Raw genomic sequence first — 70,735 nt, 5'->3', positions numbered from 1 at the left:
ATCTACATCATATATGTAGTACATGTATTATATTTTTTTCAGTGTCTATTTAAAAAAAGAACGAATGAAATTAAATTGAAATGGCCAAAATTCAGAAATATTGCAATTTCTCACATTTCAACCAAGCCCGGTCCTAATTATATAAAAGTAGTCATAGAGGACATTGTAATCAGAAAACTACATTCTCTTGATGTAGAATGGTTTACAATATAAAGTAATTTAGAAAGGAAAATAATTTCGTGATGAAAAGTGCATAAAATTAGCAACAATATCATTATTTTGGTAATTTCTATCATTTATGATTGGGATCGGTACTTTTTTCTCTAGTTTGATTCAAATTTTAAAAATAGCGATATTTCTGAAATTTGGTCATTGCTTTTCAATTTCTTTTTAAAATATATTATTTCTTTTTAAAATATATTTGTCCAATATATCGTTTTTTCCAAATGATATGTTTCTTGAAGATTTTAGTCGTAGATTTTTATAAATATTACCAAAAAACTTATAATTTTCATAAATATTTTTTTTTTAGTTTCAAAATTATAACATTTACATGGGTCTGCTTCCAAGGTTTTATCAGATATTTATATCATGCGTCAATTCGAAGCGAATTTTAGCAACTGTTTGTATACACTAATTATTTTTTGTTTTTTAACCTGCTTCTATACATGTATTTTTAACTTTTATGTCCGTCGGATGGGACGTTAAAGGGTGTCCCGTGTCAAGGATCACAACCCCCTTGGCACGCAAAAGATCGTTTCCCTGATGTTCGAAAAAGAGTAGGCTCACTGGGGGCCGTCAGGGAAACTCAAACACTCACAACCAAACATAATTGAATTAGTTAACCGCTGTAAAATGGCTGAAATATTGCCAAAACGGCGTTAAACCCCAATCAATCAATCAATCAATCGAAGCTAACTTTGGATTTTAAAATATCTTCTTTACAAACAAAACACCTAATCTATCATTCTAGATAAAATCACCAAAAAATCATATAAAATAATTGAGAGCTTGTATCACTTTTTCGATGGTGAAATCATGCTACATACAGGGTGCCTAAACGAGCCATTAAATAAAATTATATTGTAATGAGCCATTTTAAAAGGGAGCCAGATCTATAAAAATAAAAATAACACCAAAGTATTTAAATTCTTTAACATTTTCTAAACCCATATTGCCGTTGTAATAAAAAAAAATCGATCTTTTATACATACCACCATTTGAAAAAAATCAATATGTTAGTCTAAGCTATATTAACTTTTCTTTAAATAACAAAAATAGAAATTGAAAGGAACCTGCTTCACGAAGTGCTTGACTGCATGTTAATGTGCCATAACGACTAGTGAATTGAGATATATCCGGTAATTAAAATGAAAGACACAAATTTCGTTCACATCTATAGGTGAAAATCCACAATGAATGAATATCACTTCACGATATTCTTTAGTATCTAGGATAGTTCTATTAGTTAAAATCATATAGTTGGTATCTCCTACTCAGGCCGCAAATTCCAGTCAACTCGCGTAATAGACAAACTTCTCCTCACCACCACACGTAATAGACAAACTTCTCCTCACCACTACGATCAACCTTTTCCATTTCTATCAACTCGATATAAATATGAAGAAAAATGCAAACAGTTGAATTAGCTCACTTCAATTAAGTTTCCGTTTTATATGAAATCCAGATCCACATGTATGATACACACAGTAAAGAAGTGACAGTGGAGAGGATCATACAATTTCGGTGGCGGAGACGGCGATCTTGTTGATTTGTCTTCCACGGCTTCAACAAAAAGTCGTTATCTGGACGGAAGAAAACGCCTCCAACGAATGCCAAGACAGCATTGGCAAAGATAAGGGCACCTAGCGAAGGATAGGTGGATCCAAAATTGCGATGAACCAAGCAGAATGACCGCACACTATACAAAACATACACGGGACCCATAAAGATCCTGGTCTTTCGAACATAGCTATTGTTATTAATAAACAATGGTCTCCGATTTAATTGTGTCAGGGACACCACGAGTTGAGCCATGATTGCCAGCAATGGAGAGTTGATGAGCGGATGATAATCATATTCCAAGAGGATGATAAGGAGCAGAAACAAATTCAGTAATTTGAAATTGTCTCTCCATCTACAAGCTGCAAACCACGCCAATGGGATTAGGACAGTGGAGAAAAAATTGAACACAACCTCTCCCCAAAAGGATACTAATGGCGGCAAAATTCCTAGTGCAAAGAAACAGAGAAACTGAGGGACGTTTGTCATGTTAAAAGACTTACGATAGAAAGTCTGCAGTGCCACCGACAAACAAAAATACTGTACAACAGTACTAGTGTTTAATATAATTCCAATCATCTTGTATCACAGTGAAGTCGTATAGTAAAATTAAGTTGAAACAGTACTAGTTGTACTAAATACGGTTGGTATTTATTTAAAGGGGGAAAATCACATAAAACCACGTACGTCATCTGTTTACGTGAAGTACACATGCTATGCTAAACATATCTAGACCTTGATATCCATGTCATTTAAATTGCAGTTTTAAAATACTGAGAATTCAAAACGAAACTTATCGCTAGTAAGTACTCATACATCGAAACTTGCTTTTATAAAAGTTTCTAATTCGATAGACCAATCAATTGATTGTAAACTTCCCAAGACATTATCTATTATAGGCCTCTGCTGGTGGACTGTTAGTCCCCGAGGGTCTCTACAGCCCAGTAGCTAAGTACTTCGTTACTAGCTTGAAAATACGGATGTATATTTAATTGCTGTTATAAAATTTAGAAATTCATTTCAAAATTAATGATTATCTCCCTCATGCATAGCTCTTATCCTTGGACGAATTTGGCACCACTTGTTTGGCACGCTGTTTTTGGCTATATTTCAGAGTTATTTAGGATTTCAAACATTTCGGTTGAGCATCACTGAAGAGACATTATTTGTCGAAATGCGCATCTGGTGCATCAAAATTGGTACCGTATAAGTTTTACATACTATACATCATCGCTCCATATTAAGAACAAGTTTTCATATCTCTATTTATATATCCTATTTTGTTACATATTTAGATACAGGTTTGCGTTTCAGTATTTCAATCACAATGACTAAACGTCTAGGCTGTTTGTATTATATAGAGAAATAAACTTCTAAGCTGTTTCTATCAAATAGAGGAATAAATGTCTACGCTGTTTGTATTATATAGAGAAATAAATATCTAGGCTAATTGTATTATATAGAGAAATCAACGTCTAGGCGGTGTGTCCAGGGGTCCGTGTTTGCCCAACTATCTATTTGGTATTGCTTGTAGGAGTTATGAGATTTATCACTGTTCGTTATCTTCACCTTGCATATAGAGAAATAAACGTCTAGGCTGTTTGTATTATATAAGGGTAAATAAACATTTAGCTGTTTGTTTTATATAGAGAAATAAACATCTAGCCTGTTTGTGTTATATAGAGAAATAAATATCTAGGCTGTTTGTATTATGAAAGGTGAAGATAACGAACAGTGATCAATCTCATAACTCCTACAAGCAATACAAAATGGATAGTTGGGCCTACACGGACCCCTGGACACACCAGAGGTGGGATCAGGTGCCTAGGAGGAGTAAGCATCCCCTGTCGACCGGTCACACTCGCCGTGAGCCCTTTATCCTAATCAGGTAAACGGAGTTATCCGCAGTCAAAATCAGCGTGCCAAGAACGGCTTAACAATCGGTATGAAACACGTCAGACAGCATCTGACCCAATAGGTTGTATTGACGAACTAGATCGTTATAACGATCATAGAATTTGCGAAATGTTGACTTTAATTAATCGAGACTGTTGAAACCCCTCTACCATCAACTTGTTTGTCAGTAGCTTACCTCGATTTAAAAACTGATCATACGCAGAACAAGCTCTTGCATATCGAATCAGTTGAGATATATAAACACCATATTCAGGTGCTAATGGAATATTGCTACATATATATGGGAAGTTGACGGGGAGAAGCTGAAATCATCCCGTTTGTCATACAGTTGAGTTGTCAGTTTGCCGTTAATGTATACTTTCAATAAAATATCTAAATATGAAGCAGAAGTGGACGACTCTGTGGTGTCTTTTATTTCGAGCTCACAGGGATATATCAAATCGACATATGAATAAAGTTATTATTGTTAATAGACAAAACGTCATTGGTATATCTAAATGTCGAATTGAAGGCCACAGCGAGAGATTTTTTCTTCTCACGTAGAAGTTTTTTAATAAATTCTGCTTCATATGAATATAGAAACAGGTCAGCTAACAAAGGAGCACAATTTGTGCCCATGGGAATTCCAATAGACTGTTGGAAGACCTGATCACCAAAGACCACGAAGATATTGTCAATGAGGAACTCTAGCATGTTTTTTTATTTCAACTTCAGAGTACTTGTGCTTGGAATCAGAGTGGTGTTTAACAAAATAAGTTTTTGAATGACTGATCACTAGATATGAATATTTCCGTTTTCCATTTTTGTTGAAGAAGGAAGCAACTGTCTATGATGTCAAAAAGTCTAGTCCTTAATTTATCGTGAGGAATGGTCGTGTATAGTGTTGAAAAGTCATAGGTTTTAATGTTATTGATAATGGAAAAATTCTGCGATTTCAAGTTTACAAAATGTTCTTTAGAATTTTTTAGAATCCACATTTGATTAACACCACTTCTGGCATATGTAGTCGCACAGTAAGTTTGAAGTTTCTCCTTCACAGCTGTTAATATTTTGGTGAGGAGCAAATATAGGGGCTTGGTAGAGCACTTACTGGATCCAGCAATGTATCTTTGTTTGTAAGGGTTTTTATGTAGTTTAGGAATCCAATATAGGTACGATAAATCATATTCATTCGACCCATTGACTGGGATATTAAATGTATCTAAAACTGAAGCATGGTTTTGAAGAATTTCATCTTTTGAAAGGGCAGTTGAAGTATATGTACGATTACCAAAAGTGGAATTAATGCTAAGTTCGTTTAAAATACAGTTGTAATAATGGGCCTTACAAACAAAGACAATGTTGTTACTAGCTTTGTCAGCTGTCAGCTGGAACCAAAACATATTCATCATGTAACCTATCTAATTCTTTTATCACTTCTGGTTTACTAAACACAGAAGGATATATGGTACGTACTTTTGTTTTCATGTGTCTAATGCGGGATTTTTATATCCCTCTTAAGCTTTTAACCCATTCTGACAATGTATCAAGTTCTTTTTCATATTTAGCCCATTGTCTGGCATAATCTTCGATAGAACTCATAATAGAGATTAAGTTCTGTCGCCAATTAGAAGACCGAGGTTCTCTGTATTTAGTACCTTTTAGAATAAGTGAGTTGAGGTCCTCATTTTCAACTATATCAACATCACCAGTAATGACATGTCCAGCTGGACTATAGTTGAAAGAAGATGAAGAACAAGAACACGTTGGTGGATTACGTATAAGATGGTCTATATCTAGTCACTGCAAAGTTTGTGTATAATTAAAAAGTTTGGATGCAATAGTAGAAGTATAGCTATAGGAAATACAGGGTGTAGACTTGAACTTGAAATAAGTTGGAATACACGACTGGACCCTTTTATGACGAAGAATGTTGCTTATGTTGACGGCATCTATTCCTTTGTTTGTAAATTTGAGCTTAAGGAACTGGCGGCATGATTTGGAAGGAATATCATCCATGACCTGTGCTGGTTTAAAGAGCCTGTGATAGGCAACATCCATAATCATAGAGTTCAGTCTATATTCAGGTGTTGAAAAATCCAAGTATAGACTAGCTGTGGTTTCTTGAAATAACGTATGTAAACCTCTCAATGGAACAGAGTAAAGTTTTGTACAAATATGATGTGGACCTAATTGTCTGTTGACGTAAGGCAAAAGAGAATCAAACGTGACGTCATTTATACTTGGTCTTTTATATGAACGATGACCATGACTGCGTTTCCGTCTTTGGGTATTGGGAAAGAGTTCCATCACATTCACGTTATTTCCTTGTGGACTAGTCAAATTCCCCACATCATATACATTATCATTGCATCCATATGGAAATGCAGTGCCTAGGGTCCTGATCCAGTGATCTTCTTATATAGAGAAATAAACGTCTAGGCTGTTTGTGTTATATAGGGGTAAATAAACATTTAGCTGTTTCTATTATATAGAGAAATAAACATTTAGGCTGTTTGTGTTATACAGAAGTAAATAAGCATTAAGCTGTTTGTGTTATATAGAGAAATAAACATTTAGGCTGTTTGTGTTATATAGAGAAATAAACATTTAGCTGTTTGTGTTATGTAAAACTTATACAGTACCAATTTTGATGCACCAGATGCGCATTTAGACAAATAATGTCTCTTCAGTGATGCTCAACCGAAATGTTTGAAATCGAAATAACTATGAAGCTTTAGAGCTAAATATAGCCAAAAACAGCGTGCCAAAAAAGTGGAGCCAAATTCGTCCAAGGATAAGAGCTATTCATGAGGGAGATAATCCTTAATTTTGAAATATAAAGAAATAAACGTCTAGTCTGTTTGTGTTATATAGAGAAATAAACGTCTAGACTGTTTGTGTTATATAGAGTTTATATTGTGTCTATAGGCTGTTTCTTTTATATAGAGGAAACCACGATTATTGTAAAGGTCAAAAGAGTCATCATTCAGCGATATACTTTCATACGTAATAACTGATAATGAGAAAATTGATACTCATTTCGCTTGTACTTTATAATTTGCTAATGCAACAATAAAGTTGATGACTGATAATTCAATTTTATAATCATAAAAATCAATCAATATATGTTGTAAACCAAATTCATAAATGACTGAAGAACATTTGTCATTCAGTGTATATCAATCGTCTGCATTCCGAGTACGATACACATGTAAGCATGGCGATGCAAAGACAAGTTTTTCTAGAACTGTATTCAAAGCAATTGATATAATCCGTTAACATCAAACTAAAAACTTGAAATTATTTTCAAAATAGATTTAGAATACCCCAACCATCTCACCTTTTTCGTCAGCAAAAAAACCTTGTAGTTCGTTTCGGAAACTGCCATGACGTCTTGTGCAATGACCTATTATGTGGCTACATACGAAAACGATCAGCTGTATATTTCTGAGCCGTAGTAGAATAGAAATAAAGTGTTTGTTTTTGTGTATGTTGCAGGATAACCCTCGAGGTCGAGAAATGGTGTTTTAAATATAAAAGCCTCTGCTATAGGAAATATAAGATTGTTAAGCCGTTCTTGGCACACTGATTTTGACTACGGATAACTCCGTTTACCTGGTCAAGATATAGAGTTCACGGCGGGTAGGACCGATCAACAGGTGATGCTTAATCCTTCTAGGCACCTAATCCCACCTCTGGTGTTTGCCCAACTCTCTATTTTGTATTGCTTATAGGATTTATGAGATTGATCACTGTTCGTTATCTTCACCTTTGTAGGAGTTATGAGATTGATCACTGACTGACTGTTCGTTAACTTCACCTTTATAGGAGTTATGAGATTTATCACTGTTAGTTATCTTCACCTTTATAGGAGTTAGGAGATTGATCACTGTTCCTTATCTTCACGTTTATAGGAGTTATGAGATTGATCACTGTTCCTTATCTTCACCTTTCATATGAGGATATGGATATGAACATCGACGTTTTACGCCGGCTTACTTAATGAAATGCGTTATTTTTCTCTATGTCATTCTAGATCATGTTGTAATTTTTATCCATTTCGATCTCTCTCACAGGAGTTTTGCTACTTTATTTGAAATTTTAATGTTATATGAAGGGTACATGATTACTGTCACAGTTTTCAAGTGATGGCCTTTATTAATTTTACGAAGTGTTTGTGTTGATACTGAAGATGTGTATGTGGCAAGAAAATTTGATTTTCTTGAATTTTTTTTTTTTTTTTTTTTTTTTTTTTTGGCTTTTTTTTTTTTTTTTTTTGTTTGTTGTTGTTGTTTTTTAGAAAATTAAGGTTGTTGAATTAAGTCAGTTTTGGAGGAAATTACAAAGCGAGTGCATGGTTTGTCAGTTAACTTTCTCCAAGATTTAAAGCTAATTAAGGTCTTTATAAATAACTAGACGATATGTGTATAAGTGTTGCAAGGATTGTAATTCCCAACAATTTTCTTTGATGTTTGAATAAAAAATGCATGTTAATCAACAATCCTTCCGCCACCAAATGTAGTCCCTGTCAAACCCTTTCAAAATTTGAATTAACACAAAAATGTATAATATATTTGGACCAATGGGATCAGTATTGAACTAATACAGACAAAGTTATAGCATCCTACGCAGTTGTGCTCAACAGCTGAGGAGGTAATTCCCTATTTTAAAAAGCATGGTTTTTGCAGAGTTAGGGACTGCTAGGTAACCCCAAAGCTAACAGGAAATATTCAAAATATTTTGCTAGGGTATTTTCTATAGAGTTTTTAAATGTATATTTTCAGTGTACTTTTTCCTCCTTGCAATTAAGTCCTGTTTTAAGGTGCTGTTCATTGGTGGCTCTCTTGGAAACTTTACTTTATTTCAATTCGAATGGTGCGATTATATGATGAGGTCAAATCATCCATTTCACAATATTGTGTTTTTCAATGTCAAACCACCATTTGAACTCTCTGATTATTGTTTATTACATGCAGGTATCAAATTTGCCTATGACAATACTTTGAATCCTAAAGAAAATTGTGTTGTTAAACCATTGAAGGGTAAATATGTGTGATCTGATCAGATATAAATGCTTTACTTGAAGTGGAATCAACGAATGATATTTTACATCTCAATGAATTATCAAATAACCAAAATAGTACAAATGTAAATGACTTAGTAAGTGATATTACTCATATCTATATCCATGTAGCAAATAAAACAGTGCCCTTTAAAGATTTAAGAATTAGAAAGAAGGAAGTAAGCCTAAACAAAATGGATGTCAAATAATTGTATTACATTAAGAAGAGAAGTATGTAAATTTTGGGGGGAAAAGTCCTGAAATTTCCTAAAAATCCAGATATTAGACAATCATTACCTGCTCATACTAATTAAACTAAGGAAAAGGCTTAGAAATTATCATTTTTTGTCATTATCCAATAAAATTAATTGTATATCGCAGAAAAACTCTAAAGAATTCTGGAAAAATCTCAATGAATGTAAAGTAAAAGATAACTATTCTCAAGTCCTAACTTCATCACTGGGTATTGGAGATTTCTTAAACACTACAAAAACTTATTGTGCAAGAAAGATATCTCTTGTGAAAAGTATAATGATGAAATTGACAAGCTGATGCTAGAATCACCTTCTCCATTAGATTATCCCTTTACCTATCGAGAAATTAAAGATGATATCTCAAAAGTCTAATAAGAGTGCAGGTCATGATTGATTTTAAATGAGTTTATCAAGGTAGGGTCATCTGTAATGAACTCTTTAATAAAGTGCTACAAGATGGACAGATGCCAGAAAAATGGAATTTATCTTTCATGAAAGGTGAAGATAACGAACAGTGATCAATCTCATAACTCCTACAAGCAATATAAATTAGATAGTTGGGCAAACACGGACCCCTGGACACATCACAGGTGGGATCAGGTGCCTATGAGGAGTAAGCATCCCCTGTCGACCGGTCACACCCGCCGTGAGCCCTATATCATCCCATCACTATAAATCTGGAGATGCAAATAATACTAATGATTATAGAAGACTTAGTGTATCAAGCTGCCTACGAACATTATTTAATGTGTTACTACAAAAGAGACTGAATGACTATTTAGAAGAAAATGATTTGTTGAGTCCACATCAGTCAGGCTTTAGAAGAAATCGCAGAACTTCAGATAACATATTCATTTTAAAAACTCTTATTAATAAGTATTCGACATGTAAAAAACAAAAACTATTTGCATGTTACGTAGACTCTAGTAAAGCTTATGATTATGTATGGAGATCAGCAATGATACTGAAATTCTTTTTTAAAGGGGGGATTGGGAGCAAGTTTGCAAAAATATTACAAGATACAAGTATGTATTCGTGAACTAAGTGTGCTTGTAAAGATATTTATTATCAAAGTGAGCCATTTTATACGAATATCGGAGTAAAACAAGGCGATAATCTCAGTCCGACACTTTGCAACATATTTATTGATGATTTTCAAGAATATTTAGATTTAGAGAAAACAGAACCTGCAATATTAAATACTACTTTTATTAATCATCTGGGTTTTTTTGCAGACGACTTAATACTGATTTCAGAATTATCATCTGGTCTACAGCATTGTCTACATGGGTTACAGGATTACTACAAACATTGGAAACTGGATGTAAATCTTGATAAAACAAAAGTTACGATTTTCTCAAAGTCTTTAGAGAAAGATTAACAATGAACCATTTTGTTTTTATTTTGGAAGAGATCATGTTGAAATAACTAATGAATATAAGTATTTAGGATTTTGCATCAAATGGAAGTTGAAGACAAGCAAGTGCTAACGTTAACTTTGATGATAAAGCTAGAAAAGCTTATTATTCAATGAAATCTAAAATACCTTTTACAATTGATCTTTCTGTCCAAGTATGACTTAAAATGTATCAGGCTCTCATATTACCTATTGTTATAAATTCATCTGAAATCTGGATTACTGATTTTAAGATTGACATAGATAGCCAATCAAAATTGCCTTTTGAGAAAGTACAAAATACTATTTTGAAAGACATACATATACATGTAGGTGTTCATAAGAAAGCTTCTAATGTTGCAGTACTTTTGGAATTAGGTCTATATCCTATACACATTAAGATATATGAATCAATGTTTAAATATTACTGTAGGTTAAAAAATATGGAATTTGCATCCCAAAATAATAACCCATTGTTAATTGATGCTTTTAAAGAGGATGAAAAATTATCTCATATAAAAACTAGTCCAAGCATGACTAAATCACTGAGTATTATTACAGAGATGATTGGACTTTCCTCTTTAGCGATTTCCTATGAAACATTTAGCAATAAATTAAGAAACTATTATGAAAATAAGATATCTCATCAATTTGATAACATAAAACAAACAAATTGTGGAAAACTTGTAATTTATAGCCAAGTAAACAATTATACTTTTATATTGCAAGAATATTTGAAATTTACATTACGATTTTTTTTTTTTAAACCACCGACAGAGAAATTTTATTATTATGTAGGATATTTCATGTAGTATCTAACTGTAGGAAGATTGACTATACATGCTAAAGGGAGCTGATAAAAACTTGAATGGAGTTGACAACTGTAAAAGTAGGTAAAGTCGTTGGTAGGGAAAGGAGGGGGGGTGAGTTAGCAATGGGGCGAGTTATCCCATTTCTCTATACCGCACTTCAAAATGGTGTTCTTATTCATCCGAGCATTGGTGGACTTACTCCTTAAGCAAGAAAAATATCTAATTCAGAGTTATCGCAACCATTTGTCTCTAGACGCAGTTGCCATAGAGAAGGACACAAGGAATATTAACCGCTGTAACAGTTTCCATCGGGTTCGAAATTCTCCTCTCCTTGTCAGTGCGATGACGGACGCGGACGATAAAGAATTTTGCCTTGCCGACTATGATGCAGTTGGATTTGATTTGGACCATACGTTGGCGAAGTATAAACTGGTAGACTTAATGAATGTAAGGTTATAAGAATCTATCGGTTTAATTTGATCTGAAGGTTAAAGAGAAACTGAACTAGTTTGACGTTCTACTTTCGGTTTACTTCACACGTTTCTACATGTCAAAGCGTTACTTGGAATTTTAGGACATACACAACATTTCTGACATTTTCTCAAAAATTATTTATTTTCATTTTCTCAATATTAAGAGTTCTTGTATAATTTCCGAAATGAACTTTCGAATTAAACAGCTGTGTTAAACAGTTAAAGATCATATTTCAATCATCAATGTCTAGGGTTGGCTTAAATTTCGCATGAAAAATATATAAGGACATGTAAAAGAAAAAAAAATTAATAGTAACAGAGCCACATTAAATCATATCAATATGCAAATGTTCTATGAATTCATGGTTAGTTTTTCTTTATGCCCCCTCCCCCTTTCAAGGAAGAGGCATATTGCTTTGCACCTGTTGGTCTGTCGGTAGACCACATGTTGTCCACTAATTGTATTGAGAACCATTCTCTTGATCCTAATGATATTTTATATGTGGGTTGGTTATGAGTAGAAGCATCGTCGGAAACCCACGGAGAGAGGAACGAAGCGTAATCAACCGTGGGTTTCCGACGATGGAGTAGAAGAGGACCCCTATTGATATTCCAGTCAAAAGGTCAGTTGGGTGCAGTGCAGTACTCTGTAAAATTAGTGTCTGCCCAATGTTTTTAGAACCCTTTGTTTAATAGTGATGATATCTGATACAGGAGTTGGTCATTAGAATTAAATGACCTGTTTTGATTTTCCAAAGGTCACTGGGTGCAGTGGCAGCAGTGCAGGACTTTGTACAATTGGTGTCCACCCAACATTTTGAGAACCTATTCTTTGATAGTGATGATATTTTATACACCAGAGGTCTCTAATACCAGTGACCAACCCATGTGTGAAATATCATCATTCTCAAGAAAAGTTTTCTCAAGATATTGGGCAGATACTAATAATTTATTGTACAGCATTGCATCTGCTTACCTTTGACCTGTAAATCATCAAGGGTCATCTACTGATGTACTCCATGCAGTTTATGTCAGCTAGAAGGGTACACAATGCAAGTTATGTCTGCTCAACCTTCAAGGAAGAGTAGAATATTCCACCTTTAATCATTCACCATAGTTTGATAAAGAAGCAACACATGATAAGCTTACACGTGCCCTTTGCTTAAAGGGACTGGTTCACGATTTTTGAACAAAATATTTTTTTATTTTTGATGTGAAACATTAAAAATATAACTCATTTAATGTTGTCAGCCAACGTTTTGACCTACTGAATGCAAGAATAAAAGCAATATTTTAGTCTTTAATAAATCTGTGTTGTGTAAACAAAAAATCAAGTCTTTTTATGTAAACAAACAAACCAGTGAAATATCAATTTTGTACTATAAAGCATCTTAATTTTGCAAAATCACAAATTTGAACTTTTAGATGACAGTCCGGTACATTTTACCCAAAGAATGCTTGAGATGTGAAAGATATAATATTATTATATCTTTCACATCTCAAGCATTCTTTGGGTAAAATTTGCCTAGTTTAAAACTTAGATCGATATCCATTTCTTCTGAAAATTTCGTAAACAATAACATACCGCAATCTTTGTTTACAAAACAAATAATGAACTCTCTAAAATGAGCTTCTGTGATCATGTATAACCTTAATTTTTATGAATATGAAATCATTTGAACACATTAGGCAGTAAACTCTGGTCATTAAAAGTGAAAAACAACATTTTGGGAAAAATCATGAGTCAGTCCCTTTAATGCCCTTGGTGCTTTCTAGCTATGACTGTGGTAGTGTAACATTTTCATGACTACAGAGCTAAGGGGAGTATATACGTTTTACAAACATTTCTTGTTTTCATGGACCCTTGGGTTAGGATGGGGATCAAATTTTTACACTAGATACACATCTCCAAAACAACTAGCATGGCCTCTCTCAAGCATAATAACGCTGATTACAATCCTTGTTAAAAGTTCGTGTTTATATTTCATTCAAATAGTATAAATTGAAATGCCCTGTAACAAACAGAAAGCCGCATATCAAAATGACATGAAATTGTACATCACGTCAAATACATATATACATTTTATACAATCATGTTATATATACATATAAATTGTATCATTTGAACTTAGCATAAAATTATATCAAATGATATTCAAGCACTTTAATCACAATTTTATAAAAGTGATCCACGGAACTTACAAAATATTTATATTATTGCTTTAGTTGACTTTTATATTGCTTAAACAGTCTAAATAGTATAACTTACCAAAGTTATGGACTTTAGGCTTGATATTTATCAAATGTAAAGCTGTAAACTATATTTCAAAGCTTCTTTGGTGCAACTTCAATAAAAGTTAAACATGCACTTTGTTAGATATTAGCAATATAATTAAGAGCGCCAACTGCGATGCTATTGCTTCCATAAAAACAAAGAAAAACCAAACATACCATGATGGGGAAATAGCTCCAACTATAACTAAAACTCAAACGTCTGAACACTTCAAACCCACTGGACAATATGAAAAAATCCAACCCTGGTCTAAAGTCACATTGACTATAAGAGGTGCCAAACGCTCACCAAACTTTTGGCGGGAAAATACTAATTACATCAAATTGGAAATTAAATAAAATCAAAGCTGCTTGCCATTGTTTTGGCATAAGTTTCTAGTAGAACTTTATTATACAATCTTATCAATTGCAAATTCAATTCTTTTTAATCATAAAACTTAAAAATTATTTACAAAATTTTCACACGGCTACACAAACTTGAACTGGATGCTTACAATGAAGATGGGGTCAGGCATAAGTTACTGAATAATTCCTGGGGTTTTTTTTGTTTTTTTTTTGTTTTGTTTTTTTTAGAAAATTCTTTCCTGTCATGAATGTTTTTACTCTCACAGAAGATTTTTACCAGATCTTTTCCCTCTTTCATCCCATGAATCCAAACAACATGGGGATGCCTCAAAAAATCAATATGACCAACATGGGATTCGGTTAAGTCACAATACCAAGTGACTGGGTCAAAATTTATCATGGGATGAAATAGGGAAAAGATCTGGTAAAAATATTCATGACAGGAAAGAATTTTCTAAAAAAAAAAAAAAAAAAAAAAAAAAAAAAAAAACCCAGGAATTATTCAGTAACTTATGCCTGACCCCATCTTCATTGTAAGCATCCAGTTCAAGTTTGTAATCAACATTATCATCCTTGAGAGATATGCATAATGATTAGGCAGTGGACATTTTGAAGAAAAATGCACATGAATGCATTTTAGCAACCTTGCTTTGTTTATCATGCTAACTTTCTAATCAGAACCACATCATTATCTTAGTTGTATGGAAAGGTTGAAGCACAACACAAAATGAAGGTCGGTTACAGCTTGTTTTGTTTAACACTTCATCAAGCCATAAAGTCTTACCACCAGACTCAAGAAACATATGATTAATTTTTGGGTCAATTTTTTTGCCCAAATTCCAGCATGTAACCCTAAAACAAGGAAAGAATCCTTCTGTCCAAGAACCAGCAGGGATTTTAACACTGTACTACACTCAGTGACATCTGCTAGTCACCTTAGAATGGATGGGTGGTCTGTTGATTTATTACTGGTGATGTCACAATATGAGTGAAAAATTCTCAAAGGGACTACAAACAAACAAACACACAAATAATGGATGACAATCCCATTTCGAAACAGACCTTGTTTACGTTATTGTCAAAAACATCAATGTGTGACAACAAGGTTAACATTCAGCTCCCGTCATCCCAATGAAATAGAATTCCTGAACGTTGTAGCATCAACGAATTTTGATCCAAGTGTATTAAACAAGAAGGGAGAAAATACAACAAATGGCAATCGAACACGTTTGACCATTACACAAGAATGGAAAAACTCACTGGTGTTGTTGCAACATCTCATTAATTTCCATAAGCTTGGAAAAACATGGTTTTGCAAGGTTGCTAGAGAGGCTCAAGAACTTCAAGTGGTGAGAGTGCAAGTATCCTTCATGTATAAGTTAATTAGCAGTTATTTGGGAATGGTGTGGAGGCCATGTTTTTTTAAGTTTGGTAAACAATACAAACCACGATACTGAAGTCTTACTTTGATTATTTTTTATTTGGTATACGGATAAGAACAACTGCCTGAATAATTTGTGGTGTTGGATATCTGTGTGTTGTTTTTTGATACCCGTTAATAGATTAATGATCAATCTTATGGGTAATGATACAGTTACTAAAGATTCCTAATTACATATCAAGAATTTATTATCGCATTGCAAGAAGCACCACTCGCGAAATAAAATTTCTTGCTATTAGTCTTATATTGCTCACTCATGATTACTAGTCCACTTGTGACTTAATGATTATTCTTGAGATTTTTATGTCTATGCATGAGTCATTTCAAGTACTTGCATGAAATACGGAAGATGAATATGTAGAGGACATTAGGTTTTCCGAAAAACAACTCATCAGAGACACAATTCATATTATAGTAGATTGAAAATTGATCAACCTTGTTTTTATTGACAGCTAGCATATGTAAAACTTCAATGTCTTATTTTTTTAAATGTGTCATAACAGTTTTATTTAGTGGAAGAATCTGTATTATTTCTTGTCATGTCTTAATCTTCCCATTTTACATCAGCCTTATCATGCAAATTGCCAGTTCAAATCTGTATGTAAATTAAAATTCAAAACTACATGTTCTAAACAGATTTCTTTTCATATGATTACACTCACTAGTGTGTTCTTCCTTGATTATTGTGTAATTGTGCTATACCAATGAGGTGTTTCTTACTAGTGTGTTCTTCCTTGATTATTATGTAATTGTGCTATACCAATGAGGTGTTTCTCAAGTTTTCAACAAGCTAACTAACTTAATGTGATGCACATGTGACTCAGAGCAAACAATTACAGGCACATTAGGTTCATAATATGATATCATTAAAAACTTTCTAGCCCAGATCACTCGAAAGTGTGCTTTAACAACCCCTCCCCCCTCAACCTGTAAAAAGGATTTATTGTGTCACTAGGGAGGCAATGTTTTACAAATAAGTCTGCATAAATCTTCAAATGTTAAATTTTCACTCTGACATTATAAAGGGAGTTAACCCAAATAATAGTCAGTTTATTTAAGATTTAATCTGAATAGATGGTAGGGATGGAAAGCCAAGCAATATAATCGTCCATGCTCCTTTGGTTAATGAGGTACCAAACTCTTCTAGTTAGATTTATTTGATATGTTTAATTCCTTGTTTTTCAGCTTGCTTATGACTCTTTGTGTGAAAGTCTCATCAAAAAGGGATATAATCCAAAGATTAAGGATAAACTCAGTGTTCACAAGGACTTCATGTGAGTTTTCTTTAAAATCTACATTTAGTTAGCGTAGTGATTCAGAATTATATTGGAGTAGAATTAATTTCTTTGTATTTTATTCTACAGCTGCAAAGGTTTATTTCTTGACTCTGAAAAGGGCAACATCCTTAAATTATCACATGATGGAAAAATCCTCAGGTAAGTATACACTGTAAATGTGCTGTCATCTGTACTCGCCATTATGTTGGATTTTGGGGAGTGAAATTTGAATTTAAAAGTCTATGTTCAACTTTTATATACATTCTGTGGTTGAAACAAATTTCCCAACTTGAGATTGCTACCATCAGTTTTAAAAACAACATACCATACATGTATATTCCATAGGGGAGAAGGGGGGGGGGGGGTCACACCTCAGACCATGAATGCATATGAGACCAAACTTCCGCCAGAGTTTGTTTGCTTTATACAAACCAAACTCTTCCAGTTATACATTATGGGATAGCGATTTCTTTGACCGCATATACTGTGTGATGTCACTGTAGAATGACAAAAAACATAATGTCAAACGTAAACAACTTTCAAAACAAGAACGTAAACATCAAGTTCATTACTAAACACAATATTTCGAACAGAGTCTCCCTACTTTTTAATGATCTTTTGATCATTTTATGTTTAAAATAAAATCTATACTTTTATATCAATGCTCTAAAATGTCAATATCTTCAAACCTTTAACTACGAACTACTTCTTTAGTGTTATTTGCCTGCGTGGTAATCACGGACTCACAATATACAAATCTGTATATTGTACTGCGTCACATAGGAGAGGTCTATTCGTAGGTGACGTAATGAGGCCTCGATGGGGAGTTTGCATATTAAAGTTCATCCAATACTCTCTTACAAGGTGTAAAAAAAAATATGAGAGAGAATATGTCCCCATGCCAATTGTTCCCACTAACCTAATATCTTGTATCTAAACCTTTCACTACTGTAGAATCATTTAAATTCGTGGGGGCTAATTTTCGTGGATTGCTGAATTTTTATGGGTTCGTGTGGACGTAATTTCGTGGATTTATATATTTGTAAGAAAGATAACTCTGGAATGTCTTTATTTATTGAGGATGTAAATTTGTGGGTGAGGGGTACCCACGAATTTCACGAAAATTGAGCCACCATGAATTCTAATGATTCCACAGTAATCTGATATCTTGTATCTAAACCTTTCACATTCTGCGGGTCACTAATCTAATATCTTGTATCTAAACCTTTCACATTCTGCAGGTCACTAATCTGATATCTTGTATTTAAACCTTTCACATTCTGCGGGTCACTAATCTAATATCTTGTATCTAAACCTTTCACATTCTGCAGGTCACTAATCTGATATCTTGTATTTAAACCTTTCACATTCTGCGGGTCACTAATCTGATATCTTGTATCTAAACCTTTCACATTCTGTGGGTCACTAATCTGATATCTTGTATCTAAACCTTTCACATTCTGCGGGTCACTAATCTGATATGTTGTATCTAAACCTTTCACATTCTGTGGGTCACTAATCTGATATCTTGTATTTAAACCTTTCACATTCTGCGGGTCACTAATCTGATATCTTGTATTTAAACCTTTCACATTCTGCGGGTCACTAATCTAATATCTTGTATCTAAACCTTTCACATTCTGTGGGTCACTAATCTGATATCTTGTATTTAAACCTTTCACATTCTGCGGGTCAGTAATCTAATATCTTGTATCTAAACCTTTCACTTTCTGTGGGTCACTAATCTGATATCTTGTATTTAAACCTTTCACATTCTGCGGGTCACTAATCTGATATGTTGTATCTAAACCTTTCACATTCTGCAGGTCACTAATCTGATATCTTGTATTTAAACCTTTCACATTCTGCGGGTCACTAATCTAATATCTTGTATTTAAACCTTTCACATTCTGCAGGTCACTAATCTGATATCTTGTATTTAAACCTTTCACATTCTGCGGGTCACTAATCTAATATCTTGTATCTAAACCTTTCACATTCTGTGGGTCACTAATCTGATATCTTGTATTTAAACCTTTCACATTCTGTGGGTCACTAATCTGATATGTTGTATTTAAACCTTTCACATTCTGCAGGTCACTAATCTGATACCTTGTATCTAAACCTTTCACATTCTGCGGGTCACTAATCTAATATCTTGTATTTAAACCTTTCACATTCTGCAGGTCACTAATCTAATATCTTGTATTTAAACCTTTCACATTCTGCAGGTCACTAATCTGATATCTTGTATTTAAACCTTTCACATTCTGCAGGTCACTAATCTAATATCTTGTATCTAAACCTTTCACATTCTGTGGGTCACTAATCTGATACCTTGTATCTAAACCTTTCACATTCTGCGGGTCACTAATCTAATATCTTGTATCTAAACCTTTCACATTCTGTGGGTCACTAATCTGATATCTTGTATTTAAACCTTTCACATTCTGCGGGTCACTAATCTGATATGTTGTATCTAAACCTTTCACATTCTGCAGGTCACTAATCTGATATCTTGTATTTAAACCTTTCACATTCTGCGGGTCACTAATCTAATATCTTGTATCTAAACCTTTCACATTCTGTGGGTCACTAATCTGATATGTTGTATCTAAACCTTTCACATTCTGTGGGTCACTAATCTGATATCTTGTATTTAAACCTTTCACATTCTGCGGGCCACTAATCTAATATCTTGTATCTAAACCTTTCACATTCTGCGGGTCACTAATCTGATATCTTGTATTTAAACCTTTCACATTCTGCAGGTCACTAATCTGATATCTTGTATTTAAACCTTTCACATTCTGCGGGTCACTAATCTAATATCTTGTATCTAAACCTTTCACATTCTGTGGGTCACTAATCTGATATCTTGTATTTAAACCTTTCACATTCTGTGGGTCACTAATCTGATATGTTGTATTTAAACCTTTCACATTCTGCAGGTCACTAATCTGATACCTTGTATCTAAACCTTTCACATTCTGCGGGTCACTAATCTAATATCTTGTATTAAACCTTTCACTTTCTGCAGGTCACTAATCTAATATCTTGTATTTAAACCTTTCACATTCTGCAGGTCACTAATCTGATATCTTGTATTTAAACCTTTCACATTCTGCGGGTCACTAATCTGATATGTTGTATCTAAACCTTTCACATTCTGTGGGTCACTAATCTGATACCTTGTATCTAAACCTTTCACATTCTGCGGGTCACTAATCTGATATGTTGTATCTAAACCTTTCACATTCTGCAGGTCACTAATCTGATATCTTGTATCTAAACCTTTCACATTCTGCGGGTCACTAATCTAATATCTTGTATCATTTTGGAAAATATATTTATGGAATCTTAAAACACACATTTGACATGCTTTGATCTGTAGATATCAGACGAATCTGATTCATAAATTGTAAATCCCACATAAGTGTTACAATATTGTCTGAGACATATTGAGTTAAATTTCATTTTAATAACATAAACGAAATATGTTTGATTAGTTCTGGAAAACTCTGTTGGACTGGTAAATTTTTCTGCGGACTGGTTGAAATTATACCCCATTATTCCGGCTGGACTGGTGACATAAAAAGTTAGCTTCAAGTCCTGTATAAATATAAGGAATCACTGTCTAGTTTGTTTAGTATGTAGGGATGATTAACTACAATGGAAAATGTGATAATTTATGCACAATGGTTTCACCGTTATGCAAATTATCATGTTTTCCATTATTGTTAATCACCTCACATACCAACAAACTAGACAGTGATTCCTTATATATATAACAACTAATTAGATCGTTTCACTTTAGGCATTTGATCAGCTGTTTCTCTTGCATTCTCACTTTATAAATGCATTATTTAATTTCATTATATACTAAATTGTGAATTGTTTTCTCAGATGTAGCCATGGAACCCGAATGTTGAAAAGAGAGGAATTAATATCTGTGTATGGTCAAGACTTACACTGGGAGCACTTCGACGAAGCTGTAGGGCATGTCAAAAGTCATGGCAGTAAGTACATTCTATACAGGGCATGTCAAAGTCATGGCAGTAAGTACATTCTACTGAATATGTCAAAAGTCATAGCAGTAAGTACATACTACAGAATAAGTATAGAACATGTCAAAAGTCATAGCAGTAAGTACATACTACAGAACATGTCAAAAGTCATGGCAGTAGGTACATACTACATACTACAGAACATGTCGAAAGTCATGGCAGTAGGTACATACTACAGAACATGTGAAAAGTCATGGCAGTAAGTACATACTACATAACATGTCAAAAGTCATGGCAGTAGGTACATACTACAGAACATGTCAAAAGTCATGGCAGTAAGTACATACTACAGAACAATGTCAAAAGTCATGGCAGTAAGTACATTATACTACAGGGCATGTCAAAAGGCATGGCAGTAAGTACATTATACTACAAAAGTCATGGCAGTAGGTACATACTACAGAACATGTCAAAAGTCATGGCAGTAAGTACATACTACAGAACAATGTCAAAAGTCATGGCAGTAAGTACATTATACTACAAAAGTCATGGCAGTAAGTACATACTACAGAACATGTCAAAAGTCATGGTAATTGTTTTCTTTTCCATGCAGAGAACCATACATACCGATTCTTCGAGAATTATTTTGACATCCCAGCCCTTGTATGCTGTGCACATATTGTTGACATACTAGATAATGAGGTAAGTTTATTATCATCAACATTGATGTACTTCAAAGATGAGCGGGCCATGGTCCATAGTTCTCACCTGAAACACCCTGTTTTTACATGTTGGAAGAGTTCTCACCTGAAACACCCTGTTTTTACATGTTGGAAGAGTTCTCACCTGAAACACCCTGTTTTTACATGTTGGAAGAGTTCTCACCTGAAACACCCTGTTTTTACATGTTGGAAGAGTTCTCACCTGAAACACCCTGTTTTTACATGTTTGAAGAGTTCTCACCTGAAACACCCTGTTTTTACATGTTGGAAGAGTTCTCACCTGAAACACCCTGTTTTTACATGTTGGAAGAGTTCTCACCTGAAACACCCTGTTTTTACATGTTTGAAGAACTACTATAGATCTCTTCTTGTGGTCCTGTTAATCTACTACATGAAGATCTTTAGATATCATTTTGATCACAGAAAGAGAAAATTGATTGAAGGAATTTGTACCTGAACTCTCTTCTGACCCCTGAAATTATAATCCAAAGAATCTTGTAATAATTCTTCATACACGCAGGGTTATGACACAGTCTGGAGGGAACTTGTGTATGTAGTATGATAGGCGAGCATGATAAACAAAATAAGGTTTTTCCATTGAAATGTCCGTTGCCTAATTATACCTCCCAAGCATAATAATGCTGATTACAAACTTGAACTGGAAACTTATAATGAAGATGAAGTGAGACATAAGTGACTGATTATGTTTTCTTTCCTATCAAGAATGAATTTTAACTTAAGAGTCACAATGCTTACCTAGTCTCTCCTATTATTATACTATATACCGTATATACTCGCCTATAAGTCGGTTTTTTGGGAGTCAATTTTTGGTCCAAAATTAAAACTCTATGTCCGACTTATAGGCGCGTCCTAAGAAGATTGGTATTTTTCTGGGCGGCATAATGTAGTGTTTTTTAAACAACTCAGACGATTACCATGGACTACCACATAAATGGTTATTGTTCACAAATATCTAGACATATTGTATTGTTTATGTATTTTAAAATTATGTATAAAGTACAAGTATTTTACATTTTTTTTCTAGTTAAAAATTATTTACATATTGGTAACTAATACTTTCAATTCAACTAATCTATCTTTTATCGGTAAAATTGAATTACGAACCCGATTTAATATTGAAATATTCATATGGCTGAAATATATTTCATAAAAGATTGAATATTGTTAATAGATAATTTAGATCATCATTCTTCACTCTTAAAAACTCTGTTGTTGATCGATGCAATAAATTATACTGGAATCCCACTATAACAGTTTTCTTGAGGCGCATGCCACTAAGTAAACACAGTGTCAGGTACTGGTAATTAGGAGACCATAATTGCTTAGGTAAACAAAGGACCATTGTCCATAATAGATCAAGGGTTGTGTTTAAACCCCAAACAGATATGGCTTGGATATTGAGCACCTCATAATTATTAATTTCTCAAAATATTTATTGAAACATAGGTAAAAACACTAGAGCATTGCGTTGAAATTGTCAACCGATTCTGACAAAATTTTGTACCGACTTATAAGCGGGTCAATGGCAAATTCCTACAAAATAACCTTAAAAAATACAACCGACTTATAGTCGGACCGACTTATAGGCGAGTATATACGGTATACACGTGTGTCAAAACCCTGTGAACCTAAGTCACCAGAAGTTTGTGAGATAAAGGTAATTTTGCTGTTCTCTTTAACAAACAAAAAAATTCAGCTTTAGTTTTGCTAGGGTTTAAACTGAAGTAGTCATTGTCAGGACCATTTATCTAAAGTGAAGAAGTCATGATTGATGTTGTGCTCAATTTCTGAATTATATTTAGTGAGTATTGATTAGAATTATCTGTATAAAGTGTGCACTTTCACATCATTTTTTAGAAACATTTTAAAAAGAGGTTTGTTCCTAAGTTTTGGAGTATTGCCAATCTTTTCGAAAGTATACTTTTGATTTTTTTCTATTTTGAAGGGGAATCATGAAATTTAAAGAAAAACTTGGGTCACATGCTTGTTATTCATCTATAATGTGTTAAACTTGACCTTTTTGCATTTAAGATTTACATACGATTTATTCGCACAAAGATGATTTGTCTGTTGGTGTCAACACAACATAACCAACACAAATTAATCATTACACTAGATAAATGCGCTCTCATGTCTTCGAACAATATAGAAATAAAAAGTTTAATGCTAGTAGATTGTAAATAAATAATGACCCCTTTGCACTCAATATACAGGAAAACTTGTCAGAATTTGAGAGTTTAAAAGACATGAAATTTTTCAACTGGAAACGTTTAAGTAACAAATGTATAATATGTTTGGCCCTTTATGAAATAAGTATTGAACCTGTACCTACATCATTATAGCGTCCTGCGTGGTCGTGCTCAGAAGATGAGGAACTAACTTTCTTAACATAAATAAGAATAGTACGGAGCCCTGGGGGGCACCAGCAATACTAGCCTTACTAGTAAATGAAAGATTTTTGTACATATAACTTTCTGCTTTCATTCTGACAAATAGCTTCAGAGAAACTTCCAGGGTAATTCTAACTTTAAGAAATAATTCAAATTAAGTAGATGAATACATTTCATGAAATAAAATTCCTCAAAAAATCCGACTAATACAGCCTATGAATACCTTTAAAAATTTACAGACTGACAGACAGATAGATGAAAATTTGGTTCTGGTAATCTAATAATGGGGACCATCAAGATTAAGTAAATAATAATTCTCTATGGTTTCCTGCGATAATTATTTTGTACAATGATATTCTAGTGTTGCAAGACTATAAAAAAAAACTTTATAACTCTTTTGTGTGAAATAAGAAATTGCTCTGACATATATTGACATATTTTTGTTTTACAGAATGGTGGACCATGTGAAAAATATAACTTCTGGAAAGATGTTTATGAGGCTTTTGGAGAAATCTACATTCCATCTCAATTTACAAGTAATCAGCTTTACTCGTTAATCATTTACAATTATATTCATGTTCCTCTGTATACTTTATCTACATTTGTAATTATTACAGGTGAATACACTAAACTCCATTGTGATTAATTGAAAATGCTACTTATTTAGAAAATAACAAAATATTGAGCACAAATATGGGAGTCAGTGAATGACTAGAGACAATGCTAAAATAGTACAAACATCACACTAACATTTTGCAAGAGAGAAAGAAACAATTTATTAAAGTGGAACTTCTACTGCATTTCAAAAATCATTATAATTATTTATTACATAGAAAACGCAGGAGGGTTTTTTCCTGGTGTGAGGGAAAATCCAAGAAAATATCTCCAACCAAGCAGCAATGGCGTCAAAGAGTGGCTAAAAGAGTTAAAGGGAGATAATCGCGTTATCTTTCTGATGACATCATCAGCCATTGACTTCGCCGGAATGGTCATTGAAACAGTGCTGGGGTAGGGTGTTCTTTTCAGTATCGAAGATACCACGTCTTTAAAAGAGTAGTTCGTAAGCATACATCTAGGGACCCACTGCAGATCACAGGTTGACTGCTATATCTTAATTTCCACAATTCTGTTAACAGATCAGATTGGAGGAATTTCTTTGATATTTACCTGACTGATGCCAGAAAACCAGGGTTCTTCACAGAGAGCAACAAATTTATGTTGATAGGTAAAAATGGACATGATCAAAATTCTTTTAAGTTTAAATGTGTTTTAGTGTGATTGATTGCTTAGACTATTTTACATTTTGATGATGGAGAAAACCAGTTTTGATTCAGATGAAACATGGTAAACCAATTTTGTTTCTGTTCACAGAGGACGGTGAAAAAAAGGGCGAGGTTAATGAGCTGCAACCCTTCAAAACATACGCGAATGGAAATTATGGAGACTTGATGAAATTCTTGTCTAAACAAACTGGAAAGCCTAATCCAAATGTACATATGCTTTTCTTTGTAATATATTTTGAAAGGAATGCAGATTGTAATCATTACAAGTCTTTTATTTAAAGCTATAATGTATAAATAAAGCTTATTCTTGTATTCCTCATTTTGAAAATGGAATATTTCTGTTGTATATCATAATGATACATTTATATGAATGCTGGGTGGGGTTTTCTTTCCAGGTTCTCTATTTTGGGGACAGTTTATGTTCAGACAGTTTTCCAGCGAAGGTATTTGGTAACTGGGATGTTGCGTTGGTGCTGGAGGAAATGGAGGCCGAGGGCTACCGTCCAGATTTAACGGACGTCCTGGAACCAAAACGCAAAGTTCCTAAGCATGAGGTACAACTCCGTGTGACATGATTTGAGGTTTGATCAACCAACTATAGATAAGAATGGCTGCTTAACATTAGATCATCTTGGATTCTAGCCCAGCTTTTACTAATTAGGTCATCTGAGCAGAAGGTCTTTCTTTATATAAATCCTGAAAACCTACAGTAATACTACACATAACAAGCCTGCCTACCAAGTTTGAAGATGGGAGTTCATTGAAAGTTTCTTTTCCCTTTTTTAAACAAATGTTTAAGTCCAAAGTATGAAACTTTTCCAGAATTGATTACATTTATTATTTTTTAATACAAACTTAGAGTACACTAAAAACAGTGATTTGCTCACCATGTTACATTTTTTGCCCCTCTTCCCAATAACTATCCATAGGTCAAACTTGTGGGTCACAGAATGGAAACAAATACTACTTAATGCCCCCTCCCCAATAACTACCCATAAGTCAAACAGTGGGTCGCAGAATGGAAACAAATACTACTTAATGCCCAATCAGATAAAGGTTCCTGAGCTATTAGTTGGACAGTCATCATCTTGTGTATACAATGTATGTAGCATCTTTTTGACCCGAAAATCAATAAAGGTCATCTACTAGTCATGACCAAGCTGCATATGCAGTTTGAAGACCATCAGGTAATGTTTTTCATGTAGTTATTGGATAGACAATTATTTGTGTAGTAGAAAGCCTTATGACCTTTTGACATGCAATCTACCAATCATTACCAACCTGTGTAGGTACTGACTAACCAACAAGTGCAGAGAAATTTTAAATTTGTGGAGGTCAATTTTCATAAATAGTCCAGATTTCCGTTCTGTTTGGATGTACTTTTATATGGTTCTGCAGTATGACCCTCTTGTTTAAGTATAGGAGTAGGATTCAGTGTGTTTGTGACTCACCTTTGTAGGTTAACTTATACATAGACCCAGAGGAGGAGCAGTATGTTCTGTCCGACTGCTGGGGGTCATTTTTCTACCATGAGGAGGAAGATCCAAAGCACGACAAGCACATGAACACATACTGGGGTCGAATCATCAGCCAGTACAATGCTATAGCTGTCCCGACAGTGGAGTACATAGCTGGTAAGAGTCGGTTATAGCTGTCCTGACAGTGGAGTACATAGCTGGTAAGAGTCAGTTATAGCTGTCCTGACAGTGGAGTACATAGCTGGTAAGAGTCGGTTATAGCTGTCCCGACAGTGGAGTGCATAGCTGGTAAGAGTCAGTTATAGCTGTCCTGACAGTGGAGTACATAGCTAGTAAGAGTCAGTTATAGCTGTCCTGACAGTGGAGTACATAGCTGGTAAGAGTCGATTATAGCTATACTGAGTATGGAGTACATAGCTGGTAAGAGTCGATTATAGCTATACTGAGTATGGAGTACATAGCTGGTAAGAGTCGATTATAGCTATACTGAGTATGGAGTACATAGCTGGTAAGAGTCAATCAAGACAAAAAGTCTCTTTTCTCTATAGGATGTGTTATATTAAATCAAGTTTAGTCAGAATTTTTAAAGATCATTTTTCACTCTTCTCTCACTTTTGTAGTATTGTACATGTAAGTCTAAATGTTCATCTTTTAAGAAAAATAGGACACAAAGAAAGCAATGTTGTACTCTTCAAAAAATGTCACAATTGTACATGTAAAGTTCTTTTACACTGAAAAAATTCTTCAACCATTGCATTCAAAATCTGTTTTCTTTTTTCCAAGGAATGCCAATTGACTACAAATACAAGAGGTTCAAAAGATCTGATGTGGGTAATACAGATGGTTTCTATCCAGGAAAACCCAAACCACTGCTGACTTGAGGACGGTTCTAGCTTAGCTTTAATGTCAAGAAAATCGTCATTTTTGTGTAGGATTTAGAATTGTAAAGGAGCCTTGATGATATATCAACAACAAAAAATTATGTATTTATGATCTCAGAGGTTGAGGTATGATGTCTCCTTGCAATACTTGTGATAGTAGTATTTATTGATTTGTATGTATAAATTAATTGAACAGTCGCTAAGTCGACTCAGCAATTGGTAACCTTCTTAGTATTTGAGTCGCCAGATCTTCTGTGTAATCATATTACAATTTTTCTACAATTGAACATTCCAGTAGGCACCATCGATTTGCCTTTTCCCACTATTCCTTTTACTTAGGAATGTAACAACAACACTCTGAATTCATTTTCACATTTATTTAACTCTATTACACCAAGTATTACAATCAACTTGCAAGCACTACAATCACTAAAGAGTTTAGGACAATGGAGATAATTGGCCGCATTATCCACCAAATCTTGTCCAAGGTCTGGGGTTACAACCGAAATACCAACACCCAAGGTGCATAACGGGCATGACGGAGACCTTGTGTTGAACACAAATGCCAGGAAAGTCCCAATGCTTGATAAACCAACATGTGGACGGGAATGGCCCGGGACATATCTGTTTACCCTGTTTCTGAGAGATTGCTCCCTGGTTAAATAGTACTTACTGACACCGAGTACTCCAGACTGTGAGCCTTCCCTCCTTTTAAAAGAGGTGAAGGGGGCACCAAGTATGGCTTAAACTTGTAGAACCCCAACCATACACTACATGAGGGGTGACACTTTCCCCACTAAACAACACATGCCCCCTGTCTTGGTTGACAGATGGGAGAAACACAGGCCAGAAATGTCCCGAAACCCCCCTTTAAGTCCCCCCAGACCCGATGACAGGAAAGGACAATGCGACGGATTAAGCTATGAATGTTTGATCTTAACAGTTTGATTAAAGTCAATCTGTTTGATTAAATTCAATCTGTTTGACACTGCAGTGATGGCTCTATTATAGAGTTTTTGGACTATAATTATTGGGAGAGGTTATGGTTCATGGACTTCAATGCACAAAAGTTGAGATTTGATGCCTCAGGTGGTCTTGCTGCTCCAGGAATTTCATCTTGATGTCAGCAATTGTATAGGTCCTCTGATGAATCTGAAAAAAGAGAAAACTAGACGCAGATTACTGTTGCATTGTTGATGTACATGAAATGATTATCATCATCATTAATATGAAAAAGAGGGCTGGGTGGGTGGGTTTTCAGATTCACTTTGGAAGACAATGTCTCTCTCTTGGCGGGAAAATTTTAAGAGGAAGTAGAGGAATTTGTCAATTTGTACCACTATCTACTTCCTGTGAAAGAGCTTAGACAAGTTGTACTTGTCATTCCCTAATTTTCTTAGGGGTGCTCCGTCAATTAAGTGTGATTATTTGTATATTCATAAAATAATCTATATTATTGCAGTGCAATTATATCCATTTACAGTTGTACATGTGGTCATAGAATGTGGGACAATTTTACATATCTTCGTAAAAACTTGATTATATTATGGTATGGCAGTGACATCTGTCTGGCCATGCATTTTCTGTGTAATCACACTACATTTGAGTGATTTTATAGCGGTGTTTGGAAGTGTATGACTGGTAGTTGTGAATATGGGTTTTTTAAACTTGGGTTCTGACATCTAGGCAACAGCAGCCATTGGCAGTCCTGAATTTTTAATATTCTTTGATTTCTCTTGAAATGTAGTAATTTCCATGTTGAAAATTGGTGCTTTTCACAGCAGATTCCTTTTGAATATGGAGTTAGCCCCCTTGAAGATAGTCAGGTACCTGTAAATTACACACACATACAGATGATTCTGAAGAAATCTGTCATTGACTGGTTTAAAATAAAGTACAGCCATTTTTCTCACATTTTCGGAGCTTGACTTGCATTCACATGTCATACAAAATCGAAAGTTTTGTCTAAAATATATACTACCAGGCATAGTGCCCCACTTTCCACATGCATTTTGAATTAAAAGCACATTAAATGAAAATGTTATTTTAATGTCAAAACACACTAGACAATGGTTTACCATGTTTCAATTTTAAAATGACAATGACTTGGACAAAGTATTGTCACAAACTTGCATGATTATGAATTGATCATCTTTAATTTACTTTCATTTTACATAAATGCTTTAAAATTTCCCTTTGAGCCCATAATTGTGGATACAAGTGCTAAGTGTATTGTGAGGTATCCGATGGAGGTAGTTCTACTCATTTCTAGTTTAGTCCCTATCATAATCTGTGAGTGAGTAGAATTATATCTATTGAATCTCCAGGGAACTCTGCTGGGTCAGGTATCTGTTGTCTAATGCTTGGTGAATTCACCGATTATACTTTGGTTTGATTGATAGATTTTTAAATGTTATTGGTGAACATGTGCTCGATTGAAATTTTGAATTGACTGATTATTTATTATGGACACATTGTGTGTAATTATGAATGGTAATTTTAATGTATGATTATCCTGACCTCTAATATGAGCTGTATACATCTTTAGCTCACCTGAACCAAATGTTAAAGTTTACTGTAACTGATCAACATTTGCCATAGTTATTGCATGTATCCTTTAACTTTTCACATATTTGACTTCTTCTCCAGAAGGACTGTGCCAAATTCAACTAAACTTGGCACATAGAGCATCCTTAGGTAAAGGGGATTCAAGTTCGATCAAATGAAGGATTATACAGCCTCCCATGGGGAAATGATCAAGAGATAGTGAAATCATGAGTAGGGAAAGTTTAAGTAATTTCAAGAACCACTGAGCCAGAAAACTTGAACTTGCATGAAAGCTTCATTATAGAAATGAGAAAAAGTTTGTTCAAACCATGAAGCCTGAGGACCAGGGTGGGGAGTAATATGGATGATAGGGAAGAGTTCTACGCAGAAATATATAGGAAAATTATTTTAAGATCTTTCTCTCTAGAACCACAAGGAAAGATTTTGTTATGTTTAAATTCAAGTTTGCTCATACCTTGGTCTCCAAGACCAGTTTTGGCCCAAACTAAAGGTTTGTATAATGAGGGTTTTAACAAAATTTTATATAGAAAGGTATAACTGCACAGGTGAGCTATGTATGGCTCACAGATTTCCAAGGGTATGTTCTTATACCAAAGAGCTGGTACTTTTATTTGTTTTAATGTAAAAGGCAATACAATCAATGTATCTTGTTTTATTTATAGTATTTTAGTTCACCAGAGCTGAAGGCTAACGCAAGCTTTTCTGGTCAAAATGCGCCTGTTGTCCATCACCATTTTTTTGTTGTAATGTTTTCACATTTTCAGCTTCTTGAGTCAGCATTTTTCAACCAAACTTTTACAAAGCATCCCTGAATGAAGCAAATTGAAGTTTGTTCATATGGAGTGTTGTGTTTCCTTTCAAGGGAGTGTAATTAAAAAATTGGGTGGGTTGTTTAAATAATCTTCTCAAAAACTACAGTAGAACATGGTTATAGTGAACATGCCTTCAATGGATTAACGGTCCAGCCTAGTGATTTTTATTCCTTGTAGTTTTTAATTGTATTATGAACTTACTGGATATAACGAATTGCGTTTATAACAAATTGTTGATCCCCAGCACTTCTATCAAATTGTTGATATGCAAGTGCATGTGTAATGACGTTTTTAAAATGAATTCAAGTTAGTTCAAACATCTCCCCCAAGGTCTCAGTATTTTACATACATGCAGAAAGGGAAACAAAATGTCTAAATTTGTTTCAAGAATTACAAGGAAACCTGAATAACTGCAAATTGAATACACAAGTCACATTTGTTTCTATAGAATGTTCATTAAATGTCACTTCAGCTGTGTCAGTGATTAAAATAAACCTTAAAAAAAACATACCCAGTAAGTTTTCAGTTTTATTTATCAGCAATTTTAACATGTAGGTGTTTCAAACAATAGAAGTATGAAATATAGTTATGTGATACTAAAAGTAAAGATTTATGAATATTCATTGGTAAGTAATGATGTCATGAATTTGGCTAAATCAACCCTTGGATGTGTTGTTTTTTGCCGGTCTCGCAAACTTTAACAGAAGGTTTGACTAGATGATTCCCTTTGATTACTGGTAACTCTTGCGTACGCGAGACACAAAATATATTTTCGTACACATGCTGTTGGTACAAATTCTTCTCGGTGTGTTCGTATTGTTCAAAGAATGATTACAAGCTGTCGTGCAACAACCCGAGCTGTGTGGGGTACACAAATTTACTAGTAAGTTTATGAAACAGCTCAAACAAATATAGAAAATTATCATATTTCTTTGATAAAATCACTGGTCGTGTCAAAGAGGAAATAAATATGTCATATTTAATGGCCTATTTCAAACGTGGTCAGCTTAATACACATGTATGTACCAACAACTGAATTATACCAGTGAACAAAATGTATGCTTTCATAACTATTACTTCTGTCATTATCTACATTACCAGTCTATCATATACATAAACATCTTGCACTCGCTCAAGCGTTCAATAGCATACAAAAGTGCTGATATCTTGGAAATTGCATATTGCTGGGCTCTCCTTAATGCTGGGCCACTATCTAATTAATGATCATCCAGTAAGGTTTGCAAGGTAGCTCAGGTGAGCAATGTGGCCGATAGGCCTCTTGTTATAATTAGAATTTTTATTTTATGCTTAAGCAATTACAATGTTCATTTTTTTCTTGTGAAAGCTTATGATAACATTTGTTCTCTGCCCCCTTTTTTTTTGTATTATTTACAACTAACAATTTTTGAGAATAAATCTCGAGTGGTTTCTGTTTTAGTGAATGATTTATCTGTATACTAAGTCTTTCCTAACTTAAAAGAAATACCTGGAAGTAATCTAGTTAGACAAAGTGAAGAACGTGATATCCATGTTAAGAAATTACATTCCTACACCACTTTGAACCTGAGTAAGTATAAATGACATTCCTACACCACTTTGAACTTGAGTAAGTATCAGACAGCAAATTTCATTAATTTGACATACATTGAAGCAACCCACTTTGAAAAAATTACAGTTGGAAAATAGAATTCCAAGTACGTAAATGAGATACATGAAAAAATTTGTTATTTTGCTATTTAGTCTTCTATCTGCGGAGCAGAAGGGGTGGACATGTACTAGTTTACACTCTGTGTCACAACTTAGTTTTCCAGATTTTTTATATGCCCATCTGGCATCATCAGATTGGACTTATTATGTTTTGGTACTGTCCATCTGAGGTCATGTTTCCTGACTTTTTTTCTGTAATGGGTATATGTACAGCATTGAAATTGGTCACAATTTCTCCCTCATGCGTAAGAGTGAGTTTGCATTTCTGCTGGATTGGTGCACCATGACCTACTTTAGGTCTAAAAGTAGGTCAAGGTCTAAAAGTAGGTCAAACAGTTTTCCATATTTATGTTTTATACGGTATGGATACAGCTATTAACTTAAAATGTAGTCACAACCTTCCTCTTAAAGAAATAAGCATTCAGTTTGCATTTCAGCTTGATAGGTGCACTGTGACCGCCTTTAGGGCAAAAAGTAGGTCAAATAGTTTCCTGGACTTTTTCTCATTGCGAATACAGATATTGCACTGAAATTTTGTCATCACTGTCTGACGGGCGTATGGTGTACCATTTGCGGTACTCTTGTTCCATCAAGCTTTGATTTAGGAAGCTGAAATTCGGTATGTGTTTTACTACTGTATGTTTACAGATCAAATTTAAGTTTCGTCACAGTTAATTGATTTCTGTGAGATTTATGCGATTTTGTGCCGAAAATAGTTATCCAGAGTTTTTTTCCACTATGCTTTAACTTGGGAAACTGAAATTTGATACATAGTGATAAATGAGTAGATACACATTAGATATCGCTTTCGTTACAGTTTAATTCTTTTAAAAAATGTAAAACTTTGTCCCATGGTTGACTGAATTCATTCTTGTACTGATCTGTCTATAGTTCTCTGTATTTGTACCCCACACAATGAGTTACAGAGGGTATAATGTTTTAGGTAGTCCATTAGTCCTGTTTTTGTCAGTGCATGTGTACTCCTTGTCACAATGTGTGAAGGTCATTTAATACACATGTACACATAAAGCGTCTTCCCACTACCAATGATCACTCCATAAAATCTTCGAACAAAATACAATATATCTAAACTTTAATTAGAGGATTCCTATTTTACATTTTTTGGCACGAACATGTGGTATGAGATAGGACTGTAGTAACACCATCAAGTCTTTACGGATATCAATTATGTCTGCCATACGCTTTAACTTCTTATCTCTCCAGTTCCAGTCAAACACAATGCTCCTGACACTATCCAAGTGTAGAGAACCTGAATCAAAAATAGAAGTACGAAAATTCTTCTCACAAACAAAGCGTAGAGATTCAGATAAAGAGCATTATAAAATTCAATTCTTTGCGCACAATTCTCTCCACATTAATATCCAAGTGTAGACGACCTAAAGAACAAACTATTCTCTTCGCACTTGGTTACTACTTTGATCGCTGGACCACTGTACAGGAGAGTATCGCGGAAATTGGGAGCTCATAAGAAACGGAGCACATTTTGAAAATTTGATCTGAATGCGAAGAAAATAATTGTAAGATGAGAGACTCCTTTCTACGGCAGAAATAGAGAAGAGGGTGCAGCGTTTTATTGAGATTTTACAATTGTGAAGTCTTACCACTTTTAAGAAGAGTACAGATTCTGTTTGGGGTGCCTAGTCCTATGTGACATACATTCTTGGAGAGATACTTTTGTTGTTCTTCAACCTAAAATGAAAAATCTAAAATAAGATTTCTATATTAGTGTTTACAGATATGTACCTCGAAGTGTTTGTGCAATGTGTAAAGCACCATTAAGTTCCGTACCTTGAAATGCTTCGCAAAAAGTTTTGCACATTTACAGTCTTCTGTTTTGAAATCTGTTATACCCCTACAATATGATGAAAACTACATAATATTTTTAGTAGAATGGAAAGCAGAAATATTCAATTTCCAAGTTATGAATTGATTTATAAATACGTTTGTCTTTTGACATACAAGAAGCCAGAAAAAGACAACCTTTGAAATGAAGTGAACGTTAACTAATTCAGGACACACCATTATATTTCATAACCAGATTTTATTTCAGGAATGATTTTTTCCACCTTGCATACTGTATGAGTGACATTCAATGAAACATCAAAACAAGTGATTATAATCCTGAGCAACATGATAAATTCACAAAGATTAGAAATGTCTGTCTGTGTGTCAGTACTTGCCTGTTAAGATTAGAAATGTGTGTCAGTACATACCTGTTAAGCTGGACAGCTCGGATGGCAGACGATGTAACAATGAGAACCAGAGGAGAACCGTGTTTTAAGTCGCTAGATTTGACCAGCTTCTTCCACTTTGGTACTATGGTCCTCAGATAGGAGCTAGGAGTATGGTCTGCTTCACTACTGGCGTAAAAATCACTCTCTGTAAAAAGATTATCACAGTAGTCTCACCTATACATACAGGTACATAAAATCTTCCACATACGGTGCTGTGGAAAGCCTTTATTGTTGATACATTGACAGAAATGTCATTCTCATAGACACATTTTCTTGGATCCAAATTCAAAATATTCTAGCAAGTTATCCATCATCGCAAACCACGGCTAGTGTCTCCGTTCACATTACAGTTGGTGCTCCCGAACGCGGTAAGCGTGGCTAGTGACAACACAAGTTACCCAGAATCATAGTTCTGAACTCGAATATGAGAAAAAACCCTTGCTGGGGCTACACTCTTATACTCAATAGCCTCACACTGAAGAATCACTAGATTTTCAAACAATATTACAATTTCATGAGGTAAATTGTTCTTCATGGTTTGAGTGTTTGTCCATTTTTGTCAGGTTTGTGTAGTGTTAATATTTCTGGGTATATTGGACGATGTCCGAATTACGAAAACGGTTACTTAGTTATTGGTACCAGTACTGGGTACGTCAGGTATGCCTTATAAATGACTGACACAAACCTGGATCTAGTTTTAGTTCATCCCATTCCACAGCAGAAAGTTTTCCCTCGAAATGTTTAGAAATGAGACCCACTATGTCTGTAGGTGTGGCTCGGGAGCTGTCTCCTTTCTCCTTCAACTCTGTGGTAATTTTCTGGAGGTAAGCAAAATGATTAGTAACAATCATGATATAATTTTTTATCTATATAATCCTTGAAGGACAAACTTATCTTATTGTATTTTTTCTTTAATGATAGAATGATAAAGAATAATCCTAAGGAAACAGTTTAACATGTTCAATCATGCAGCAAACTTTATTTTGCAATTGCAACATGTCACTGAAACATTGTGCATAAAACATATTTCATAAAGAAATTAGCTAATTTGACACAACTTCAAATGATTTTCATGCAATTGCTATCAATAATCAGACATATTTGGCAAGTTTGAATCTTGACTGTTTACTGCCAACTTCATAATACTAAATGTTGACGAAAGCATGGTATAAAGTAATTTTCATACAAATGTCAGGTGATTGAAGAGAGAGTTAATTCTACACTTCAACACTTGAGATCTTTATTTTGCATGCTTCTTCAGTAACATTTTAACTTCTTCCTACATTACAACAGGAACCTATGTACATATTCTAACTACAATGAGAGGATCATTTATATAGTCTAACAAGTAAGCCCATTATGTCTGATGGTGGAGCTATAAGTTTGAGTTCCATATAATTTCTGTGGAAACGAGGGGGTTGTTTATAGTCGGTCTTTCCTTTCAACAACAACAACCCAACCCCCCCCCCCCCCCCCCCCCTCTCCACAGAAATTGAGTTCCATTAACCCGGTCAACTTTCCTGTTACAATATATACACTTAAGGAGGTATGCTACACCAGAGAAATTTGATGTAGATGAAAAGTGGAGGATATGTACAACAATATTTTGAAGTTGAAAATTTTCAAATTTACTTTATTTAGTCAAAAAATACAGTTTTAGTAGAAGGTAATCTGAAAAAAATTTAAAACCCCTGCTGGACTCGAACCTGCGACCTGCAGTTCAGCAGTCGGTATTCAAACCCACTGAGCTACTCGGCTAGGTATCTAAATGGAAAAGGAAAAGACAAATATTGCTGATATCGATTTTTTCATCCATGTTTTTAAAGGAAGTCAGCCATTATGACGATGTAGAGTACTACCTTAAAATTTGCCAAGCCTGCAGTCCGAAATATATGGACAAACCTGCAGCCTTTTATTCATATTTTCAGTAGGTATACAATCCTGTGGTTGTTCATATAGCCCATTTCTCAATCAAAATATTTTCTCTTGTAATTTACTCGGCGAGATTGAGGCTGGATATTTAGACTGACCTCTCATCCGACGAATCTCGCTGAGATTACGTGTTATTAACTGATTCTGTTTCTTTTCTGATGATCTGGGGTTCTATTTAATACGTATCTACATTTACTCCTTTTTGGCGGTCAAGCATAGACACTGGAATAAATGTGTTTACTTAGATTCGTTGCTTTGTGATGCATCTTAACTGTCAATAGATACTAATACAACCTTTCTGTTGCGTTTTCGTTTCTTCTTAGGACCAGATTCTTTGCCTTCGATATGCTCAAGCGGCCTCTTCTTTTGTTCATCGTCTGAATTTTTCTGTCCATCATCAGATCTATCTGTATTCTGTCCATCATCTGAACTATCTGCTGGGTCGCATTTATCTTCAGTGCCTCTGTCAGTTACCCACCACTCATCGTCCAAATCATCAGCCATGCTGGTTTGTTGTCATACTATATATTTAGAATACCGATCCCGATCCAAAACTATTTCTTTTAATTTTAAGGTAGTACTCTACATCGTCATAATGGCTGACTTCCTTTAAAAACATGGATGAAAAAATCGATATCAGCAATATTTGTCTTTTCCTTTTCCATTTAGATACCTAGCCGAGTAGCTCAGTGGGTTTGAATACCGACTGCTGAACTGTAGGTCGCAGGTTCGAGTCCAGCAGGGGTTTTAAATTTTTTTCAGATTACCTTCTACTAAAACTGTATTTTTTGACTAAATAAAGTAAATTTGAAAATTTTCAACTTCAAAATATTGTTGTACATATCCTTCACTTTTCATCTACATCAAATTTCTCTGGTGTAGCATACCTCCTTAAGATCGTTCTATTTTTCAGCCCATGCGCTCATGCCATAAGAACTTAGGAGTTTTATTTCTAATCAAGAGTCCACATGGAAATAGCAACTCTAAAGAGTAGGGGGGGATGTTACAAAAATTACATAATGTACATACACGTACCACGAAGTCCTTTTCAGCGCCAAATTATCATAAACTCAAATTATCTTCAATATACTACACGCAATTGATACACGCATCAAATCAATATTGCTCTCATCAATTCGATTGATTTATTTATTGCGCGTATCAATTCAATTAATGCGCCCATTAATGTGTTGGAATTATTGCAAGTAAAATTGCATTTGGAGGTCGGTATAAATTATTTGATGATCTCTTTTTAAAATTCAATTATATATAGATATCTTTATTACTACTTACTGATGCAACAATTTTGTATAGGGAATTAACGGGCGCATCCATTCTTTTAAAGAGAGCAACAATTCAAATAAAGAGATCATTAATTCAGGTGTGGGTATATGTTGAATTCAAGATGTCTCTAAATAGGTAAGCTAGTTGCTTTCTCTAAAATATTATTCAATTGAAAAAAGCAATCGTTCAATTATTGTGCGCATTGATTGAATTGATGCGCACATCAAATTAGCAGAATAATTAATGTTATCACTGTTAATGATATGCGCGCAGTGTTTCAGAATTAACGATATAATCAATTATATTGTGTGCATCAAGTGGAATAATTATATCTTCGTCTTCAATTATTCGTGATAGCGCTCCAGAAATAGGGGCCCTTCGATAGGGCTTTATTTCTCTTCGTAGCTCCATTCATCAGTAGAAACAGGTATTGTAATTTACAAGACGCAAGGAATTATGTGGATATTTGGGAAGTGGACATGGTTAATATTTTCAAGGGTGTCTGAATGTCAAGACGGCAGTTTTGCCTGAAGGTAGATCGATTCTCGTGTGATGTCATACTAGGTTTTTGCAAAAATCTTTATTAAATTAAACCTTGCGCAAGATAGAGACATATCTTTCGGAGGATTTTTATTCACTGGATAAAATAAATAAAATCTGGTAAACTGTTGTTAGTGAAAAAGTTTATATTTTCCATAGATAATCAATTATTTGTAATGGAAATGTATTAGCAGTTTTTGTAAATCAACTGTGGACATAACAAAATTGTCAATTTAACAAGTTTTTATCTATTTTTCATTATTCTGTTTTAAGAAAATGTGTGATTTTCTGATGTTGACCTTCTATTCAGTTTTTGTATGTCTGACATTTTAAAAAGGGTGGCAACATATACATTCTCTCTTTGGTTTATTAATCAAATTAAGCGGGAAATTAATATTTAAAAAATTCCACTTTCATTCATTGATAAGTCACATGAGGGTGGAGAGCACTCCTGTACTACTGCCTATGTGCTTATTATTACAACTACGGGCACCTGAAATGTGGATAACGGATAGATCTTGTGTACATATCCCCCTCTCATTTCTAATCAATGAAAAAATACTTATAGAGCCAGTTATGTGATTTCCCAGCCGATCACCGTCATAAGTTGTTCTGAATAGGAATAGTCCGTTTCTACCTTCTTACATTTTTTTGGATGAATTATTCGTTCTATGTCCTTTTTTTCATTGGGTAGAGAGGGGGGGGGGGTATGCACGTAAGGTCTATGCACACGCTATTCACATTCAGGTGCCTGTAATTATAAATCCCTGTTACATGTGACTGCCTCCGGCCAACCACATGATTTTTATGAATCCAAGTTGATGACGATATAGGCAATCATGCATTCACGTATTGGGTTGGTACTACAGGCACACGAAGTATGGATATATAGCGTGTACATAGATCTTGTGTACACCTCTCTCTCTCTCTCTCTCTCTCTCTCTCTCCAATGAAAAAAAGTTATGAACCAATAATTTATCCAAAGTATGTTATTTGCCCTGTGGATCACCTTCATAAGTTGTACTAAATAGTCAGTTTCTACTTTCTGTAAACTTTTGCAATTGGAATGACCACTTGCGAGATACTACATATATTAGTATCCATTCCCCTGAAAACACTTTGTATACATGTATAATTAATTTGTGATAATTTTGTGATTTGGTTCTGTCCTAATTACTTTACGCACAAATGTAATAAGTCATTTTTTTTTTCATGAATCATGATGGTATTTTTCTTAGCAATCCCTCCAAATTCTCTCTAGATCCGCGCTCGAAATTAAAAATTAACATCAGAAAATAGATCTATCAAAAGTCAATCATTCCTAAATATAATTTGCGATGACTGTGATAGGGCCTACTCCAAAAGTAAATACATGTATAGGGTTCTTAAATCGTTGGTGTCAAATAGGGTAGAAGGAAATGTAGGAAACAGAGAAAAGGGGACGTGGAGAGAGAGAGAACACAGGAAGGTAGGGAGAAGGGACAGGATCCATCCCACCCACCCAACTTTGTTCGATCATTACCCGTAAAATAACGACCGCACACGAATTTATAATACATATCAAATAAACAATATATATAAGGAATAATTTTGAATTACTCTAAGATTGTCCAAGTTGTTCTTACTGCTCACCGTAAAATACAGGTAGAGTGTATAATCCCTGGATACCTATGGAATCGCAACTACCGTGCGATGCTTATACTGCCTATGGTACATAATACTACACACCCTGTTACATGCGACAGTACCTTCTGCCAACCATGTTATTCCTTAAGAGTTAATGCACATTAGCAACCACGCATTAATATTCGGTTGTAACTCAAATGCTATCTGTATAATGTAATGTTTTTTGTTTTATCTCTATGACCAATTGATATACCTTATTTGAGCGATGAGGCCCATGCATCTATTTGAAAGATGAGGAAGTCGCTTGATTTGAATGAAAAGATGTTCACATCAAACATAACAAGTTTAATTTTGATTGTGGTGATAAACACCAAGATTTCATATCATCAATTCATTTGATACGCGCAACAATTTAATTAAAGATTTCTTCAAATAATTAATTATATATATATCTTCAATTCTGGATGATTGTGCGCATTAATGGCTTGACGATAGCATTAATTCTTCAGCTGAATTGATACGCGCTTTAATTGAATTAACGTTCTCTTCAAATGAATTAATGATATCAACAATTGAATTGATGCGCGCTACAATTCAATTGAAAAGAGCAACAATTGATATAATGCGCGCATTAAATCAATTGATGAGAGCAATAATTGAATTGATACGCGCATTAATTCATTTACATGATGAAAGCAATAATTGATTTAATGCGAGCATGCATTCAATTATTGCTCTCTTCAATTGAATTAATGATATCTTTAATTCATTTGAAGAGAGTACTTTAATTCTTTTAGAGAGAGCAACTATATAATTAAAGATATCCATAATTGAATTAATGATCTCTTTAAAAGAATTGATGCGCGTATTAATACCTTATACAAAAGCATTGTTTACGATATTGAATGTCAAACATGGCTAGTGATGCAAAGACACGCTTTTCATGTAAAGTTGAGTACCGTGCTATAAATCGGTACTTTTATTTAAAAGGTAATGCACGGCGAGTTAACCGATGTTTATGGGTCTTCTGCACCATCTTATGTTTGGGTTAAATTCTGAGATGGGGAATTCAAACGCGGTAGAACGTCTTTAAAAGATGAAGCCAGGTCTGGACGCCCACTGGATGCCACCGACGATCAAATGTGCAAGAACGTTTGGGATCTGGTATACTCTGATGGGCGAATTCAGGTGGAAGAAATAGTGCAGGCATTAGGCATTTCGCGTAGTAGCGTTTCAACAATCTTGCGTGATCGTTTAGGTATGCGCAAGCAAACAGCCCGTTGGGTCCCCAAACCCCATATAGCGACGAGCAAATGACAACCAGAGCATCAGTATGCAGTGCCTTGTTGAAGCGTTTTAGGTCAAAAGATGATTTTCTTTTGCGTCTGGTGACTGTAGATGAGACTTGGGTTCATTTTTATAAGCCAGAGAATAAAGCTCAGAGTCGTCAGTGGGTAGGGCCTGGGCTCCCGAGGCCAAAGAAGTTCAAGACACAACCATCCATATATGGCACTTAAAGAATAAGGACTCCATTTTGAGGTGATACTTTTGTACCCTAAGTTACATGCCATATATGTCTATACTAGAAAGTTACAGAAAGGGTACAGTACAACTCATATGGAAAATGAAAGTACACATTATGATAGGTGACTGTATATGTAACCTAGGGTACAGTGGTTACATTCAGTAGGATGCAGCTGATTGGTCAATGGTCCCATGCCCACACCTCCATAGCTCTATATATAACCAGGGGTACAGTGGATACATAGAGTGTCAATTGGATTGGATTACCAGTAGTCATTATTCTCCTGCTACCTGTGATTATTACCTTAATTGCTACCTGAACAATCAAGTACATGTAACAGCTGTGTTCTTCATCTGCATTCATCTATCTGCATTGTGAATCAACTGTGGAGTTAATTCCAACATGGGTCAGCTCTTACACTCTATTTGCAGTAATTAAAATATGTAGGTAAAAAAAATTATGATCAATTCAATTATAGAGCCATTGAAGACCTGTCAAAATTGATTCCCTATCCCTATCCCTTTGATTTAAAATCGATGAAAATTGTCAAAAAAGGCAAACATACTATCTTCAATTCAGTCATCTGTCAGTCACTCAAAAACTTGCTTCTGAGAAAATAGATCTGCCTGAGATGTCACTAGACATTGGTACCAGTTCAACTCATTGGTCATTGAAATGTTTCAGCAGCTGTACCACCTTCAACTAGAACAACTGACCAGGCAGTGTACCACCATCAACTAGAACTGACCAGGCAGCTGTACCACCTTCAACTAGAACTGACCAGGCAGCTGTACCACCTTCAACTAGAACTGACCAGGCAGCTGTACCACCTTCAACTAGAACAACTGACCAGGCAGCTGAACCACCTTCAACTTCAGCAGCTATACCACCCCAGGTAACACACAGAACAGTCCCGCAATTGCTTTTTCCTGTTCAGAAGACACAGAAAAGGGTAGGCTGTTTTGTTGGAACAAAGACAATATCTCAAATTGACAACAGTGAGACTTGAATGTCTGACCGCACAGGAACATAATTGAAGGAATATGATCTAGATTTGCTTTGTCTGCCCTGATTTGGTAGGAATCCTGCTGGGGAACATGCTGATGCTGTTCTACGTATACTCGTTCACATTTTCCCCATTTCTAAGATTCAGTCGTGGTGTACTTTCTTATGCCATTTAATGTTAATTATTTCAGTCAAGTTGTGCCAACTCTTTCACATTCAGTTTACTATTCTCAGTTTAACTTTGGGTGTGCAAGCTGGTGAGTCCATGACATTAATAATTGTGTTCAGATCCACAACTAAGTTTGAGACAGTAAAAGAAAGCCACATTGCTCACCCAATTAACCTTGACCCTGTCATTGTTCAGGAGTAGTTATTTTTATCAATCTGTATCACCATGAATAGGGCATGTGGTGTTTACATATATAAAATTGTATTAAGCTGTCTTTTGAAATTAAGACTTATCTTCAAATTAACGAACATACATAAGGGGGGGGGGGGGGTGTCACTTCATGTGGACAAATTCCTAAACCCATATATTCTTTCTGGCAATTTTGACTGATATTAGCCCATTTTTGGCTGAGAAGAGAAATTGCATATAAGAGCACTTCCCCCAGCATCTTCATGCAAACATCCAGTCTTAGGTTTTGTACAGTGATGAGAGTAATGATTTATTATCATTTAGCACAATTTCTTTAATCTCAATAAAGTACGCAAAGTTAGTGGACTTGCACAAAATATGAAATCGTCGAGTTGCTAATTAATTTTATATACTATGATTTCCTTTCAGACCATCACCACATGCCTCAAATGCAGGAAAGTAGGCTCAAAGATTTTACACTGAGTTGGATGCGATGGCTGTGGGAAAAGGTACTACCGAAAATGCATTGCCCCACCCTATCCTGCAAGGAATATTTAAAGTTGACGGAGGATTCTGTGTGGAAATATGTGACATTTGTATTGTGTAGGATGACTGTAGTGTTTACATGTATTAAGGACTATTTCAGGTAGAAATATATAGACAGTTATGGAGAAAGACTTTGTTACATGGTGATGTAAAGTATTCAGTATTGTGATGTGGAAATGTATAATTTGTTAAGTGGTCATTGTATTGAAATGTGTTATGTTGATTGTACAGTTTATAATGGTGTTTAATGGAAATATACAAAATTTCTCAAAATCTTTTTTTTATGAAGGTCTAATTATACAAGCATTCTGAGAGTAATTGGCACCCTACCAGTCACTAAAATTCTTGCAACAATATTTGAAATTCATTATGTAGGTTATGGGGAGCCAGGGTAGGAATGGTTGGAAACCAATTACCATTCAGGTACAAAGAAAAGACCAGGCAAAGGACTAATTTATAATTATCCTAATTATGTCTATAGGTATTTAACCAAGTCAATGAACTGTGAAATGTAGGTGGTCACGAATAATTTAGGGACATTGATTGTTGTATTAATTACTATCCTAGAAGTTTTAATGAGTGTAGTACTCTTATCTACAGAAATAAGAAACTTAATTGGATATATAAACTGATAAGCTGGGGTGGATGTGACTCCATTAGTTCTTATCTACTTTGTAGAGGCAAAATAAGAATGTGACTTACTTTTGACTTAATTCCTTCTCTCCTCGTGGAGAATAGGGCCATGAACAAGTCCTCTCCATTTACTTCTATCCTGGGCTGATCTTGCTGCCTCTGTCCATGACCCAAAACCTAGTTCTTTCCTCTCTCTTTCTATTGTTCTTCTCCACGTTTCCTTCGGTCTTCCTCTCTTTCTTTTTCCTTCTGGTGTCCAACTAAGGGCTACATATGGGTGTGTTCTTTTATCCATCCGTAGCACATGTCCAATCCACTGCCATCTGCGTGTTTTTATCATAGTGCTGATCTTTGCTACTCCTGCTATCTCTCTAACTGCTACATTTGATATTTTCATTGGCCAGTAGATCTTTAAGATTTTCCTAAGACATTTGTGCTGGAAGGTATCTACAAGTTTTTCGTCCCCTTTTGTCATTTTCCAGGTCTCACTGCCATACAATAACACAGCTATTACATTTGAGCTGAAGAGCTTCATTTTTGTTTTTCTGTTGAGTTGGTTATTGCTCCAGATCTTACGTAGCTTATGGAATGCTACTCTTGCATGGCCAATTCTTCTTCTTATATCTTCATTAGTACCTCCTGTCTTGCTTACTGTTGCTCCGAGGTAAATGAACTCATCCACATCGTTTATGTTGTTCCCATTGATGGTTATTGGTGTGATGTTTGCAGCATTTAGACGCATAACTTTGGTTTTTCCTGTATTGATTTTTAAACCTGTTCTAGCTGCATATCTGTTTAGAGAGTTCAGTTTTTGTTGTATTTGATCTTTGCTGCTGGATAATAAAGCGATGTCGTCTGCAACATCTAGATCGTCTAATTTTGTTGTCATATTCCATCTTATGCCTGAGTTGTTATCTGCTGTTGTCTTTTTCATTATCCAGTCAACTACCAGGAGGAACAAGAAACCCGACATGTTGCATCCTTGTTTGACACCAGATTTAACATTAAACCATTCTGTTGTACCATTCCCATCGACAACTGCGCATTCACTGTCTTCATACATTAATTTAACCATACTGATTATTACGTCTGGTATTCCATAAGATTTCATGATCTTCCAAAGGGTTTCCCTGTGTTCGCTGTCGAAGGCTTTTTCAAAATCGACGAAGCATAGATAGAGGTTGGAGTTCCATTCTATAGCTTGTTCTAGAATATTACGTAGGACAAATATCTGTTCCGTAGTGCCTCTTCCTGCCCTGAATCCAGCTTGTTCCATTCTCAAATGTCTGTCTACACCAAGTACAATTCTTTTTATTATTATTTTCCCCATTATTTTGGCAGTTGTTGCTATTAGTGTGATTCCTCTCCAATTTCCACAGTTTGTCAGGTCACCTTTCTTTGCTAACTTTATTATAAGTCCCCTTCTCCAATCTTTGGGAGCTTTTCCAGTTGTCCAGACAATGTTGTATAGTTTGTGTAGTTCCTTGACAGTTGTTTCTATGTCTGATTTCAATATTTCTACAGTGATGTTATCTACACCCGGGGCTTTGCCTAATTTCATTTCTTTCAATGCTCTCCTTATCTCATCTTCTGTTGGTGGACCTGTTTCTATGTCTAATTCGATGGACTCCCCTGTTAGTATTTCAGCAGGATCAATAGGGTCTGGTCTATTTAACACTTCGCTGAAGTGTTCCATCCATCTTTTTCTTATATCTTCCTCTTTAGTCAAGAGATTTCCTTCCTTGTTTTTTACTGACACAACAGTTTTTGGACGTTCGTTGCACAATAATTTGGTTACATCATATACAGTTTTCATGTTTCCGATGTTTACTGCCTCTTGTGCCTCATTCGCCATGTCGTCTACCCATTGTCGTTTGTCTTTTCTAAAACTTCTTTTCACCTCCTTGTCTTTGTCCCCATACTTTTCTTTTAGTTTAGCTCTTAATCTCTCTGATCTTGCACTTTCTACTTTGCCCTTTAGAACTCGCCTCTCTTCTACCTTTTTCCAACTGCCCTGGCTTATCCATTCCTGGTTTTTCCTTTTTCTATACCCAAGTACGTTTATGGCAGTTTCATTATATGCAGTTTTAATGTTGTTCCATCTTTCCTCTATATCATCAGGATTGGGACCTATGGTGTTGTCTTCACTGAGTGCATTAAATCTATTCCTCAGTTCTATTTGGAATTGTTTCCGAACTTCTGGTACCTTAAGTTTGCATGTCTCGAATCTTGTTGAAGATGTTGGTTTCTTTCCTATTTTGTGCAGTTTAAGCATTACTTTTGTGATGACTAAATTGTGGTCAGATCCGACATCTGCACCTCGTTGTGCTCTGACATCCAACACAGATCTTTTAAAGCGCCCATTGACTGCTACATGGTCTATCTGGTTCTTGTGTTGACCATTTGGTGAGGTCCATGTCTGCTTGTGTATGTCTTTATGTTTAAACATTGTTGTAGATATTGCCAAGTTGTTGATGGCACAAAATGATGCAAATCTTTCTCCATTATCGTTCCTTTCCGAGTGTAAACCATACTTTCCAACAATTCCATCCTCTCCTTCCTATTTGTTACCTACTTTTGCATTAATATCGCCAGTTAGAATTATAATATCATGGCGTGGAGTGTTGTCTATGACTCCCTGTAGTTGTTCGCAAAAATTATCTTTTGATTCCTCGTCTGCATCATTGGTAGGTGCATACACTTGTATTAATGTTGTTTTTATATAGTTTGACCAGAACCTAGCAGTTATGATGCGGTCGTTAATGGGTGCCCATTCGTATAATGTCTTGGCTTTCTCCTTTGATATAGCAATAGCAACTCCATTACTGTGATGGTTATCTTTCCTTCCAGAATACAGTATCATTTCACCTGTCTGGGTTCTGATTTTTCCAGAATCTGTCCATCTGCATTCGCTCAAATATTCCAAGTATATCTAGGTGGTATCTCTTCATTTCTGCTATTACTTGTGCGGTTTTTCCAGTGGAGTACATAGTTCTTACGTTCCATGATCCCAACCTGACGATGTTTTTGGGGCTTGCTAGCATATCCCTCTGTCCGCGAACTTCCTTTCGGCTTTGGCCCGTAGACACAATTACTATCCTAGAAGTTTTAATGAGTGTAGTACTCTTATCTACAGAAATAAGAAACTTAATTGGATATATAAACTGATAAGCTGGGGTGGATGTGACTCCATTAGTTCTTATCTACTTTGTAGAGGCAAAATAAGAATGTACCAATTATCAAATAAATGTCTGCAAAAAAACTAATAATTCACACACTAAGCCCTAAGGCTATATATAACTTGGAACAAAATTAAAAAAAATTAAAACTTGATCTGTAACATGTTATGGCAAACAGATGGAGTGCATACCTAAACTCCCCTTCAACTCATGTCCATTTATTCATCTGTGACCAAGTGTACCCTGTATAACCTGGTCTCTCTCTCCCTTCCCTAATTCTATACTTAGAAAATTCAGCTTGTACCTCATTAATATAGAGTTGTCACCATCTGTAACCAAGTGTACCCTGTGTAACCCTTGTAACCTGGCCTCTCTCTCCCTTCCCTACTTCTATACTTAGAAAATGCAGCTTGTATCCATTTAATATAGAGTTGTCACCATCTGTAACCAAGTGTAACCTGGCCTCTCTCTCCCTTCCCTAATTCTATACTTAGAAAATTCAGCTTGTACCTCATTAATATAGAGTTGTAACCAAGTGTACCCTGTGTAACCTAGTCTCTCTAAATTCCTTGATCTCCAAATCTGACAAGAGCATATATGCCATTATATGTATTTACTTTCATTTTCCATATGAGTTGTACTGTCCCCTTTCTGTAACTTTCTAGTATAGACATATACAGCCATGTAACCTAGGATACAAAAGTATCACCTCAAATCGGAGTCCTTATTCCTTGCCATATCTATAGATCATCTGCTGGCAAGGTGATGGCCACTATATTTACAATAACTGGAGTGTACTATGCAAACTTGCTAGACCAGCTGAGAATCGCCATCCATGAAGAATGCCGAGGTAAACTCTCTAAAGGTGTTTTGCTGCAACTGGACAACGCGAGAGTCAACACTTGCAAAGTTGCAATGGATGCTGTAGAGCGAAACGGGTATGAATTTAATACCACATCCCGCCTATTCGCCCAACTTAGCTCCTAGTGACCTGTTCACATTCCCAAACTTTAAAAAGGATATTCGTGGACGTCGTTTCCGGTCTGACGAAGTCATGACGGCAATTGCGGAGTGGGTCAATGGAAAGGACCCCGACTTTTTCAGTTCTGGGCTGATGGCACTTGAACACAGTTGGTCTAAGTGCATCACACCAGAGGGCCTCGCCCTCGTATTTTTTAATGACCCAACCCTATTTTTGCCTTTCCCTAATTGTCTCCCATCTAAAGGGGGCGTGGGCATTTTGAATGAACTTGAATCTCCTTTACCAAAGGATGATTTCTGCCAAGTTTGATTGAAATTGGACAAGTGGTTTTGGAGAAGAAGAAAATGTGATAAGTTTACAGACAGAGGGCAGACAAAAGGTGATCAGAAAAGCTCACTTGAGTAATCAGCTCAGGTGAACCAAAAAACTAAATTGGCTAGCTCTGTCCAAACCACATTCCTAAGTAGTAGAGGAGAAATGAATAATTATAATTAAGAAATAAAATGAGAGTATGAATTGCGAAATATCACGTGGGTATACTTCATGAAACGTGAAAAGTATACAGATGTGCCCAGGGCATTGCAGCTCATACCCTCACGGATTTTCAAAAATGAGATTTATTTCTTAAATATGTAAGTATGGGTATATCTAAGTTGTTACCGTATATACTCACCTTTTGGAGTTAAATTTTGATCCAAAACTCTATGTCCGACTTATAGGAATCTCCTAAGAAGATTAGTATTTTTCTAGACCGCGTAATGTATAGCCTAGTATTTTTTAAACAACAAAAATAATATGGACGAAATAAACAAAATAGTAACTGTTTAATTTGTTGAGAATAAAAAGTGAAATATAGATGTCATATTCGAAAATATTATTGAAACACTGATAAATACATAAGAGTATTGATATGAAATTGATTTGTTGGGGGGGAAATCTGAAATATCGGTGCATTTCTCAAAATATTATTTGAAACACAGATAAAAACCTTTGAGCATTGATTTGAAATTGTCAACCGATTCTTGAAAAAAAAAGTTAAACCGACTTATAAATGGGTCAATGGCAATTCCCTCCAAAATGACCTAAAACTATACAACCAACTTATAGGCGAATCGACTTCTAGGCGAGTATATACGGAAGTACATGTGTTATGGGGGTTATAAGACAATAAAGGATAGCAATGATAAAATGTATCAAACTAAATCTGGAATCAGAGACAGCATTTAAAATGGAATCCATGATTTGCTAACTTTGGTATCTAATACTTTATTAGTCATAACAAAGTAAATCAAACCATTTATTTCATTACAAAGTCTACACGAATGAATTAAAGTGCAGTATTAACACACATATAAATAAAATAGACACTATCAATGGTGGAGATGCATACCATAATAATATAACTAAAATTGATAGTCTTACTACATTAATACAATACCATCATATGTCTTATGTATAGAAGTCCATTACACATTTATAGTTATAAAACTTTCAATACATGTATATATCATTTATCCTTTATTTCCCTCATGTGGGATTATACAATTATATTCAAATGTACAAGAAATACATACATTTATGAATAATACATTGAAATATACAGAACAGAACACTAAATCATATCATACAAATGACAGTGCAAAGAACAAAAGAAGGAATACAAGAAAAAAGGAAAAAAATATTAACAAATCTATTCAAAGTTATGGATGAAGTTTGCATTTTTGTTTTATACTACTGAATACTATCTAGCAGATTTGAGAGCCTGGTTGTAGCATGTAGCTGTGTTTCTTATAAGTGAAAATTAAAGAGTTGAAGAGATCTTATGTCTGTTTCTGGAATCCATTTAAAAGAAATGCGTCCTAAGAGAAAAAGGAACATTTCATCATCGGTCATAGCACAAAGATCAGCAGAGAGGAATATATACATAGATATATAATATTAAAAACTGACTGTACTTTAGAGGCAAGTATGCTGTATGTATAATAATTCATATTTCAGAATAAAGTGGAATGCATATTTTTTATCATCAGATAGAATGTATACTTTTTGTAATTAGAAGGAATGTATGCCGTAACCCTCTATGAAACTGATTACTGGATGTCTTGCTGACATGATTTATACAACATTCATGCCTCACAAATACATGTATCATCAAAACTGAATAACATATATCACAATATCATAATTAATTGCCATGAACTGAATATCACTAAAGCGAAGTACACATCACATTTAAAAGTAAGTGTAGCAGTTACTCAATTGGTAAAAATACTGAGGTCCAAAAGTCGATATGTTGACATACAAACACTAAAATAAACAGACATAAAACACCAAAATAAACCCATATACAGTGAACATAGGCACGGTATCTAAATAAGAAAAGCAAATGATGTTTGATTGATAATGATGTGGATTATTTCATTTGATGATTGATCTATTTAAAAACCACCAGGATATGTACTGATAGTCTGATATAAATACGCATAGACCACACTGATAGTCTGATACAAGTATTATAGACCATAATAATAGTCTGATACAAATACGTATAGACCACACTGATAGTCTGATACAAATACGTATAGACCACACTAATAGTCTGATACAAATACTTATAGACCATACTGATTGCCTGATACAAGTATTATAGACCATAATAATAGTCTGATACAAATACGTATAGACCACACTGATAGTCTGATACAAATACGTATAGACCACACTAATAGTCTGATACAAATACTTATAGACCATACTGATTGCCTGATACAAGTATTATAGACCGTAATAATAGTCTGATACAAATACGTATAGACCACACTGATAGTCTGATACAAATACGTATAGACTATACTGATAGTCTGATATAAATATGTATAGACCATACTGATTGCCCAATACAAATACTTATAGACCATACTGATTGCCTGATACAAGTATTATAGACCATACTGATAGTCTATACAAATCAACACAATTCCATGTACTGATAGTCTGATCTAAATACATCTAAACTGTACAGTTTCCACCAATAAATTGCCTGCAGTGTAATTCTAACCCAACACACTTACAGACAACAATTATGTTGTCACAGGTCAGAGACTTTTTAAGACCCATTTTAGGTCCGAATATCAGCCCTTTCCCCTCCCAAAAATTACCAATTTTTTCCCAATTTAACTTGCACTTTTCCCAATGATAAAAACTGGTGAATAGTTTATGTATAACATGACAAAGACGCATCAATTTTAATTACATCATGATTTAGAAAGAATAGTAAAAAATTTAAGAGCTTAAAGAAAAGAAAGTTAAATATGTAAAATAAAAGAAGAATGACATCAATTTGTGTTTGATTTCTTGTTTGATATGATATATTTAGCATGTTTACAATAATGTCTAGGTTTTCCCAATTTGATCAAAATATTGACAATTTTTTCCAATTCGAAAGCCACAGGACCCTTTTGAAAAATGTTGAAAAATCACTGCAGATAACAAAGTTCAAAATCAATCTGTTTACCTTTATGTTCTACCATATATCCTCAGAATTAAAAATTACCCACACTGACCACAGGTAATTACAGACTAATTAATAATTGTGTCATAGTACCACTACATGGACCACATCAGTGAAATAACCAGGAATTGAAGGGTCCCCAATTTCTACAAATTGAAAAGTGCCCATTTCAGAGATTGTTATTCGCGGTACAGAGTCCTGATGTCCAGTTTATGTTAGGTTCTGTCATTCAGTCCATCACAGAGCATGACCAACATAAGATATTAACACACCTCACATCACTTTCCAAAGTCTACTCTGAAGTTTTTCTCTCGTTTGATTTTCAATCTCATCTCATAAATCATCACTGTCTTCCTCTTCAGACTGAAGCAGTGCTTTGGCAGCTGGGAAATTTCGGAGGGGGGAGGCCACTCTACCAAACAGTCTTCTATTCCGGGCAGTTATTCTACTCTGACGAACTGCTCCCAAGCAGTAAAAACCACCCACCAATGAGGACAGTGCAATTATTACAAAAACTGAAAATAAAATTCAAGCATTAATTCCTTTTACAATGAAAATGTACATAGATGTATTTGCAACAACATTTTAGAAACAAACTTTTACTTTGTATGATCTTCCTTACATGTATCTTCATGATAACATTGGTTTCATTTTTCAAATATGGTTTCAAAATTGGATTATAGCATTTAGTGAAAAAAAAAACTTACATGTTATCCCAGTCGTTTCAAAGAGTTTTTCTTTAAGATGACTGAGTGAGAATTTTCCTGCTGGTGGTGTGATCAGAAGTTGCTTAACTTCTCTCAATGTTCCGTTGTTTAGTGCTGGTTCCACCTTCAGTATTTCACACATCAAGGGATAGATATCCACAATATCAATAGGATGGATATGCGTAAAGTTTGACTTGAATGATGGTCCTGATGCCACAAAAAATGGTCGCATCTCCTGCACTTTCTCAGGATCATATCCATGTGCGCCTTCTAAATATCAATAAATTTACACATACTATAATTTCCAAGAGGTAAACATGTTTAATATTAATTTGTAATTATTTTCTTAAAATAACACATAAGTAATTTAAAACATATTTAAAATTTTGTAATTATTTTCAAAAAAAAATTTATTTTAGTAAATTATTCCAGAATATTAAACAAATATGGTTTCTTGCTTGGGCTGTAATCTATGCGAGTTTTATTAATAACAATGATGTATCCAGGCTCGGTACTTACTTCAATGTGAGTTTTATTAGTAACAATGATGTACTCAGACTCAGTACATACTTGGGCTGTAGTCTACCGGTATGCGAGTTTTAAGTAGCAATGATGTATCCAGGCTCGGTACTTACTTGGGTTGCAGTCTATGTTAGTTTTATTAGTAACAATGACGTATCCAGGCTCGGTACTTACTTGGGTTGCAGTCTATGTTAGTTTTATTAGTAACAATGACGTATCCAGGCTCGGTACTTACTTGGGTTGCAGTCTATGTTAGTTTTATTAGTAACAATGACGTATCCAGGCTCGGTACTTACTTGGGTTGCAGTCTATGTTAGTTTTATTAGTAACAATGACGTATCCAGGCTCGGTACTTACTTGGGTTGAAGTCTATGTTAGTTTTATTAGTAACAATGACGTATCCAGGCTCGGTACTTACTTGGGTTGCAGTCTATGTTAGTTTTATTAGTAACAATGACGTATCCAGGCTCGGTACTTACTTGGGTTGCAGTCTATGTTAGTTTTATTAGTAACAATGACGTATCCAGGCTCGGTACTTACTTGGGTTGCAGTCTATGTTAGTTTTATTAGTAACAATGACGTATCCAGGCTCGGTACTTACTTGGGTTGCAGTCTATGTTAGTTTTATTAGTAACAATGACGTATCCAGGCTCAGTACTTACTTGGGTTGCAGTCTATGTTAGTTTTATTAGTAACAATGATGTATCCAGGCTCGGTACTTACTTGGGCTGTAGTCTTTGTGAGTTTTATTAGTAACAATGATGTATCCAGGCTCGGTACTTACTTGGGTTGCAGTCTGTTAGTTTTATTAGTAACAATGATGTATCCAGGCTCAGTACTTACTTGGGTTGTAGTCTTTGCGGGTTTTATTAGTAACTATCACGTATCCAGCCTTGGCCTCCAAAACAATTGGTGGAATTCTGGAATTCTTTTGAAGATGCATGTTTTTTAAATGTTCACTATCTTTTGTGTAGACATACATATTACTGCTGCAACTCATAAGTCCATCTAGAATTTTCCCCTCAAACTCTACAGGAAAACAAAATGAAAGAAATTAAATGCAAGTTTGAATGCAGATGAACACTCTTAGATTCCCTGTTAATATGTTTCAGAAGCAAATCTCATTACAAAGTTTCATTACCACACGGAATTTAAAAAAAAAATTAAAATGCTTGACTGACATTTTAAATCATATAATAGTATTTAGATGAAAACACTACCTATCAAGGAATTATCTAATTTAATATGATGTAACAAATTATGTAAATGCTACAAGTTACAAACTTTATAACATGGAGTGACATCACAGTATACTTCCTTCTTTTTTGGAGGAGGGTGGGGGTGGGGGTGGGGGGGGGGGGGTGGGGGGTGAATCAACAATAAAATTAAAAAATTCTTTAACCAATCAATCCAACAAATATCACTGTTAATGAAATCACCTTTCTGAGGATATATGAATAACACCGTCTCATGATCGTGATTTGAGGTATACCACTTGCTGTCAATACAGGTATCAATATTTACTAATCCTTTGTTAGCAGAAATCATCCCATGATCTGCTGTCATAATAATGTCTGTGCTCCTTAATAAATTACTCTCATTTAGTCTCTTAATTAAATATCCCAATGCAGCATCAACTTTCTGAATAGCTTCTATGATCTCTGGACTGTCTGGTCCAAATTTATGTCCAGATTCATCTGGTTCATCAAAATACAGTAAACCCAGATTCAATGGTCTTTTTTTATCTGTTAGCCAGTTTATTACGTAGTCTACTCTTTGATTGTATGGCAGTGACAAGTTTCCAGAAAATGCTCTTCCTATTGTCCTAGGTTGGACTCCTTTAACTGTTGTCAATCCTCCCGGCCATAGTGCTGAGCCGGTATCTCTTGTCCCGTGACCTTTTTTGTTTGTTACGTAAATTACATCTTTGCCAGAGTCAAACCAGCGGGAGTCAAAGTTTTGGAAGAAGTAGTTGTAGTGGAATGTATCGTTCAGAAATTCGTCTTTAAACACATTATGAACTACTCCATGACTTTCTGGATACAGACCGCTGATGATGGACATGTGATTGGGATATGTTAAAGATGGAAAAACATTTCTGACATATTTCACGGTTGAGCCATGGTCAACAAAATATAGAAAATTAGGAATCTTCTCTCTGCTGACCTTTTGTAAATAATCAAAGCGAAATCCATCCACAGAAATAAGAATAAGTCTCGGGGATTTTTCTATCGGTCTTGCTTTACAGACGTGAATGATGCTGACACATGTTAAGGCCAAAATCAATAAAATTGTTTTGTACAGTTTCAAAGAGATCATCATGGTAATATTGGTTGTCGTTGTGCTGCCTCTAGCATCTAAAGCACTAAGTAACCATGTTACATCAAAAATGCTTTCCTCTTGTGCTTAACACAGATATTACACGTATACGCATGGCTACAGCACAACAGCTGCAAGCCAACCACTTTCTATTAGTTGGGTTGCTCAACACAGGAAACGAAATGCTGTGACATAATTGTGAAAACCAAACCGATGCAGTATGCCGACTTTACTATGGTCAAATATGACTAGTATTCTTTACCATGGAACATTTTTATGAATACATGGTATAGATTATTTACACAAAGTTTATTAACATTAGAATTAAGGGAAAATATTCACGTAAGTTATTTCGGGATTACGATTCAAGGGTTTCCGGTTACGGAGTTTCACGAGCTTCCTTAGATACGAACAACTATGGCGGACAAAACAGAGGTAAGATGTCTTCGTTATTTCTGTGAAAATGCAACTAAAAGTAAAGACGGTTTTAAGAGAACTTTTTTTGATTGTGCTTACTTAACAGAAAATAAGAATCGGTATTAATGTTAACATAAACAAGTGTAAATCATGCATGATGATGTATTTAATATCAACGAGAAACTTATGTATGCAAAGTTGTAGTTTGATGTACTGCAGAACTATATGAAAATTCTTTATGTGCATAATTCATATTTATTGGGACATTTCATAGACAACACTAATTGTTTAAATACTCATTGGACTAGAAAATCTCTGTGCTGTTATTAAAAATGCCATTTTGTGTGTCATTTATATATATATGTAGATTCTATATAATTATATGTTTATGAATAAATTTAGACGCCATCTGGTCTGACAGACGAGGGAGGAACAAGTCAGAAAGATCCAAAAGTTGTAAATATGGACAGTGTCAGTGTTGATCAGACCAAACAACCAACAGACTCGGATATTGATACACTTCTACAAGAGAAGGGATTAATGATTGACCCATACAATGAGGATGAGGTAAGTACAAGAGGATACAGGTACTGATGGCTTTGATAAACTTGAATGGATTATAGTATGTATCAGAATATATCCAGTTAATTGATCTATTCAAGTGAATTAAATTTTTGTTTTACAGACAGAGTTGAGATTCCTCCATTCCAAACCCACATGCTTTATCATAATTGGAAAACCAGGCTCCGGAAAAACAAGTCTGGCTAGAAGACTAGCATCAGAATGGAAATGTGAACTCATCAATCGTAAGAAATATATTTTTCATGAATCTTTTGCAGTGGTAACTAGTTGCTCATCAGGAACAACCATAATTTCTTCCATTTTGGAGTTGACATCATTTCTGAGTGTAACATTTTAATCTATGCTTGGTATATAAACAGGCCTGTCTCCATCTAAAAATAACATACTCTTTTTCAGCTACTGATTTGATCAACCAGCATATACACATGATGACAGAAACAGGCAATAAATGCCAAGAAATTCTTGTGAGAGGAGAGGCAATTCCAGAGGATATGGTTATCAGAATGATTGAGGAAAAAATCCACTCTCCAGAGGTCGTTCATCATGGTATGCTTTATAACATTTAGCTTTACTTAAGATACATGTTCACCTGTGATCAGCTTTTGTGTTGTGATGTTACATATACTTAGTATGTTGCTCAGAACATGACTAGTGGTGTTCCAATCTATGTCAAAAATATCATACCAGACCTGACTGTGATGGTTCAATTAATTCCCTTTCATTTCTTATGGTGTAATAATTTTAGAGATCCAATGGTTCATAAAACACTTTCGCAGAGATTGTCAGTTACTGCAATGCTTGAAAGAGTTTGAAATTACAACATTGTTTATGTTGTAAATAAAATAGAAAATATAAGTTGTACACAGAGCACGGTACAGTGATTAGACACTATCTTGCAGCTTTCAAATATTTGCATGTTGTCAGTGTTGGTCAATGTTCACTGGTCACACTTCATTCACAGGTTATGTGCTAGATGACTTCCCTTGCCTATCAGAGGAGAACCTCTCCATCAAAGACCAGATTGAGCTTGTGAAGAACTGGAAACTTAAGCCAGATTTTATCATTAACATCAAGGTTCACATACATCTATATTTCAAAAGTTTAAATGAAAATGTTATCATATTATCTGCTTAGAGTTGAGAATATCATTTCACTGTTCAATATTTTATCTTAGATTCCTGATAAAGATTTGGAAAAGAGGCGAATTGGACAGAAAATTGACCCCATGACAGGAGAAATCTTCACTGAAGATGTTTACAACCCAGAGAAACCTGTGAAGGAGGTCAGATTTACTTTCATGTAAAAACTACCATGTTATTCATTGCTGATTGTGACCTTCATTCAGGGTGTCAGAATATTTCCATTTATGAATCATATCAACATACAGCCATATTTTCCTTCATATGAAATATTGGTAGGTGTTGTTACTTATTAGTATTTAATTCAATTTGGCAATATTAGTCAGAGCCTGCCAAAGAAGTAAGTACCTGCATGCCAAAAAAATGCTCGTGTAGATATGCTACAATTTCTTGTATATTACAACTCATGCATTCATCTGAAATGGTAATGCTGTCTTAAAATGTATGTCTCTCTAATAACATGTAGAAAGGTAACAAGGTATATGTGTGATTGACTTGATTAATATATTTGTTTATCAAAGACATGCATGAACTTCATGGAATGCTAGTAGTGTTACTGTGTTTAGATATGTGTATGTAAGAAATATGAGATATAGAAAAATCATAATATGATTATGAAGTTTATAGGATATCAAAAAATTATGATAATGCGGTAACGGCTGGTTCAGATAAAGTTAGAGCATGCAATCTGGTGAAAAAACTTGGGTTTTAATTAACTGAAGAAAATAACTTTGTAGAAATGTGTAACTTGAAGCATGGAAACCTAACTTATGGACTTTAAGATATTATAAAATAAAAATCACTAAACCTTAATGCATGGGCCTGATGACAGAAACAGAAATATATTTTGTAAAATGAAGTTGACCATTTTCAAATTTTCTCCTTCTAGCTATTTACAGAGATACGAATTAAGGAAGTTTGTAATTTTGACAGATTAAAGAAGAAGGGGAAGGAGAGGAAGAAGAGGAGGAGGAAGAAGATGCTGAGGAGGCCACACCTGAGGTCAGGGGTCAAATTGTATTTGAAAGTCAGTTGTTTTGTCACATTATGTCATATGTTTTTATTATATGTGAGGAAGGCTATATTTAGTTTTCATTTTAAGGAGGGCTCAATTCAGCAGAGGTTTTGTAATCAGTATGTTAATGGAATATACATTGTTTCAGAATTCCTTTATTTCAATGTTCTAGACATGTTTTTATGACAGGATGGTGAATTCGCATCAGAGCTTCCTCCTGATGTTCTTGAGAGACTTTTGCGCCGTCCTGAAGATTTGGAAGAGCAAGCTGTAGGGAACATCTCCAAATATAAAAATAAAATGCTGCGACTTTTGGAGGTATGTTTCCACCCATCTCTATATCTCTCTCTCTCATTCATATTATGGAAACTATCTTCACCATACATATTTCATTTCACTGATTAGTCCTTAACAACTTTGTAGGATTACATGGCAGACCACGACCAGCAATATCTGATTGAGATGGATGGAAATCAAACCATTCCTACTCTATTCAGGGTAATTTAATCTTTTTTTAAATCTATCATTAATCAATCTACATTTATTTATCTACTTGTGATGTGTGACTTTAGACAATCTTTTTTTTTTTCAATTTAAGTATTTAACAATGCAAATTTCAAAAGTGAGAACACAGATATGATACGTTACAGATAAATCAATGATATGTGAACATCCTTTTTTTCCAGCAATTATTGTCACGATTGAATTGTTTTGTCCTGCGACCTGCTGCCGTGCCAATCCGATTACAGGACCCAGAGGATGATGAAATTCCAGAGGAGATTGAAACAGATGAATTGATGAGGACACTTGGACCTAAACAAATGGTGGCCCCCAGGTTCAGATGGAGGAGGAGTCGGTGGCTCAGAAACTGTCCAGTGGCTCTGTATGAAGGAGACATCGTTCCAGGCAAACCAGAATTTGCTGTCAGGTATGTAGAAAATTACTACAGAAAATAACTGTCAGATATTCAGGAAATAAATCTGAAATAACTGTTAGTATGCAGAAAATTACTGTAAAATAAGTGTCAGTATGCAGAAAATTATTGTATAATAACTGTCAGTCTGCAGAAAATTGCTGTAAAATCACTTGCTTTGTGAGTTTTACAATTTTCTTTCATCTTTTTTCTTTTTGTGAAAATACCCTCAAATTCAAATCCCCCCTGAACAGAGGAGCTTGAACTACTATAAGAAGGACAACTTATAATTCATGAACATATCATTTCTTCTGCAATTACAAAAATTTGACCCCATTGAGATAATAGATTAACCTGTATAATTAGTTGTCCCTTGATTTGCATTGGATTCACTCGTTGTCACTTTGTTTTAGCTTTTTGGACAAGATTTATGTATTATCGAGTGCTGAAGCCATGGAGAAATTTTTGAAGAATCCTCGCCCCTACTTGATGGTCCCACAGCCCCGCCCACCTTGTAAATTAGCCATTCTTGGACCCCCTCTGATTGGAAAAACCACATTGGCACACCTCCTGGGACAAAAGTATGGAGCTAAGGTCTGTATTGAATGTATTGAACATTAATTCATTGTATGTTTAAACAATGAGCAGATTCATATAAGATTTTAAGAAATACAAGGAAAGGACTTTATACGGTGCATATATAAGTACAACTTGCTACTTCTCCTGTATGATATGCAGTAAAGTGCTGGATGGTCGGTGAAATGCCAGGGATATGCTTGTACATGTATATAAGTTACATGTAGATCTAGTCAGTGGGAAATATTTAATCGTTAGTACTTTATATATGTAGTTGTTGAAGCAACATTCTGCATTTCTCAAATTTAACTGAAGATTGATGAATTTTCATATAGATGAGAATAAACGTTGGAATGTTTAAAAACATCTTCCACATATGACTCTCGGTCATCTGGATTTCAAAGCTCAATCTTACTGATTCTGTCCAGAACTTGATCATATGTATGTCAAAGGTCAGAAATCACATGACATAGGATAGCACCAGTCCCAGCTATCGGTATCAGGTGGTGTCCTAGCTGATTTGTCAGTTTTCAAGTATTGTAGTTGTGATATGAACAATTGTGAAGATGTAATTGAATTGGTGTACAAAAATATCATTGTTTCATCGAATATTTATTAGGTCTTAGATATGGATGTATTAATGAAACCAAAGATGGAAGAGGAAAAACAGAAATACATTGCTGAGCAGAAAAAGGAGGCAACAGAGAATGCCATTTCTACAGTCAAAATGAAGATCAAAGAGAAAATGGAGGCTGAGCAGGCAGCTCGAGAGGCAGAAGGTGAGGGGTCAAAAAAATGGAATGTGTACAGCTATTTGTATTGTATATCAACAGAGCATTATAAAATAGATGTTTTCCTTGAGCATTTGTTACTTTTCCTGAGATATTGAACTTGACCTAAATGTTTGACCTTGACCTGATGTTTACAGAGGCAGCTGCAGCAGAACTTGCTGCACAGCAAGCAGAGGAGGAAGCAGAGGAAGGTAGACAACTCTTGCATGCTAGTCTTCACTGCATGACTTTGTCTTCACATAAGTCTGTTCTTTTAATGACACCAATGTCCTCTTACTTCTGAATTCATTGATCATTCTGGTTGTACTTTCTCTCCACACCCTATCTAGGGTTCCAGGTTATGCTACCCTCAGGTCATCTTTAATAGATATTTTAAAATCATTTGTTTTTGCTATAGATCTGTTTTCCTTTGTTATTGTGTCATGCATTTACTTATGTACATTTTAACTTCTTGAAAACCACTGAGCCAATCACCAAATTTGGTATGCAATATCTTATAGAGTGGGGAAACAAACAAAATGAATTTCAGGCTCCATACCTCCTTGATAGCTTTATAGGCAGGACAGGTTCTACAAAAATGTTGCAATTTTTAAAGAAAGTCTATTTTGGTCTTTGTGGGTCCCAACTCTTGACAGAGGGGCAGTAAAATGTTATACTTAAAACAGAGGTTGCCAATGACATGCATTGTGATGCAGACATCAATATATTTAAACAAGGTCAAAGTCAGATGGCAAAATGATATGGTGTTATTTTGGGGGAGGGGTTTGGGGTTTAGACCTTAAAAAGTTAATTATTTTTTCTCAAGCCATTTTCCTGAGATAAAGTTATGACTGGACAGTAAGACACTTCTCTTTTTTTATTGGTACTGAAACTTGGAAGAAAACTGCATCATTCAAATCTATGACCAGTAATGTCAGTTCTAGTGATTATCATTCTTTTTCCAGAATTGTTAAATTTCATGTCCCATTATTGGGGAACTGGGGCCTTGAAAATGGCTATAAAGTATATTAATACAATGCATGTATTCTTTGTATATTGTTCATTTTATTTTAAGGAGAGATTTTTTAAGGTCTTGCTTGGTACTCAGTTGACCAAGAGCCATTGATTTCTTAGAAATTGTATATCTTTTTAAAAATGTGTTTTAGTGATATTATTCACATGTTTGAATAACAATTTCCCCAATAATACCTATTTTCATTTTTCTCTAATTGATGATTGTAAATAATGTATTTGATACCTAAAACATGTATTATTATCAATATGACTTAAGATTTAAAAGTTGGTCTCAATAAACATTTAACTAATTACATCCAAGAAGTAAAGTAATTTATTAGATAACTTTCTGTTTCTGATTATTTTAGTTGCATTTAACAATCAGTTTTTGTTTACAAGCACAATAATTCACTTAGGCAATAAGTATATATTGTAAAACATTTGTTTGCCTCTGATTAGATGAGGAAGGCAAAAGTGGTGATGAAAAAGAGGAAGGTGAGAAAAGTTACCTCCCCTATGCTTCTTCTGATATCTAATGTCTCCCATGTAAAATTTATATCTTCTATCAGAATGCTTAAAGCTTAAATTGGGAAAAATAATGACTTCCTCACTTTTACTTTAGTTTCTACACAATATTAACAATGTGTACATATTTTCTCAATACTTTCCTTTTCAGACTATATAACTAGAGAAGCTTTAACTCCTTAGCTCAACCATGCTGAAGGCTCCCTAGTGAGCTTTTCTTATCTAAATTTGTCTGTCATTTGCCTGCATCGTTGTTGTCATCATAGTAAACTTTTCATATTTTTGACTTCTTCTATACAACCACACCCTATGCTCCACCGGGAGTCAACAGATATAAGTCTATACAACCACAGGGCCGATTTCAATCAAACATGGTGGAAAGCATTCTTGGGTAAAGGGAATTTGTTTCTTCATATAATGAAAATCCGTATTCCCATCCAATTAAAGGGGAGATGGTTAAGAAATACTGTAGATTCCTAAATGTCTACAAGGAATTTATTATCCTATTTCACGAGAAGCATCACTTTCAAAAAAAGATTACTCGCTTGAAATACACATTAAAACTCTTGATCAATAGATCACTCATGAATTTATGATCACGCAGTTTGATGAGGTATTTCACAATATTAAGTACTCACGTAAAATAAGGAATCTACAGTTGTTGAAATAGTGTGAGGTGCTTAGAAATCTTCTCCAGAACTACTGAACCAGAAAACCTAGGACTTGTAATGAAGTTTCTTTATATGGTGAAGATTTAAGTTTATTCAAAGCATTAGCCTGTGAGCTATGATTGGGTAAAAATAGAGGATTTTAAATTCTATATAGTGATGTATGATATATTCTTTTTTAAAAATGAATCATTCTAAAGAACATGTGTTGTCCAATCTTTCAATTTGACATGCCAGCATCTTGTTGTAGTGATAATTCAAGCTCATTGATACAATCACTGAGGTGACCCGGGTGAGCATTGTGGCTCATGGCCTCTTGTAATGTACTTTTTTCTCTTACATATATAATCATCTTTTATATACAGTGCATATATACCTGTATTTGATATGTTTTCACTACTTCATAGCAGCAAATATTTAAACATAGCACTGCCAGTCAACCATCAATGCATGTTTGTATAATTGTTTAAATAACAAATTGATAACATTTTCAGATGTATTAACTTAACCTGTTTCAAATTAATAAGTATTACATTTTGAAACACATTGTAGTCAGGAAAACCCAGTGCTGTTTGTTAACTCCTTCAAATGAACATTTTTACTCTAATAATTACTGGTGTTTGTTTCAGGAATCTGTTAATTTTTCATTTGCAGTTCTCTGCTGATTTGCTGCTTATAAGCATGCATGCAGTTTAAATTCTGTGATGCTATTACAATTGTTTTTAGTCTATTCAGCTTTCTGGTGTTTTATGTATACATGTATATTATATTCTTGTCTCATAAAGAATCGTAATACTGGATTATATACTGGGTACTTACTACAAACAGTCATGAAGTTTTCACCAGTGTGAATTCTCTGTTTGCCTCCATTGTGAAGTACAGCTTAGTTTGTTTGTCTGTATCAGATCCAGGTGCCACAGACACTAGCACAGTGAAAGATAGTGAGGAAAAAAGTGAGGAATCTCCTAAAGAAGAGGCTAAGCCCGTGGAGGGGGCTGAGACTAAGGAGGTCAAAGGTCGGAAGGCGTGGCTATATAAACCTGTAGCGCTTCCTGGCTTTTAATATATATATACTCCTTGCTGCTGTTCCTGTTTAACATGAAACGTTTGGTTGTCTTGTTTTTCTATGGCCTTCTTTCAGGATTGGTGGTGGTTGAAAAAGTTCCTAACCTCTTTATTAACCCAGTCCTACCTAACCAAGGACATTTTTAGGACTTCCATTGATCATATTTTCTTAATACTGATACATGTATTCATAGATAGCTACTTACATGGGCTATGTTTACAGCTCTATCAATAAGCTATTTTAGCATCCATGTCTTACGGTACTCTCTTGTAAAGTATCATACATTGAAACCTTTGGTGTTAAGAATCTTGCTTTATGTAATATTGTCTGTACTTGAGTGACAACATATAGAATTATTAACTGCTAATACATTTATCAACACAAGCACTAACGAAGTACATGTTCCTTTGTCTTAACAGTGCATTGAAATTGTATGTCAGTCTGTTCATTTAAAAAAAATTCAGTGTGAAATGATACAAGAATTTCATATAGAATGCACATTTATGTTTCACACATAAATTGTAATTTAGCAAGTTGTAAACTTGGCATTTACCTCATTATTTTATAAACAGAGAGTGAAGAAGAGCAGAAATCTGGTGAGGAAGGTACTGAGGAGAAAGCAGAGGAGTCAAAGGTTGAGGAGAAGTCAGAGGTCACTACCACTTCCTCGGAGCCCACGGGCCCTCCACCAATGCCTGAGGTCGACGAGACTCACCCTGAGGTTATTGCCATAGTAGAGCAAGCCATGAAGTTGGCCGAGGAACATCAAATCTCCCTGCCACCAGAGGCCTATATCGAGGTTCTGGAAACCGCAATCAAGGATGCCGAGAAGGACATAAGAGAAAAGACCCCAGATGGACCAATGTAAGTTTCAAGATGTGTTTTCTCAAGTTTTGATTTGTCTTGTGTTTGTTAGAAATCTGATTTGACATAATAATTAAAAAGAATATTATCAATGTGAAAATATATTGCATTAAGCTTTAATTTCCAAACATTGAATTTTTTAAAATTTTGTTTTATCATGCTGACAATTTACATGGTAGATTACAATAAACTCCACTAATGTTTTTATGCAGACATGGTGGCTGGATCTTGGATAACTTTCCAAAAACAAGAGATCAGATGAATATGTGCATAGAAAAGAATGTGATGCCAGATGACTTCATCGTATTACAAGACAAAGAGAACAGCGAATTCCTGCTAAAGCGTTACTACCAGATGAACAAAGAGGAGATTGACGGGAAGATACAGGCTCGCAAAGAGGAGGAAGAGCGTAAAAGGAAGGCCATCGAAGACGAGAGGAGGTAGGCAGGGATTTGTAGAGAGTTTGTTGTCATACAATATCTGTTTTTTGTAGCCAGTATTGGTTTCAAAGAAAAGGTCTAGGTGTGACAACAATTATATCCAGCCCCCAGTATGAAACATTCTTTGGTTTCTCTACAATTCAGTATTTTCTGTTGAAATACTGTGAAATGGTCATGAAAATTGATCACCCCCAGACTGATTACTATTTTCAAAATATGGCAGCATGGGCTGTATGCATTGACTAGACCCATTCAGTATTCTCATATATATTGTATATGTAAACATTGATATATGTCTTAATTCATTGTGGTTGACACATGTGGCCCATACTTCCTGAAGCTTGTTTGGCCATTTGAAAGAAAGTGGGAGGACAGGGACTTATTTTGACATTATGCATTATAAATTCATGATTCATTATCAAGATTGCATTTTTATTTTATCCCATCTACTTAACAGCAAATATATATATAAGCTTCTGTTATTCCTGGACTTTAAAATTATGGTCAGAATTAGGGCCAAATTAGACCGATACTGAGCCTAGTTCTTTTCAGATCATTCCACATTTTAAAAAACTGTTTAAAATACTCAAAAATGAAAAACAGTAGAAAGTAAAATTAAGTTTTACACAAAAGAAACTGACAGGTCTGTGATAACATGAGGATTTTTCCATCTTTTGTAGAAGACAGGAGGAAGAGGAGAGAAAAGCAGCAGAAGAGGCGGCGAGGAAAGCAGCTGAGGAAGAGAGGTTGAGGAAGCTGGCTGAGGAAGAGGGTGAAGAAGGAGGTGGGTTATCTCCTCTTGATTTGTGTCACGTCAGTGAATCTTTGTACATAAACAAGATCATATAGATTCATGATGACATGTGTATGACATGAAGTGTCATGTCACTGATCTTGTTGATACACACAGAAACTAAAGTTCAGGCATGACTGGACACTATCTTTTGTGCAGTATTTCAACAAATGGCCAGAATTCATAAAAAAAAAAAAAGTAATCGGGGATTATATTTGTCACAAGAACACAGAAAATGGTTATGAAGTGTTTCACCACTGCAAAGATTGTGCACCTTTTTGACCTCTAGGTGAGACGGCTGAGGAAGGTGAGGATGAAGACGTTGAGAAGACAGAGGAACCAGAAAAAGAAGAACCAGCTGAACCTGAACCTCCAAAAGGTAACTCCACTGTTCACCCCTCACTGTACAGTTCTCTCACTCTGACAGCTCCCCCTGGTGTTATGTTTTGTGATTTGAATTTTAATGTCTGAATGTTGATTTTTTTATGTTGCCTTTTATTTTTAGAATATTAAGATACAGGAAAAAGGAGCATAGCTTAAGAAATAGCATAATCATGCTAGTTATAAAAGCAATCTGTGGGGTGTAGTTATTCGTTGCAAAAAACTCACTCTGTCATACATAGTATGTGATGCATTAGAATCATGTGTAGATTAAACTTCATTGCATTTATCAAAGTATAAAACTTGTCTGGACTGCATTCATTGAAGCATGAAACTTGTATTGTTAGACACGAGTTCCCCCACACCATCAGCCTCTTCTTCAGGTTTGTGTCTGGTTGACCTACTTTTTTTTTCTATATTGGCTTACATTAATTACCTTTCTCACAAAATTCCAAATGCTTTATATCTTAGCTTCACCATGTATACTCCAAGTTTAAGTCATAATGTATGTATCCACATTTCATAATATTTCCATGTATCTGACATGCTTCAGTGTATATAAGACTCTTTAAGCTTAATGATAATGTTAACCACTGCTGATAATATCACTGATTATACAGTAAATATTATATTTGATGCAATCGATAAAAACTGCATGATGATTTAGAATTTTTGGGACAATTGCAAATGATATTATCAAGCATGCAAGAAATGTTTAAAACCATGAAGAATGTTTAGTTTGAATGGTAAATTGGACAAAAATTCATTTGATTTATTCAATATTTAGAATGTACAGAAAGCCTCACTCACACAGGAATCATACAATCAGCTACTGACAGATTAATGACCCGTCTATATGTACAAAGGCAATATTCATATTTATATAAATTGATGTCCCTCAGAATCGAATTACATGTATTTCAATGCACCTTCATCTATCGATGGAAAAAAACTTTAACATTGCTTATTACTTTCAACAAAGAGAGGGTTTTAATTTTGTAGTGAATGTAATCCTTCTGACAAGACTTTTCAATGATATCATTTTGATGATCTTGTGTGACCTTGATTTTGACCTTGTCAAAAATGTTAACACTGCTCATGAACAATAAGTGAGCCAGTTTTGATATTGATGTTTGTTATTGAATGGGTGTAATTATTGTGATGAGGCCTTTCCACAGTCACCATGTATGACAACTGTGTGACCTTGACATTGACCTTTGACCCACTAATTGAAAATTTAATCTGAACTTTTGGACCATGATGAGAGGGCTTTGATGGTGAGTGTAATCATCAAGACAAGCCTTTTCCACGGTACATTTACTAGACAGTAGCTGTTTCTTTTCTGCCATATTAATAAATAAATCAAGTGGGCTTTAGTCAATTTTAGCAAAAACAGGAAATCAAGGATTTGTTTTTTACTCGCACTTTACTAGCAGTGTTTATAGATATTGTGTATGCATGCTTATATTTCAGGTCATTCAAACTTTTACATATATATTTGCACGTCTTGAGTATAGACATGTGTATTATTGCACGTTTTAATACATTATAATTCTAGTAATGTAATGTTTAGGACATTTAACTCTAAGTTTAGTTAACAGGGATTTTTTTTTATTGTATGAAAGATATTTCCTGAGCAATCTAACATTTTTGTGAAACTGAATATAAAAAAGTTAAACCTGTTGTTTTTTTATCTTTCCAATGTAAACTGATGTATTCACCAACATATAACTGTAAGAGTACTGCTAATAAACTTAGGTAGTTATGAAAACAAACTGTTATACAGTGAAAACTGCCTAATCCGACACCTGTGCGATCCATTTTCCTGGGCATTCTGACCCTTATTTTTATTTGGAATTGTTTTTTACACTGTTTATTTTGACACACTGTGTATTACTATAAAAGAATTTGTCTCCCAGTGCATGTCGGATTAGACAGGTTCCACTGTACTTGTATATCTCTGATGAATTAAGGTTAAATTTATTTTTAACAATTGTAATGATATCCATGTGATATACACAGGACATATCCAAATTGTAATGATATCCATGTGATATACACAGGACAGTGGAACCTGTCTAATCCGACACAGGACATATCCAAATTGAAAAAGTGTTCTTTTCTTCAGGGGTGTTCTTTATTCACATTTTATATGCTACTGTGGCAAAAATAGATCATTCAGGTCCTGATTTCATGACAGCACAGAGATTATCTTTTCTCTTGGAGAGATCTCATATTTTGATATATTGGGCCTATTGTATCATCTTATTATGTCTTCATAGAAGAGGAAGAAGAACAGAAATCGGAAACAGTCAAGACCAGTGAACCTCCCCCGTCATCCATTGGAGATGAAGAGGGGTTAAAGTCGGGAGTCAGGATAAAGGAGGATGAAAATGTGAGTTTCAGTTTGCCTTAAAACATTCAAAACCCAAATATTTAAATATTCATTTTCATAAAGTAAAATTCATTTTTATTGTAGATAACTTGTAAGTAGGTTAAGTTTTGTCACAGTACTTTCAAATCATATATTTCTCATTTAGAAACTTCCCACAGGACCAGAAATTGAGGAATTTAAGGAGAAGAGAAAGGAGTCTGATAGAGAGTTTCAGAATGTTCTGGCCGCCATTGCAGGAGGGAGCAGCATGGAGCCCATCAGTATTGAGGCTGAGGATAAATCAGTGGAGGAGGTGTACCGAGAGTCCTTAGAAAATGTAGAGAGTAAGTAAAGAAATAAATCACCATTTCCAGGGATTCATTCCGCGAGAAAGCAAGTCAATTTAGACAGGAGTGTGCGGGAGGTGATTTTATATGACACTGTTGAGTTTAGGTCAATTTTTAAACTTCTGCTGGCTACTTTTGGAATAATAGTACACTGTGTGATTACATTTTGATTACAGAACCTTTCCTGTATGCGGGCTGGGAGTACCAGGGGGCTGATGTAGATGAGGAGGAGGAGGATATGGAAGCTGATGCAGCAGCAGCTGAGGAAGAGGAGGAGGAAGGCGGTGAAGAGGTCAGTGGAAGGGGGAGATAACTGCATTTCAAAACTGACTGAGTCATGTATTTCTTCATGTACTAATGTTAAAAAAAGATTTAAGAAAAAATTGAAAGAATCTTTTTTCTATACCAGGTATATTTCAACCCACCCCCCACCCCCACCCCAAAAGGAAACCAACAAAGCTCAGATAATAAAACACCTCCTAGAGAAATATTTTTTTTTTTTTAAATTAAGAGAGTCTCTAATAGGAAAATGTCCTTCCATTCAGTGATAAGAAAATTAACAGTTTCTATTTCAAACTTCATTTCTAGGAAGAAGATCCCAACCGAAACAAGAAGAAGCCTTTAGGAGACACCAACCATTTCTGTCCGGTGGCCCTGAAAGACAACTTTGTCTTGTACCCAGGGAACCCTGAAATAGCCTCAAAGTACAGAGAAAAAGTGTATTACTTCTCTACCAATGAAGCCAGGGACAAGTTCATAATCAACCCTACAGATTTCCTCCCCAAACATAAACCACTGGATGTAAGTGTTGGTTGGGTCAATATGAAAATTAAAATGCTGAAACAGTATAGATTGTTTGCAATTACTACATTGCATTTATATCTAAAATGCATATTTTTCATAAATAGTGGATAGGTTTTACCAAATTCCACAATTCATAAGGAAATTATATTTTCAATTTTCTTTAATCAAAATATAGAAAAGTGTGTTTAAGTTTTATTTAATTCTAATGGCATCATCTTTCC

The 70,735-nt window shown here is 34.8% G+C and overlaps 4 protein-coding genes across 12 annotated transcripts in view; 2 read left to right on the top strand and 2 right to left on the bottom strand.

Annotated features, from left to right (window-relative positions):
* Positions 1-10,377: 10,377 nt before the first annotated feature.
* Positions 10,378-32,625, top strand: LOC125674329 (5'-nucleotidase domain-containing protein 1-like). 2 transcript variants are annotated; one of them, XM_048911462.2, is made up of 12 exons: positions 10,378-11,652; positions 16,942-17,030; positions 17,121-17,192; positions 20,940-21,052; positions 21,654-21,742; positions 24,625-24,709; positions 25,007-25,181; positions 25,310-25,398; positions 25,545-25,663; positions 25,852-26,010; positions 26,916-27,090; positions 27,718-32,625. In XM_048911462.2, exons 1-12 carry the CDS (start codon positions 11,368-11,370, stop codon positions 27,813-27,815), a joined length of 1,548 nt encoding a protein of 515 aa, XP_048767419.1. In that variant the 5' UTR covers positions 10,378-11,367; the 3' UTR covers positions 27,816-32,625. The 2 variants fall into 2 exon arrangements, with proteins under 2 accessions (XP_048767419.1, XP_048767422.1); XM_048911465.2 differs by lacking the exon at positions 10,378-11,652 and adding an exon at positions 16,626-16,833.
* Positions 32,626-33,980: 1,355 nt separating this feature from the next.
* On the bottom strand, positions 33,981-37,629 carry LOC125674330 (protein CMSS1-like). The gene is made up of 6 exons (XM_048911466.2): positions 37,384-37,629; positions 35,843-35,975; positions 35,137-35,302; positions 34,712-34,775; positions 34,525-34,612; positions 33,981-34,172 (listed from the first exon to the last, which is right to left on the bottom strand). The coding sequence occupies exons 1-6, from the start codon at positions 37,591-37,593 to the stop codon at positions 34,000-34,002; spliced, it is 834 nt and encodes a 277-aa protein (XP_048767423.1). The 5' UTR covers positions 37,594-37,629; the 3' UTR covers positions 33,981-33,999.
* Positions 37,630-50,050: 12,421 nt separating this feature from the next.
* Positions 50,051-55,991, bottom strand: LOC125674410 (bis(5'-adenosyl)-triphosphatase enpp4-like). Its single transcript, XM_048911561.2, has 4 exons — positions 54,947-55,991; positions 54,351-54,536; positions 52,986-53,255; positions 50,051-52,793 (listed from the first exon to the last, which is right to left on the bottom strand). Exons 1-4 carry the CDS (start codon positions 55,827-55,829, stop codon positions 52,612-52,614), a joined length of 1,521 nt encoding a protein of 506 aa, XP_048767518.2. The 5' UTR covers positions 55,830-55,991; the 3' UTR covers positions 50,051-52,611.
* A 155-nt stretch (positions 55,992-56,146) lies between these two features.
* Positions 56,147-70,735, top strand: part of LOC125674409 (adenylate kinase 9-like) — a 24,223-nt gene continuing 9,634 nt past the window's right edge. The window contains exons 1-24 of one of the 8 annotated variants that reach the window (XM_056157807.1): positions 56,147-56,261; positions 56,646-56,810; positions 56,929-57,049; positions 57,222-57,371; positions 57,787-57,899; positions 58,000-58,107; positions 58,898-58,966; positions 59,169-59,297; positions 59,403-59,477; positions 59,666-59,907; positions 60,306-60,486; positions 61,088-61,247; positions 61,397-61,450; positions 62,712-62,747; positions 64,351-64,461; positions 65,084-65,375; positions 65,588-65,815; positions 66,496-66,599; positions 66,898-66,987; positions 67,337-67,372; positions 69,272-69,384; positions 69,530-69,707; positions 69,887-70,002; positions 70,299-70,511. In XM_056157807.1, the coding sequence (XP_056013782.1) occupies positions 56,244-56,261; positions 56,646-56,810; positions 56,929-57,049; positions 57,222-57,371; positions 57,787-57,899; positions 58,000-58,107; positions 58,898-58,966; positions 59,169-59,297; positions 59,403-59,477; positions 59,666-59,907; positions 60,306-60,486; positions 61,088-61,247; positions 61,397-61,450; positions 62,712-62,747; positions 64,351-64,461; positions 65,084-65,375; positions 65,588-65,815; positions 66,496-66,599; positions 66,898-66,987; positions 67,337-67,372; positions 69,272-69,384; positions 69,530-69,707; positions 69,887-70,002; positions 70,299-70,511 (3,102 nt within the window). In that variant the 5' untranslated portion in view covers positions 56,147-56,243. The remainder of the gene's footprint in view (positions 56,262-56,645; positions 56,811-56,928; positions 57,050-57,221; positions 57,372-57,786; positions 57,900-57,999; positions 58,108-58,897; positions 58,967-59,168; positions 59,298-59,402; positions 59,478-59,665; positions 59,908-60,305; positions 60,487-61,087; positions 61,248-61,396; positions 61,451-62,711; positions 62,748-64,350; positions 64,462-65,083; positions 65,376-65,587; positions 65,816-66,495; positions 66,600-66,897; positions 66,988-67,336; positions 67,373-69,271; positions 69,385-69,529; positions 69,708-69,886; positions 70,003-70,298; positions 70,512-70,735) is intronic. The other 7 variants (XM_056157809.1, XM_056157811.1, XM_056157808.1 and 4 more) reach the window with 7 other exon arrangements.

This window comes from Ostrea edulis, chromosome 3 (assembly GCF_947568905.1).
Source record: "Ostrea edulis chromosome 3, xbOstEdul1.1, whole genome shotgun sequence".
Lineage (NCBI taxonomy): Eukaryota > Metazoa > Mollusca > Bivalvia > Ostreida > Ostreidae > Ostrea > Ostrea edulis.
This window is presented reverse-complemented; position numbering and strand designations above follow the sequence as displayed.

What these genes read in the sequence shown, in the direction of transcription:
- LOC125674329 (XM_048911462.2), top strand. Translation starts at nt 11,368, where the DNA reads ATGGTGTTCTTATTCATCCGAGCATTGGTGGACTTACTCCTTAAGCAA. An exon ending in CATTCCATCTCAATTTACAA is followed by an intron (nt 24,710 to 25,006) that starts GTAATCAGCTTT and finishes TTTATTACATAG; the next exon opens with AAAACGCAGGAGGGTTTTTT. An exon ending in CAACAAATTTATGTTGATAG is followed by an intron (nt 25,399 to 25,544) that starts GTAAAAATGGAC and finishes TTCTGTTCACAG; the next exon opens with AGGACGGTGAAAAAAAGGGC.
- LOC125674410 (XM_048911561.2), bottom strand. Translation starts at nt 55,829, where the DNA reads ATGATGATCTCTTTGAAACTGTACAAAACAATTTTATTGATTTTGGCC. An exon ending in CCGCAAAGACTACAACCCAA is followed by an intron (nt 53,256 to 54,350) that starts GTAAGTACTGAG and finishes ATTGATATTTAG; the next exon opens with AAGGCGCACATGGATATGAT. An exon ending in TGAAACGACTGGGATAACAT is followed by an intron (nt 52,794 to 52,985) that starts GTAAGTTTTTTT and finishes TTTTATTTTCAG; the next exon opens with TTTTTGTAATAATTGCACTG.
- LOC125674330 (XM_048911466.2), bottom strand. Translation starts at nt 37,593, where the DNA reads ATGGCTGATGATTTGGACGATGAGTGGTGGGTAACTGACAGAGGCACT. An exon ending in TGAACTAAAACTAGATCCAG is followed by an intron (nt 35,303 to 35,842) that starts GTTTGTGTCAGT and finishes ATCTTTTTACAG; the next exon opens with AGAGTGATTTTTACGCCAGT. An exon ending in TTTTTGCGAAGCATTTCAAG is followed by an intron (nt 34,613 to 34,711) that starts GTACGGAACTTA and finishes TTTTCATTTTAG; the next exon opens with GTTGAAGAACAACAAAAGTA.